At 45.3% G+C, this 71,537-nt stretch overlaps 2 protein-coding genes and 1 non-coding gene across 5 annotated transcripts; 1 reads left to right on the top strand and 2 right to left on the bottom strand.

The window, feature by feature from the left end:
- Positions 1 to 30,364: 30,364 nt before the first annotated feature.
- On the bottom strand, positions 30,365 to 54,541 carry SNX5 (sorting nexin 5). Of its 3 annotated transcripts, XM_032461780.1 has the most exons (14): positions 54,397 to 54,541; positions 54,057 to 54,138; positions 44,487 to 44,591; positions 43,347 to 43,457; positions 42,347 to 42,468; positions 41,101 to 41,224; positions 40,578 to 40,673; positions 39,071 to 39,176; positions 38,913 to 38,988; positions 37,683 to 37,722; positions 37,513 to 37,599; positions 35,879 to 36,038; positions 32,423 to 32,508; positions 30,365 to 31,153 (listed from the first exon to the last, which is right to left on the bottom strand). In XM_032461780.1, the coding sequence occupies exons 2-14, from the start codon at positions 54,105 to 54,107 to the stop codon at positions 31,103 to 31,105; spliced, it is 1,215 nt and encodes a 404-aa protein (XP_032317671.1). In that variant the 5' UTR covers positions 54,108 to 54,138; positions 54,397 to 54,541; the 3' UTR covers positions 30,365 to 31,102. The 3 variants fall into 3 exon arrangements, with proteins under 3 accessions (XP_032317671.1, XP_032317669.1, XP_032317672.1); XM_032461778.1 differs by lacking the exon at positions 54,397 to 54,541 and having other exon boundaries at positions 54,057 to 54,258; XM_032461781.1 differs by lacking the exons at positions 32,423 to 32,508; positions 54,397 to 54,541 and having other exon boundaries at positions 54,057 to 54,258.
- On the bottom strand, positions 48,938 to 49,172 carry LOC116658079. Its single transcript, XR_004313280.1, has one exon. It is a non-coding gene; the product is annotated as a small nucleolar RNA SNORD17 (small nucleolar RNA).
- On the top strand, positions 54,531 to 64,546 carry MGME1 (mitochondrial genome maintenance exonuclease 1). The gene is given in 6 exon segments (XM_006172459.3): positions 54,531 to 54,802; positions 55,901 to 56,187; positions 56,189 to 56,489; positions 60,019 to 60,235; positions 62,920 to 63,052; positions 63,441 to 64,546. Coding segments are annotated over 5 exon segments (1,026 nt in total). The 5' UTR covers positions 54,531 to 54,802; positions 55,901 to 55,974; the 3' UTR covers positions 63,603 to 64,546.
- Positions 64,547 to 71,537: the final 6,991 nt, after the last annotated feature.

Here is a 71,537-nt window from a genome sequence, read left to right as displayed (position 1 = left end):
CACGCAGGCCACGTCTCTTGCCACCTTCCACCAGCATGACATCACCCTCTCCAGCGGAGAAGACTTAGGTCTCCTTTATCTGGCTTCATGCTCCACGCACGACTTAAAAAGCCCTTTTCTGGGACCAGGAGGAAATGTGCCAAAACATTAGCATGGGAACAGCTGGTTGCGGGGCTCAGGGAGTAGCTGTTTTCTTCTTTACGTTTTCTGGATTGTCCACGATAGGCAAAAATTCTATTTTTTATGACAGAAAAACAAGTTCGTGTTTTTTTAAGCAAGCAATTTAAAAGGCCACGTGGTTGCCGTCAGCATTTTTCATCGCCTCAGCTCATTCTGGGCGTCAGCTTTTCAAACACTATTCTGTTTCCTCCCCGTCTGGTTTGAGTCCTCTGCCTTTGCACCTTCGCTCCTGTCCTTTGAAAATTTGAGCTCATTGCACTTGCTTGTGCAAACCACACCAGCCTCCCTAGATGCGTCTTGATTTCCCTTCTCCCTGGGAATATTTAGAATCCAAATTTGTGTTACAGCCTCCCAGACCGAGACACAGGCCTTGTGTTCTCCTGATATAATGCACTGAGATGAGCACAACCGCCCTTCCCCAATATTCTCACCAAAACGCCACGGCCTGAGTAATCGTGAGGAAACATCAGACAGACCCAGTGGAGGGACATTCTATGAGATAACTGGCTCTTACTCTTCAAAAACGTTAATGTCATGAAAGTCAAAGAAAGCCTGCTCCAGACTGGAGGAGGGACAGGACGACCAAATGCGACTTGTGACCCTGGAGATCATTTTGTTAAAAAGGAGGCTACTGGGACAGATGGTGGCATCTGAATCTGAGTAAGGCCTAAGATGAGGTCACAGGATGGACGGAAGGTTCCTGGCTGGGGAGGCCACACTGCGGTTTCTATAAGAAAATGTCCTTTATATCTTTAGGAATTATACAACTGAAGCATCGAAAGATAAAGAGTATCCGAATTGTGACTTATTCTTGTATGATTCAGGGGAAAAAAATACACACACACAGAGAATGTGGATAAAGAGTAAAAACAAGTTCTCTGTTCTCTTCTTATGATTTTCTATACGCCTGAAATTATGTTAAAATTGAAAGTTAAAAGGAAACAAAGTCCTGCAGACCTCAGGCACCACAGGCACGTCGGCCCTCGGGGCGGTCCCCTCCCTCCCGTCTGGGGCTCATCCCTCTCTCACCCACAATTCCCCACCGACCCTGCAGAACTTCCACTGGGGACCACCTCAGGATCCCTTTCTGTAAGAAAGACAATGAGGACCCCCGCGCCCCCCACTGGCGGGAGAGCAGGAACCCCTCCGCTGCGGGTCCTGGGTTCTCCTCCGTCACAACAGTGGTTCCCAGCCTCGGGAGCCCTTAAAACTCCCCGCTGAGGAAACACCCTAGATTAGACTCTGGTGGGGGGACCCAAGCACCTGGGCTTTGAAAGCGCTCCAGGTAATTCTATTAAGTAGCCAAGACTTTAAAAATTTGACCCTGCATCCCACCCAGAAAGACCTCACAGTTAACACGCCCGGGCTGCATTCCAGAACAGTCAGCCCAGAATCCCTAGGGTTAGGGCCTGAGCAACTGGCTTTTTTAAACTCCCCAGGAAATTATACCTCCGTCATGCTGATTTCTAAATACAAAAATCGAAAATAATCAAAAACAAAGCAAAAAAATTAATAACACTTCAAACCCACGAAGTGTACTTTTACCTTGTTATCATTTGACCAATAGAAACCAAGATGTTCAGCTGTGAAGCATCAGGTGTTAGAAGGGAGGCACCTACTGGCAACACATGGGATTACAACCTAGCGCAATCAGACCCTGGAAACGGGCCAGAGGCGGGGGTCCGACAGCGGTCGCTGGAGTACCAGGGAGGCTGCAAGTGTGGGAGAAATCCCATATCGGGAGAGGATCGCGGATGAGCATCCAGGAGGAGACACTGAGTCAGAGAACCCCTCCATCACCAGGCTGAAATCTCCAGCATCACATGCCTCACGCCTAGCACAACGCCTGTCACCAAGGAGATACTTAGTCAGTTACTTAATGACTGACTGATTGATTCTGAGGATTCCAGAATTGCACCACTGAGCATTTCATCCTCTTACCACTTTTTTTCCAATTGGACACATCCCTTACATTATGAAGTCAATGGAGAAGCAGTATTTACTGTTTCAGACACTTAGCTGACACAAAAGTGTTCAATAATCAAGGGAGGTTATGAAATTGTCAAGACACCAACATTTTTGAGTCTCTGCTAAAACAGGAAAAGACATTAAAAGCACATTAAAGCTACGAGTGCGGTGGCCGCCCACTCACCAGAACGATTAAACCAAACCTCTGGAAATGTCAAGGGAGGGAGAGACGGGAACAGTCAGAATTGGACACAGTGTCGGTGGGAGTGTGGACTAGTGCAAGCACATCAGTGAATACTATTCAGGTACAAAAAATATAATGAGGATGCTGTCTGTGTACAGACATTGAAAGGTTTTCAAGATATATTTTCAAGTGGGAAAAAAAAGCATTTCAAGTGGGAAAAAAAGATGCGTAACAGTTCTTCAGTGTAAAATCACTTGTTTTAAGTAAATAAATACATGCATACATAAATGGTGTATGTATGAGTAGGGTACAGAAGAATTTATTTGTTTTTATAGACCTCCCAAGTCTTTGCAAGTGTCAGGGAGGAAAAACTCTCCTCCACCCTCTTATGTTTGTGATTGGGGCCTGCAGATTAAGCTGACAAGAGACAGAGTAGCAAGAGAAAAGACAGTTTATTCATTCACACACGTGGAAGTGCTCAATGATGCTTAACAGCAGTCCTTAGAATTTGGGCCTTACATACTATATGCCTAACTTAGTACGAGAGATAGAGGGGGAGAAAAAAAGACTTCCATGGGAAGAACAAACAGGTTGCTTTAGGAAAGACAAATGGGTTCTTAGGAAAACAAACCAGCGATAAGAAAGTTTATGATTATATTTGTTTATGCAGGTTTTTCCATTTTCTTCATGGCCATGAAACTCTCCCAAGAGGGGATTTTTCTAAGGTTTGCTCTTTGTCTCTCTCTGGAATTAGAAACTGTCCCAAAGAGGAACTTTCTGGTGGTCCTCAATTCTCAGAAGTTTCTGCTTTTACTCAGATAAACTCCAAGAAGACTTCTTTCTGCATCTGTTGACTCTCAAACATCTTTAGTGTAAAATAATCTTTATTCCAACCCTGGGCTTCTGAGTGGGTTCTCACACAAGGATACACAAGAAACTGAAAATAGTGGTCATGCATTTGTAGGGCAGGGGGTGGAGGCAGATGGGAACTGGGAAGTTGGGACAAAGGTATAGGGAAAACAATTGGGGCACACTTTTGAAATTTTTTAAATTTTTTAAATTTTAGAAAGATATGAATGCATTGTCTATTCAAAAAATTTAAGTTCTAAGTATGTTTCCAGTTGATTTAAGGATTAGTTTCTACCTCTTATTTAAGAAAAGATGGATTTTGGCCTCATTAGTAAGGCCTAACAGGATCCAGGCCTGAGGGAGGTGCAAAGATCTTTTCATCATTGGCTGCAGCTTCTACCCAGAAAGGTTATGAGTCAGGTCACCCTTTCCACTCTGTTGGGAGGGACACTTTCAGCAATGTCTCAGCTCTAAGTCCCAGGACCGTCTCTCATTGTTCCCCTCTGGTCTCCAGGAACACAGGGCAGCCGCGGAGGACAGGGGTGGACTAAACGTGGGTCTCCAAGACCCAGCAGACAATGCAAACCTTCCCTCTTCGAACAGATGTCAGGGTTATCATGTGGGCTTTGCACATGGGTCAAAGGACGGGTAAATGAACACATCCCCCTTTCTCATTTATTCTCTTCAGAACACTTACCACCCTCAAGTTCTTATTTGCTTGTCCTTTGTCTCTCCCTGTGAGAATGTCCCTAAGGATATTCCTTCTCCCGGTTTCCCCAGTGTTTAGAGCAGCTGCCCAGCACGTGGTGGGTGCTCGAGATCTGCCCAGTTAGTGATCAGATAAGTAACGTTGAACTTGAGATGTCTGTGAAATATCCCAGGCGAGATGTCAAAAATCAAAAGTTGGAAGCATCTCCAATGTCCATCAAGAGCAGAACGGACAAAATCATGGTACATTCCCCCAATGAAATATTCATCACCAGTTAAAGAGAATGTACCTATTCATAACAGCCAAAGGAAGAAACAACCAAAGTGGCCGTCAACAGATGAATGAACAAATGCAGTATATACACAGGATGGAAATTACTCAGCTTTAAAAAAGAAATTAAATTCCGACACATGCTACAACACGAATGTACCTTGAAAACATTATGCTAAATAAAGTAAGCCAGACTCCAAAAGCCAAAGACTATATGATTCCACTCATGTGAGGAACTTAAAATAAGCAAATTCATTGCGACAGCAAGAGGACCAGAGGTTAACAGGGACTTGGGGGAGAAGGTAACGAGGGTTTTGTTTAATGGGGACAGTTTCAATACGGGCTGATGAAAATTTTCTGGAGATGGATAATGGTGACGGTTGCACAACATTGTGAATGTACTTAACGTCGCTGAATTGTGCACTTAGAAATGGTTTAGATGGTAATTTTTTGTTATGTATATTTTATAATTTAAAAATGCAAAAAATATACTGATTTTTGCAGAAACATTGGAATATTCAGAAAATAAGAAGAAGGAAACTAATCACCCATTAAAAAAAAAAAAGGTTTGTCAAGTGTGGGAAAGATCCTGGCTGGAGGTATGTAGTTGGACATCATTAGAAAAAAATTCAGGTTTTAAATCCATAGAAATCAATGAATCACCTGAAGAGAGACTTAAGGAAGAGTCTGTGCTCCTAGGAACCCAAAATTAAGAGGTTGGGTAGAGAAAAGGGAGCAAATAAAAAGAGCGAGAAAACCCCAGCGAGGCAGAAGGAAAACCAGAAGAAGCAGGGGTCCCAGAGGCTGAGAAACAAGAGTATTTCAAGGAGAAGGGAGCAGCCGCCCGCGTGGAACGCAGCCCCGGGGGTGAGCAGCCCGGAGGCAGTCAGGACAATTCCAGTGCGTGGTGGGCAGAAGCCGGTCCAGGAATGGACCAAGGACGAATGGGCAGTGAGAGAATGAGAGCATGAGGGCCGGTGACCCTCTCCCCGAGGTTGGCTGCATTGGATGGCGGATAAATTGGGTGTTGCTAAAGGCAGCCATGGATCAAGGGAAGGTTCCCTTCTGCTCCACTTTGGATTGCGAAAAATTTCAAACCTGCAGAAAGTTGAAGGATGTACTTAACACAAGTCTCTTCACCCTTCACCTTAATTCATCATTTGTTAACATTCTGCCATATTTACTACCCCCACACACATATCTATATTCATTTTGGGGTGAATCATTGGAAATAAAGTTGCAAATATTCCTAAATACTTTTTGAAATATATATTTTATTGATGTATAGTCAGTTTACAATGTTGTGTCAATTTCTGGTGCACAGCACAATGTTTCAGTCATACAGGAGCATACATATATTCGTTTTCATATTCTTTTTCAGTAAGTTACTACAAGATACTGAGTGTGGTTCCCTGTGCTATACAGTATAAATTTGTTGCTTATTAAAAATATTTATTTATTTTAATGAAGATACTGGGGATTGAATCTAGGACCTTATGCATGCTAAGCATGCACTCTACCACTGAGCTACACCCTCCTCCCCTCAAAATACTTGAGTTTGATTTTCCTAAGAACAAAGCCATTCTCCTATTTGACCTCAAGGCTATATCCCACTCAACGGAATTTGACATTGAATCAATTACATCATGAAATGAACAGACCATACTTAACATTTCCCCAACAGTCCAGGAACGTCCTTTATAGATGCCCTCTTCTTCCTGGTCCTGGATCCAAACATGGCTCACGCATCCTCTTTGGTTGTCACATGTCTGTACTCTCCTCTAATCGGAAACAGTCCCCTGTCTTCCTTCCTTCCTTCCTTCCTTCCTTCCTTCCTTCCTTCCTTCCTTCCTTCCTTCCTTTCTTGTCTCTCATGGCACTGACATGCTTGAAGAGTTCAGGCCAGTTGTCACATAGCACATCCCACAGACTGGATTTGTCTGATGGTTTCCTCATGACTGGATTCAGGTTAAACATTTTTGGCAGGAATACCACACAGATGATGTGAACTTCTCAAGGGAGAGTTTTTTGTTGAAGATGGAAAATACTCAGCCTACTTAAACGCGGGTGTACATGATGCTGTAGATCAGGACGGGTGATGGGGAAGGAAAGTGGAAAAATGAATGAGGTAATAACATCTTTAAATTGGTGGGGGAGGGGGGTTGGGGGAGGGTGGAGCAGGAGGGAGGGTAGAACCAGATGAAGGGATTTACCCTGATTGGCAGCAGATGAGTCTCCTCGGTTGTAGCAAACAAGAAGGAGAAGCAGAAGATGGTGTGAAGGAATGAACACAGTCTGACCTAAGGGGGATGAGTCTGATCTGAGAGCTCCTACACTCTCACTGAAATGAGGCAATGTCAGCAGCAGAAACTGAGAGTCAGAGAAGAAGAGGGGAGGAGGGAGTTTTGAGGAAGGAAGACAAAGTATGACTCGGTCACTGATAGAAGTGGAAAGCAGGCTTATATATAAAAAGTTAGGCAGCATTGTTGGTGGGAATGTAAAATGGTGCAACCGCTGCAGGAAACAGTATGGCAGTTGCTCAAAAAATTAAACAGAGTATTGGAGCAAAGAGCATTGGCCTGCTATGAGGTTGTCGGTGCTGAAGAGTGGTGATCAGCGGTGCAGAGGTTAAGGTGGTAGCAGCACCTCAGCCCAAGAAGAGGTTATGCCGCAGCAGGAGCAGAATTTGAAGTCTCAAGGACCAGTGGCTGCCATCAACTTGGACTCTAAAACTCTAGGCTTCCACTTTTGGTGTAGAAACATGCTCACCTTGTGCTGAGTATCAGAGGGACCATTCTTATCAATGAGAAAGCCAAGAAATTGACCTGGCAACCTTTTTCTGGAACAGGTACTTTTGGTGTCATTAAATTCATAAGTTTTCTAATATTATCTCTTTAACCAAAAGGAGCATTTGTACTTTTAAATACTGTATACATTTGTTAAATTGAGTGAGGATCTAAGCTCTTTGAACTGGAAATTCCCTCCTGAAATTCTCTCCATGGAGCTACCATAAACATAGTGCAAGAAAGAAAAAAAAAAAAAGATGGTTCTTTGAAAAGAAAAATAAAATTGATAAGCCTCTAGCCAGGCTAAGAAAAAATGACTAATACCAAAAATGAAAGAAGGGACACACTACAGATCCCATGAACATTAAAAGGATAATAAGGGAATACTATGGACAACTCTATGCCCACAAATTCAACAACCTAGATGAAACAGACCAATTCTTTGAGAGATATAACATGCTACAACTTACACAAGAAGAAATAGGCTATCTGAATAGGCTTGTATTTATTAAAGAAATTGAATCAATAATTAATAACCTTCCAAAACAGAAAGCACCAGACCTAAATGGTTTCCTGCTGAATTCTACCAAACTCTTAAGGAACAAATTTTACCAATTCTCTACAATCTCTTTCAGAGCATAGAAGCAGAAAGAATACTTCTTAATTCATTCTATGAGGCCTGCATCACCCCACTACCAAAAGCAAAGACATTACAACAAAAGAAAACTATGGACCATTATCTCTCATGAATATAGATGCAAAAACCCTCAACAAAATATTAGCAAGTCAAAGCCAACAATGTATAAAGAGAATTATACAGCATGACCAAGTGGGATTTATCCCAGGTATGCAAGGCTGGTCAACATTTGAAATTCAATTAATGTAATCCATACTTGGACAGGCTGAAAAAGAAAAAAATCACATGATCATATTAATAGATGCAGAGATATCATTTGACAAAATCCAACACCCATTCGTGATAAAAACTCTCAGTAAAGAATAAAGAACATCTACAAAAAAAAATATCTCTAGGTAACATCACACTTAATCAAAGTTTTCCCACAAAAATCTTATGCAAGGCAAGGATGTCCAGTCCTTTTCAACATTATACTGGAGTTTCCAGCTAAGGTAGTAAGACAAGAAAAGGAAATAAATGGTACACAAACTGGGAAGGAAGACATAAAACTAAAACTGTTCATGGATGACATGATTGTCTATGTAGAAAATCTGAACCAATCAAGACAAAGACTCCTAAAACTAATAAGCAGTTATGGAAGGTTACAGGATACAAGGTCAATACATAAAAGTCAACTATGGGGTAGGGTGTAGCTCAGTGGTTAGAGCGCATACTTAGCGTGCACAGGGTCCTGGATTCAATCCCCAGTACCTCCACTTAAAACAAACAAGCAAACAAACTTAATTACCTCCTCCCTCCAAAATTAAATAAAGTCCATCACATTTTTATATACCAGAAGAAAATAAACAGAATTTGAAATTGAAAACACAATACCATTGGACTGCTGGTGCAGACTCAAGAACCAAGTAGGTCTCTAGCCTGAGCTCATCCTGTCAGACCCATGCTCCCAAATTCCCCATTTTCTCCAGTCAACCCACACACCAAGTCAGCCTGAACTCCCTCACATTTTCCCTGTCCCTCCCTTGCCCCATCCCTGCCCCAGTGGCCACTACCACTCTAAAAAAAATAATCAAGTCTATTTAGAGAGGGGGAAAAAAGGGGAAAAAGTAATCCAAAAGAAACAAACCAATGTAGGGAGCAGAAAAAATTTTCCTAATGTATAATTACAGATTAAGTCTCAGAGAGATATGAGAATATTGCATCCAAGAAACAAGAATAGGATGTGGGGGAAAAGGTAACAATTAGAAAATAAGAATCTCTGGAAATTAAAAATAAGATAGCCAAAATTTTAAAATTCAACACAAGGAGACTTCTGCTTCCAGAAAAATGGAATAAATATACCATTAGCTTTTCTTTCTCCTGCATATAATTAAAAACCCTGAACACTGTATGCCTTTAAAGGAAATATAAGAAGACTCTGAAAGATAGAGAGAAGAAGACACATGATTAGGGGCCTTGGAGCCCAAAGAATGGTACGACAATAAATTCCCTGGTTTTTCTGTTTGTGTTTTATATTCCAATAGGTGCCTGAGAAGCCCACAACCCAGAAATGCCAACACATACAGATTTTTAAAAGCCCCAAGAAAACGCTACTCCTTAGCCAAAGGACTGGGGGCAAAGCAGCCTTGCAGGAAAAGTTGGAAGGTAGAATTATAAAATTACCCAATCTGAAAAATAGAGAGAAAATAGGCTTTAAAAAGAAAAGCAAAGCCTCAAAAACCTATATGACTATGACAAAAGATCTAACATTTGTGTCATCAGAATCTTGGAAGGAAAGGAGAAAGAGAGCAGGAAAAATTGCTCAAAAAATAACGACTAAAAACTTCTCAAATTTGGCAAAAGACATAAACTCATAGATTTAGGAAGTTGTGTGCTTCTCCAAACAAGATAAACCTAAAAGAGTCCACACCAAGATACATAATAAAACCTCTGAAAAGTAAAGATAAGACAAATCTTGAAAGCAGCAAGAGAGAAATGATATGTTACCTATAAGGAAGAAATCTGAATGACAGTGGATTTCTCATCAGAAACTATGGAGCCCAGAGGGAAGTGGCACAACATTTTCCAAGGGATGAAAGAATTGTCAACTCAGACTCCTGTATCCAGAAAAACAGGGAAAACTAAGATATTTTCAGATGAAGAAAAACTGATCATTTGTCATGAGCAGACTTACCCTAGAAGAATGGCTAAAGGAAGTTTCCTAAATAGAAAAGAATCAATAAAATGAGTACTTTCAGTGTATAGGAATAAAATGAACATCAGGAAGAGGAAGGAAACAGTAAGCAAAAGTATGAGCAAATACAAAAGACTCTCCATCTCCTCTTGAGTCTCCTAAATTATGCTTGATAGTTTAAGAAAAATTATAATGCTGTCTGATGTAGTTCTAAATGTATATGAAGGAAATATTTAATACAATTATGTTATAAATACTTAGGGTAAACTGATGTAAAGGGAAGTTAGTGGACTATGAAAAATAACTGTGTAAGTAACTATGGTAAGCTACATGCATATAATGTAATAATAACAGCAACCACCAAGCCAAAAAAAAGCTATTCAAAGAGATATACTCAAAATAATATAAATAAATCAAAATATAATTCTAAAAATGTTCCAGTAACCTATAGAAAAGCAGCAGAAAAAGAAAACAGAGAAACAAAAAACAGAGACAGCAACAGAAAATTAAAAAATTAAATGGCATATTTAAGCCCTAATATATCAATAATTATATTAAATGCAAATGGTCTAATTACACCAAGTAAAAGACAGAGATTGGTAGAGTGGAGTAAGAAACATGACACAGTATGCTGTCTATAAGAAACTCATTTCAAATACAATGATAGAGGCAGAATGTAACAGAATAGAAACAGATGTGTCATGCATACATCAATTGAAGGAAAGTAGGAGTGGCTATAGTAGTATCAGATAAAGTAGAATATTACTAGAGACAGAGCAAGACATTATATAATGACATGGGTCAATTCACCAGGAAGACAGCTATTCTAATGCGTATGCACCAAACAACAGAGTCACAAAAAATGTAAAGCAAAACTAACAGAACTGAAAGAATAAATAGACAAACCCACAATTAGTGTTGGAGACTTCAACATCCCTCTCACAACAATTGACAGAACAACTAAACAGAAAATCACAGATATAAAATAATTCAACACCACCAGCGAACAACAGAATCTAATTAACATCTATAGAACATTCCATCCAGCCACAGCGGAACACACATTCTTTTCTAGTGGCCACATAACACATGCTAAGACAGACCATATCCTGGGCCTTAAAACAAACCAACAAATTTAAAGAAATTGAAATTATGTCAAGTATGTTCTCCAGCCTTGATGAAATCGAAATCGAAATCAGTAACATAAAGATAACAGGAAATCTCCAAACACTTGGAAACTAAACAGCAAACTTCTAATAACCTACAAATCAAGAGGAAGTCCCCAGGGAAATTTAAAATATATTGAACTGAATGAAAATGAAAATACAACATATCAAAACTCCCAGGACGTGGCTAAAGCAGCGCTGAGAGGGACGTTTACAGTATTAAATGCGTACGTTAGAAAAGAGAAAACACCTCGAATGATCTAGACTCCCAGCTCGAGAACTTAGAAAAAGAAGTGCAAAGTAAACTTAAAGCAAGTAGAGGAAAGGCAGCTGTCAAGGACAGAAATCAGCAAAAATGAAAACAGGGAAACAATGGAGAAAAATCAATGAAGCAAAGAGTTATTTCTTTGAGAGGATCAACAAAATTGCCAAACCTCTCCCAGGCCTGACAAGGAAAAAAGACACAAGTTACCGGTATCAGGGTTGAAATGGCATCTCACTCAGCCGTAGTAGATATCAAAAAGATAAAAGGGAACATTACAAACAACTCTTCACACACAAATTTGACAACTTAGATGAAAGGGATCAGTTCCCCAAAATACACAAACTACCGTAACTCACCCAGAGTATAAAATAGATGTGTGAAGAGCCTTGTAACTATCAAGGAAAGTGAATTTGCAACTTAAAAACTCGCAAAAAAGAAGTTCTCAGGCTCAGATGTTTTCACTGGAAAATTTTATAAAATATTTAAGGAAGACTTAACACTAATTTGACACAATCTCTTCCAGAAAATAGGAAAGAAGGGAGGACTTGCCAATGTCCTCCCTTCTTTTTTATGAAGCTAATATTACTCTGATACCAGAACCCAACAAAACAATACAGAAAACTACAGACCCACATCTCTCATGAATATAGATGCGAAAACCCTTGACAAAATTCTTAGCAAGAAAAGTCAGCCACGTATCAAATGAGTCATACATAATGACCAAGTGAGGTTTATTTCGAACAGTAAAATATCTGAATACAACTTTGGTTCAATATTTTTTAAACCTCTCAGTGTAATCCACCACACTACCAATCTTAAGAAGAAAAATCACATAATCATGTCAATCAATGCAGAAAAAGCTTTTGACAAAATTCAATAACAATTTATGATTTTTTAAAAAAACTCTCAGAAAAACAGGAATAGAGAGGAACTTCTTCAACTTGAAAAGGGAATCCTATCAAAAAAAAATCTATCACTAATGTTGTATTTATTGGCAAAAGACTGAATGTTTTACCCATAAAATCAGGAAAAAGGCAAGTCAAGGCTCTCATGGCTCTTAGTTAAGATTCTGCTGGAAGTTTTAGCCAGCGTAATAAGGCAAAGAGAAAAACAAAACAAAGCAAAAAAGTAGGAAAGATAAAAGGCATACAACTGGAAGGAAAAAAAATTGTTCCTATTTACAGATGACATGATTGTCTATGCAGAAAATTCCAAGAAATACAGAAAAAAAATTCTAGAATAAGTGAGTTCAACAAAATCTCAGAAAATATAAAATACCTTAGAGTTACAAAGATTTTTTTTTAAACAAGATCCCCAAAGCCTGAAGAATAAGGCAAAGATTTGATGGATTTGACTATATCAAAATTAGGAAATTTTTCTTCCATGAAGAATGTGGAATCTGTTTATGAAGTTAACAGATATATAGTAGACAGGAAGAAGACATTTTTTAGTGTACAAATCAGAAAAAGGATTAGTATTTAGAATGTATATAATAGTTATGAAAATCAACAAGAATAAAAGACAAGAAACAGGAAAATCAGCAAAGGGTATTAACGGACAATTTATAGAAGGGACAGTCTAATAAGACAAGATATCATTCTCACTACAATGAGAGAGATTCAATTAACTCATTTCAAGTTAGTTTATTATAATCAAATTGGCAAAATCCAAAAGGTTGAATAATAAAAAGATTTCTATTTAAAATGTATTTATCTGATAAATGCTGGAGAGGGTGTGGAGAAAAGGGAACCCTCCTACACTGCTGGTGGGAATGCAGTTTGATGCAGCCACTGTGGAAAACAGTATGGAGATTCCTCAAAAGACTAAAAATAGACTTACCATATGACCTAGCAATCCCACTTCTGGGCATATATCTAGAAGGAACCCTAATTCAAAAAGACACCCGCACCCCAATGTTCAAAGCAGCACTATTTACAATAGCCAAGACATGGAAACAGCCTAAATATCCATCAACAGATGACCAAATAAAGAAGTTCTGGTATATTTATACAATGGAATACTACTCAGCCATAAAAATGACAACATAGTGCCATTTGCAGCAACATGGATGTCCCTGGAGAATGTCATTCTAAATGAAGTAAGCCAGAAAGAGAAAAAAAAAATACCATATGGTATCATTCATATGTGGGATCTAAAAAAAAAGAGAAGAAGACAAATGAACTTATATATAAAACAAAAACAGACTCACAGACGTAGAATACAGACTTGTGCTTGCCGGAGGGAGGGGGATGGGAAGGAATAAACTAGGAGTTCGAGATTTGTAGATACTGACAGGTACATATAAACTAGATACACAAGTTTATACTGTATAGCACAGGGAAATATATTCAACATCTTGTAGTAGCTCACAGTGAAAAACAATATGAAAATGAATATATGTATATTCACGTATGACTAAAGAATTATGCTCTACACCAGAAACTGACACAACATTGTAAACTGACTATAACTCAATTTAAAAAAAAGTGGAAAAAAAAAAAAAAACAAGGTCTCAGGACACAAGGTAAACATATCAAAATCCATTGTATTTGCACATTCTAGTCATGAACAGTAGGCACCAAAATTAAAACCACAATACCATTCACAACTGCACCAAAAGAAAATGAGATACTCATAGGTACATCCAGCAAGACTTGTTCAAGATCTGTCTGCTGAAATGACAAAATGTGATTAAAGAAATCAAAGCAGGTCTAAGTAAATGGGGAGACACAGTATGACCATGAATTAGGAGACTCAACATAATAAAGATGTTAATTCTTGACAAATTGATATACAGGTCAAAATTCCACCACAGGTTTTTTTTTAGATATAGACAAGATTATTTTAAAATTTATGTCAAAAGGCAAAGGAACTAAGATAGCTAAAATAATTTTGAGACAGATAAATAAAAGAGGGAGGAATCAGTCTGTCAGATATCAAGACTTGCTACAATGCCACAGTAATCAAGAATGCATGGGACTGGTGGAGGGATAGACAGATAGATCAATGGGAACAGAACAGAAAATTCAACAATAGACATACACAGACTTGCCCAACTGATTTTTGACAAAGGTATGAATGCAATGAAATGAAGAAAAGACAGCCTTTTCCACGAATGTGCCAGAGCAATCAGACAACCACAGACAAAAAAATTAACATCCACCTAAACCTCACACCCAATAGAAAAATTAACTCCAAATGGATTGCTGACTTCAACATAAAATGTAAAACTATAAAACTTCTAGGAATATGTGTGGGAGAAAATCTCTGGAATCTGGAGCTTATACTTGATACCAAAAGCACCATTAATAAAAGGAAAAATCAGTAAATTGGATGTCATCAAAATTAAAAACTTTTGCTCTAGGAAAGACTGTGTTAAGAAGCTAGAAAGGTAAGTTATAAACGGAAAAAAATTGCAAGCCACTTAGCCAACAATGAACTACTGTCTAGAATATATAAAGAACTCTCAAAACTCAGCAATAAGAGAAACAAACAATCACATTACAAAATGGGCAAAAGACATGAAGAAACATTTCTGAAGAGGACAGACAGGGAGCGCACATGCACATAAAAAGATGCTCAATGTTACCAGCCATCGGGGAAACACGATTTGAAGCCACTCTATCAGTACATATTCATCAGAACGGCAAAATAAGAAACAGTGACAACACCAAATGCTGACAAGGACGGTGGAGAAAATGAATCCCTCCCACACTGTTGAAGGGAATGTAAAATGGAACAGCCACCCGGGGTCTTAAAGAAGCTAAACGTGCAACCCCCATGTGACCCAGAAATTGCACTCTGGGGCAATTATCTCAGAGAAATGAAGACTTCTAGTCAGACATAACCTCGTCCATAGCAGCCTTATCGTAACAGTCAAAAACCAGAAACAAACCAAATTCTCTTAAGAGGCAAATGGTTAAAGCGATGGTAGGACGTTCCTACCATGGAATACTACTCAGCAGCAAACAGGGACAACCTCCTGATACCAGCAGTACCCAGGATGAATCCCTAGAAAACTATGCTGTGTGAAAAAAAAAAGCCAGCTGCCAAAGGCTACACGCTGTGTGATGCCATTTATGATTGTTGAAATGACAAAATTATAGAAATGGATGAAGGAGGGAAAGGCGTGGCTCTAACAGCCCAACTTGAGAGATCCGCCCCCTGGGTGGAGGGGTACAGGGTATGCGGGATCGCTCTGTATCATTTCTTACTATTACTTGTGTGTCTACAATTATCTCAAAATAAAAAGTTTAATTGAAAAAAAAATTCAGTGGAATCATTAGGAAATATAGTCAATGACAGTTTCCAACAGTAGATCAGCCACGAAAAATAACCTGGAAACTAGGAAAGAAAACCTAAGAAAAATACAGCATTCATCCAGGTGGTCTGACATCGGGCTAAGACAAGTTCCAAGCGGGGGGAAGCGAAAAACAAAGAAAAACGGGGCAGGGGGAGGAGATTATCAAGGGAATTACACAATAAAATGACCAGAATGAAAGGAAGTGATTTTTGTGTGGGAAATTCCTTTAAAGGCAAATCATCAGGGATGTCAGAGCTCTAGGGTCGAAGAACCAGAGAGGAGAAGAGAAGGGCCTTTGGGGGTTCTTTGGTGTAAGTACCCTTCCACTCCCTGCACTGTCCCTGAGGATCCGGCCGCTGAGTCAGTTAAGACTCCATCCGCCTCCCAGCCCCTCCTCTTCACGTCTGTGGGGTTTGTCTCTGTTTACTGTCACCTGAGCCAGGATTCAGGAAGGAGTCGAGGTGAAAGATGGGTTACACTAGATCCGGGAGGCCGGGAGGGGACAGAGGAACAGCACAGAGCCGGACACACCACAGAGCAGCTCCGTGTGGGGAAGCTCTCTCCCCTGGAGGAACCTGGGGCCAGAGAGAGAAACAGGTGATCTGTCAGCCCAACGGTCAAAGCCAACGTGAAGCCAGGGGTTTCTTCCGTCTAGTCACCTAGTCTTTTCACACTGCTTACTTGGGGCATTGACGTAACTCCAGCCTCCTGAAATAATACCGGGGCTTTTCCCCATCCAACTCAAATAATGAACGTGCAACTACCAAGACACTCCATCACCCCCCATCACCCCGGGGCTAGACACGCCTTCTGCAAACATGCGCCCACCCAGCCGGCGAGGTCATTTCCAGGCCAGCCAGCAGGCAGAGGAGGAGGGACTTGTCAAGAGAAGCTGGGGCAAAGGGAGAAGACTCTAGAGTCTCGGGTGGAGACTTCGAGCCATCGAACACAGTCCTCCCCCGAATTCATAGCTCCCGGGCCAGCTCTCAGTACTAACTACCTCCAGACCCCAGATGAGTCAGTTAGCATCTCTGCACCTCAGTTTCTTCACCTGTGAAATGGAGAGAGGCCTGTAGTGGATGCTTTTGGGGCCTTGCCCATAACCTGTTGACCCTTAACATTTCTGAGCACAGCTTTGCCTGCGGTCTTTCTCTAGCCCAAGAGCCCGCTCTGCCTGGCTGCTTAGAAGTACTAGAGAATTAACACTCCCAGGAGCAGCCGTCAACCAAAACTAATAGGAGTTGGGGTATAAATACTCCAGGTCCGGAGGGCCAGAGAGCCCTTAAGTACGAGTTGCAGTCTCCCAGGGCCCTCCAGCAGGACTGACATCCAGCTGGTCACGGTGACGCGCTTGATAATACAGTAAGACTCCAGTGATGGCTGCCCCCCCACTCTCTGTCTCAGTCCACCACACCGCGCCCACCCCCCGCCCCCGGAGATCACCTCCCATAGAAAGTCCTTGCCCTTGAACCCTTATAACAAGGTCAGCTTCTGCGGGACCCCAAACCAAGAAACTTCCCAGCTGTCTCGGTTGTTGCTAAGATCAGGCAAAGCTCTTGGACCGAGGTCAAGGGTATCATCATGAAGTCTTGGCAGGCTTGTGTCTGCCAGGCATAGGGAGCTGCTGGTCAGTATGAGCTGGGTGTCCCCGGGCTTGGAACCCTAGGTGCTCGCTGGGGACAGAAACCATAAAAGACTGCCATTTTGGAGCTTAACTGGGTCCTGCCTGGTTTGAACAGCCACAACACATCACAACTTCCAACCTCCCAATGGTGGAGATATCTCCAAAGACCCAGCGCTGCCCGCACACCAGACAACTAAGGAATAAGTTTCTAGCATCATCTAGCCCATAACTGGTATCAAACAGGAGATGTGACCTGTGGCTCCAATGGCCACAGAGCCCAAGAGGAGTGTCTAACAAGTAGCTGAGCAAGGCCAGCAGCAAACCCTGGAACAGCAGGGGGAGCCAGGAAAGATGTGGGCTAGTCGAAGGGTCACAGGAGCCCTGAAGGAGCTCCCAACGGCCAGGCTGGAGAAAGTTGAACAACAAAACAAAAAATGATGGCATCAGATTATCACCCATGGAATAAAATATCCCTCAGTCCACACGGATGTAACTACTTGATTAACAAAGTCGATGGAGCAGAAAGAACCACTCTTTTTCGCAGTGGACAGTCCATCAGTACACGTGGAGGGAGGGAGGGAGGGAGGGGAAGCCAGCATTAGGCCAATACCACAGAGGTGACCACCTCAGACAAGATCTGCTGAGATGCCAGCATCTGGCGAGGTTAGAGGGGAAAAGGCATCTTCATGGCCTCAGGGTGTCTCTCCTGAGCCTCTGTTGCCAAGGCAGAGGATGGGAGGCAAAAATAACTTTACAGAGGAAAAGGCCCTCGGGGACCGCTTGACCGGAGAGCCAGGCATCACTGCAGAAATCAGCCCGGTGACCCTGTGGCCTGGGGACTGAGCTCCACATCTGTGGTGGCCTTGCCGGATGCATGACCTCCACCTAGCGGTGAGGAGACCCACAAAGCCACGTGACTGACCAACACTCTACGTGGTACCCAGCTCCTGAAAGACAAGAAATGTCTTAGGAACCGTTGTGGACGGCAAGACACCAGAGCCATCAAACAGCTAAATGCAAGCTTGCGTTCCTGGATGGTTCCTGGAGCAAAGGACAGACCTTAGTGGAAAAGCCGGTGAGGGTGACGCAGGGCCTTGAGTTGGATTCAGGGTGTTAGTAGCAGAGTTCACCTCCCGGGTTTGGTCGTTTGAATGAGTTTGTGAGGTTGGGGAGGGCGGAGAGGAGGGCAGGAAACTGTACTGTTCCGGCAACTTGAATACTATTTACTACTTCCTTTCACTCCTACTTTCGAAATGTAGTTCAAAATAAAAAGTCTTTTTAAAACAGCAGCAAGCGTCCAGTTTGCCAGCAGCATCTATCGGAAAAGGAACAATCACCACACCTGTGCTGATCTGAGCAGCGCTCAAAACTGGGGCAACGGATCTCAAAATGTTTTGCGACGTGGGGGGTGGGGGCTGAGGCCTTCTCTCCCTGCAACGTGCCCCCCAGGGTCAAAGGAGGCAAAAATGACAAGACCCCAGCTGAATAGATTTGGCAGAAAAAATGTCAGGGGACTTGTCCGTGGGCAGGTCACACATCCATCAACAGTATTCATGGCTCTGTGTTCCCAGCTGGGGTCTCCCAGGCCCGTGCACGGTGTCAGTCAAGGCCGGGATCTGATTTTGTAGAAAATCGGGTCCTTTCACCACACCCTCTGTGGTTTGTTTGAACTGGGATCGGGGGCCTGTGCTGCCACCAGGACTGTTTTTGGAACGTTTAGAATGTTCTGAGGACCTCAGTTCTGGGGGCCTGTGGATCAGATACAATGTGCATGGAGCCAGAGGACAGGTTCAGGGTGGAGGCCAGCGACATGGGAAAGTGGTGCTGGGGCCACCAGAGGTGGGGCCGCCTGGGGAGACTGCTTGCAGAGAAGGGGGCAGCCCCCAGGGAAAGGCCGGGAAGCAGAGCGCAAGGTGAGGAGCAAGGTCCGCTCCTGCCCTTTGAGCAAATACCAGGCTGTCTGTGGCCAGAGAAGAAATAAATATTGACAAAGAAAAGGAGCAGTGCAAGGCCGGGCGGGAGGGAGCCTGACCTGGAAGGGGCCCCCTGGAGGGAGCGCTCCTCCCCAGGGCCTTGGAGAGGCGCCCTTCCAGCCGACGCTCTGGGACCCTGGGGGACTTCGAGTTGCTGGCCAGGATGGTAAGCCAGGCCAGGGGCTCAGTGGCTCGTGTTTGGCAAAGGTGTAGCCAGAAGGGGCCATCCGTGACCTCTGACGAGTGCCAGGCCTGGGAGGTCCTGGGTAAACTCAGGTCCCTGCCTCTGCAGGGTGCTAGATGGATCCCCAGGTCCAAAGGGCCTGCTGGCATTCCCGGGGGACAGGGGTGCTTCTCAAAGTGGGGGCGCAGGGCTCTCATCAGAGGACCCTGGGGCGCTGGGAGAAAATGCACATTCTTGGGCCCCACCTGCCTCTCCAGACCCTCAGGGATAAAGCCTGGGACTGAGTTTTTAGCATCTTCCCTATTGATTCTGATGTGTTCCAGTGTGAGGCAGGTTAGACCCATTTAATGGAAGAGTAAGCCAAGGCCCAGAGAGGGGGTACAGCTTTCTTGGGCCTCACAAGGAGTGAGGGGCAGGGAGGGAGGAGAGCCCAGGCTCCTGACTTCCGTGTCACCTCTTCCAGCCTCCCAGGGGGAGAAGTCAACTGCTTCCATCACCTTGGCTGGGAATGCCTTTCCCCCACTCCCACCCAGACGGTCCACATAACCTTCTTGGCCACGGGGATCTCAAACCTTCCCACAGGAAGGCTTCCCTGACCCCCACCTCCAATCCAGGGAAGGCGCCCCTGCCTGTCCTAGGGCCCCAGCCCCTGGGCCTGCCGCTCTCTCAGGCACTGGCCACAGTGGAGTGTGACTAACACTGACCAGCATGGTGCCTGGCACGTGGACACAGGCCCTGGAGCAACGCCATCAGGGACTCTGCAGGGCCACGCTTACCCTACCCCCAGAGCCCCCCTCTCCACCCCTCTGGCAGCTCTAACAGACCAGGAGCTTGTCCTCAAAGTCCCCGGGCTGACCCTCATCAGCCTGCCCGGGCTAGGGGAGAAGGCTCTCCCGCGCAGACCTCAGTGCTCTGGCCGCACCTGCAGGCAGAGGGTAGGGGCAGCTCCCGCAGAAGAGCTGGACTGAGAACACAGGAGAGGAACCTACGGGAGAGTCTGAGGTCTTTCAAAAGGAGGGAGGAGCTGGGTGGGCAAAGCCCAGCATATGTCTACTCAGCCTATCCCCCTCCTGACCCAGGGCTGCACTGATGACCAGAGCGCTTCAGAATCGAGTCCAGTCCTATCTCCCTGCCTCTCCTGCACATCACACCTGGCTCTGCCTTCTGGTACCACCACAACAACCTCTCCCTTTGCTCACCTGACAGATCCTGAAGGGCTTGCTGGCAGCTCTCAGGTCCCCCACCAACCACCCCAAACTCCACTCCACTCACATTGGTGAATCCCTGGCCCAGCACTCCCACTTCCTTTGCCCAGAATTCTAGACCCTTCCCCTGCCCCACCATGGACTCCTGTCTCACATGGGCCACTCCCCTGCTCAAACCCTCAATGGCTCCCTATTACCTCTCACTCTAGTGTTCAAGTTCCACCTAAATCTGGCCTCCAGTGTATCTCTGGCAGTGGTCATTATTCCATAAGCCTATTCTGATGACTTATAACAAAAAAGATAAATATCTCCAAATTCTCCGGCCCTCCTAGAGAGTGGACCTGCTTGTGGCCACTCTTTTCTTCATCCTTATTCTCACGTGGGATAAAAAAGACAACAGCAACCTCATTCCCTTCCACTCACTTTTGCTGCGAGCCTAAAACTGCTCTAAGAAACACTCTTAAAAAGAAAGAAGCCACCAGCTGAAAAAGTATTTGAGAGAGGGGGAGGGAGGGAGAGAGGGTGTGTGTTTGAGGTGGGTTGGGGGTTCACACACGTGTCTGCAGGAAGAAAGCCTGGAAGGCTATTTGGACATCTCACCCCTGCATCCTGCCCCTGCCCCTCAGTGACTCAACTTGCTTTTCTGTATTTTCTACCCTAGCATGAAATTTGGGGGAAATTTAAAAATCAGTTTAAGAAACTTGGAGGACTTAAGGCGGTTTACACTAGAAAAGGCACCAACCATGACTTTAAACAGGCATAGGTTGGAATCTCAGTAGTCAAGTGGCCTCGGGTGAGTGACTTGTGCCTTTTTGTCTCTGAGCCCTGGCTTCTCACCTGCAGGGCAGGGGATTATAGAAAATTGCAAAAGTGGCTGCAGCCTCTCTGATCAAAAGATGGAGTTGATTTGCCATCCCCCTCCCTTGAATCTTATAAGTTGTTTCACTGACAGAACATGTCAGAAGGGATGCTGTGCTGGTTCTGGGCCCACACTTACTCTCCTGGAAACTTACCCAGCAGCCAAGAGCACAAGCCAGGCAAGACCAGCTGGGGACCAAGAGCCCAAGGAGCTGAGACCAGCCATGCCAGTGGAGGCCATTCTAAGCCCCCAACCCCAGCCAGCCTGGCAGCTGACCTCAGGCTGTTGAGTGAGCCATGGCTACCAGAAGAACTGTCCAGCTAAGTCCAGTCATTAGAAATAAACAGCTGCTATTTTAAGCTACTAGGAGCTGGGATGGTTTGTTATGCAGCAATAGCTAACAGATACACCCACTAAAAAACGCCCTGGAACTCTCTTCCCCCAGATATCCGCATGCCTTTCTCTCTGATAGCCCTCAGGCCTCTGCTCAGTGAGGCCATCCCTGGCAGGTTTATATAAAATAACAGCTCCATTCCCACTCACTCTCCCAGATACAAACCTCACCAGAGTACACATCACCTCACCCCTCTGTGTATCTGCTTGCCCCAACACTCATAGTAGAACAAAGCTCCATGAGGACAAGGAGCAGTTTTGTCCACTGCTATCCCTGGGGCCCAGCATGGGGTACAGCTGCTTGTGGAAGGCATGGATGAGTTCATGTGACCCTTGTCCAGTGGGCCATGGACCTTGGCCGTGGACCACCCTTGGCCATGGACCACCACTCACTCCAGGCCTCCCCATCTGCCCACCTTGCTCTGGACACTCGCTGCCCTGAGTTGCATTGGTCTTTGCATTTGAATGATCCCCTTGGAGTCTGAGAGGGGCTTCCCCAGCATCTGTTGATCCCTCTTCCCCTCCATCTACGACTGGGGACACTCCCACCTCTATTTTTCAAATAGAAACTGAGGGCTGAGTGACTTGCCCCAGAAAACGGGGGTATTTTGAAGCACATCTTGCCCAGAGCTCCCTCGGACCACTGACAGGTACCTTCCTGCTTCCCAGCCCAGGGCCGCAGCAGACTTGCAGCCAGGAGACCCCACTCAGGGCCCTTTCTCCTCCTCCCGGCTGCACTGGGCCTGACCTCACTACGGAAGCCTCCAACAACCCCAGCACCTCAGGACGCTGCGTCTGGTGTTATTTGACGTGAAGCAAACAACAGGGGCTCTCAGATCTTGGCCAGGGCACCCGGCACTCTGAGGGCTTCAGAAACCCAGAAAGATGAGAAAGGAGCGGGGCCCTGCAGCCTTCAGGCTGCTGCCACCTGCATCTCAACCTCCCTCCCGCCCCCATGGGCGCCTCAGGGAAGATCCTGGTAATCTGGGAGGAAAACCACACGGTTCAAGTTCTCTGGAGTCCATAAGCAAGTGCTCTGTCATGTTTGCTGTGGTCCAGGCTCTCCCAGAGCTGAGAGAGAGGAGGACGCGGGCCCGGGAGGCCCAGCAGCGGGTGTGGAGGTGAGCCAGGGTCTGGGACTGTGTGGAGCCCACCCGCATCCCACAGAGGGGTGCGGACCCTACAGCTCCTGCCCCTGTCTGGGTGGGGTCACTCCAGGGGGAGCAGGCACGCCCCAGGACAGAGGGCCAGCCTGTGTGTGCAGGAAACGTGGCAGGTGGCCTTGGTGGCCTGAGCCTTGGGGGAAACCAGTGTTTAACCCAGGGCACCGCAGTGCCCCAGGGGACAGAGACCAAAGAGCGGCTCCCTTGGGGTGTGTCAGCAGGGGAGGCTGCGGCCAGGACGTGGAGGACTGTGTGGCCGACCGTCCACCTCCAGGCTGGCTGCTGGATTTTCCAAGCCCAGCCAGCTGGGCTCGGCCCACAAAGGCCCCGGCAGCGGCGCGCTCTTGGAGGGCAGCTCCACCATCTGGGGGCGGGGCCCAGGGGAAAGGGGCGGGCCCCAGGGAAAGGGGATGGGGCCCGGGCCGCCGCGGGAGCTGCCAGGCTGGCCACTGCAGCCTCTGGCTGCACCGTGCCTGCCTGAGATGTGAACTCCGGTGGAGGTGGAATTCCTAGCATCAAGGCCCCAGGTAAACGGGTCCAAACCGGTAGACCAACCAGCCCTGACTGGGAGTCGGCTGTGCGCACGGCCCGCAGCCAGGAGACAGCAGCGACTATGACAGAACGACGTCTTGTTTATTAAGCGCTCACAACGGGCCGAGCACTGCGCGTCTAAAGGTTTGCATGGACACCCTTGCTTGGTCCTCACGGCCTCTCCAAATGGTCTGAAGTCTTAGCCTCACCTTAGAGGAGACTGATCCTCCAAATGCCTCTTGTGTGCAGGCAGGGGCCAAACTGCCCCCACTGCACCCCCTGTTGCGCTCAGAGCAAACCCCCTCCTACCAGTGCCAGCGCGCAGAGGCTGAGCTTCCTTCACAGCAGAAACAAACCATGCACGGACCGGGTGACTCAAAGCAGCACGGAGTCCTCACGCGCACGGTCCAGTCGGAGTGACCAAACCAGGGGAAGAGTGAGCAAGAGAAGTTAAACCCCAGCATGAGGTAGTGACACAGGAGAGGTCACCGCCTGGGGCCAGCGCTGGGCACCCAGATATCCTGCCCCCGCTGGCTTTAAAATTTCCGAAAAGTGTCTGAAAAGGAACCTAGGGCAGCACTTGGTGGACGGAAGGAGTACTGCCTCTTTCTCTAAAACTTCTGCCAACAGGTTTTCCCACCCCTTACAGGTCTCTGCAAAAAGCCACTGCCCCTCCCTCCCCCAGAGGAGTCAGCCAGCAGGAAAGCAGCCCCTTTCATTAAGGTAGGGAGGGGCTCCTCCTGGCAACAGAGCCCCCAGGGCTTGGGAAACTGCTGAGTAGACAATAAAATTAGAGGGAAGGGCACTGAGCAAATTACAGAGTGGGCTGGCCCGGAGAGCCTCTCATTAGCCTGATTAGCTGTGTTAGGAGCCCCATGGAGGGAGGGAAGGCCCTCGGGGAATGGTTACCTACCTCCTGGGGAATTGAGGGCCCCTCCAAAGCCCAGGGGCCCCCAGCCCCGGCCTCCACCTTCTAGACAGACCCTGTCCCCTCACTGTAGGGGGAGGGCCCAAGAGTCTCCCAGATGCTCCCTTTGACTCTGGATGCCAGGCCGAGCCACTGAGCCTCATTTTCCTCATCTGTAAAACGGGGTTGATGAGAAGTCCGCGTTCACAAGCAATGACCAGGATTCACCTAAACAAGTGGTCCTAATCCTGCCTGGAGATCAGAACCGCAGGCGAATGTTGTGAACCACCACCATTTGGGCTGGACCCTGTCCCACTGAAATCAGAACCTTTGTGGGTGGGCCCGGGCACTAGCATTTTAAAAATCTCTCATGGTGACAGCAGGTTGAGACAAGACCCTGCCTATGAAAGTGGGTACAACTCCTGGGTTTGTGTCACCAAGTTAAATGGCCCATCTCCGGGTCACCCTCCCAGACCCCCCCTTCTAGAACAGACGCTACTCATCTGTCACAGCCACCTCTGTATCCCCAAGGCCTGGGACAGTTCCTGGCATAGAGTGTTGAATGAACACTCTTAACAGAACAAAACCTTAAACCGACAGGGAATCTCGGGGCAGCGAACACCGACAGCCACTCTTGAGGTGAGTCTGGAAAGAGGGCACCGCCTCCTCCACTTCACATCTGTTCACTCCACCCGTGAAAGTCTGCCGAGGGCCCACCGTGTGTCGGGCTCCATTCTAGGCACATGGGGCACATTGGAGAACACGGAAGGTGTTGAAGAGCCCGGCCCTCCCTCCTAGCTCACAGTTCTGCGAAGAGACAGAAATAAGGTCTACATACAGAGAGTAAAGGTGTGAAAAACTTTTCAGTAGAGTTAAACAGGGAAAGCAGATCAGGGATTAAATAGGGTGGGCAGGGAAGGCCTCACTGAAAGGTGAGATTTGAGCAAAGATTGGCAGCAGGTGAGGGAATGAGCCAAGGGCGGGTGTGCAGGACAAAAGCAACAGGGAGCAGCTGAGCAAAGGGCCAGAGGCGAGGTCAGCCTGGGTTCCAGAGGGGAATGAGTGAGCCCCAGCTGCTACTGCAGAGTAACAGACCACCACGAATTTAGTGCGTAAAGCAACCGCCACTGCCCACTGCTCAGGACTCAGGGCCTGGGGGAGTGGCTTGTCTGTTACCCAGTGTCCAGGGCTTCGACTGGGGAACCCTGCCTGTCTTGGGGTGACAGGAACGACTGAACCTCGTGTTCTCTAGCGTGTTCTGTCCAGTACAGTGGCCACCACGCACACATGGCTATTTAAATTAATTAATTTTAAAAAATTGAAACATCGCTTCCTCGGTTGCACTTGCTGCATTCCAGGGGCCACATGTTGCAAATAAAAATGCAGGATGCCCCAGTAAATTTGGGTATCAGAGAAGTAACCAGTAATTGTTTCGGTATGAATATATCCCAGATACTACATGAGACACACTTAGACCGAATGAGTCATTATTGTTTATCTCAAATTCAAACTGGACAGGGTGTTCTGCGTTTTCTCTGACCCTAGCTACCATATGGCTAATGGCCACTGCACTGGTCAGCACGGACGCAGGACGTTTCCATCACACAGAAAGTCCTATTGGTCACTGCTGGTCTAGAGATTTCTGCATTCACCTGTCTGGTTCCTGGGCTGGGATGACTTGAAGGCTGGGCTTAGCTGGGACTCATGGCCTTCCCCACATGTGGCTTGGCATCTTCCCCACATGGCAGCTAGAGAGGCAAAGACAGGGACTGAGACACTGGAGGGGGCAGAGACAGGCTTCCTCTTGTCTATACTGGAAAGTCCCCCTGCATCACACCCCCCCCCCAGCCCTGGCACTCTGTCCCACTCTGTGGATTGTAAATGTGTCACTAAAGCCAGCCCAGGTTTTAAGGGGAGAGGAATTAAGATTTCTGTGCCAGGCGGTCACATTACAGAAACACACTTGGGACGTGGACACCTTTGGAAAAATAGAACTTGAGGGTGGGAGCTGCAGCCGGGGCAGGGCCGTGCAGTCGTTGGAAGGGCTTGGGCCTTTATGTTGCATGGGAAGGGCTTTTTATAAACAAGGGTCATTATCAGACTTAGGTTTTAAAATGAGCCGGAAGGAGAGAAGGGAGGGAGCGGGAGCTTGTCCAGGACATGGCCAGGCTGGGCTCAGGCCACCAATGCTGGTGACGCAGGGGCTCCAGGACAACCGCGGCCCAACAAGGACCCTCAAGGCAGCACCTCATGCTGGCCTGTCTCTGGCCCCCGACTCTGTGACTCTGTTCCCAACCTCCATCCTTGTTTCCTGTCCCTGCCACCTAAGTAGGACAAGCGCTTTGCAGGCCGTGCAAATGGGGCCAAAGCGCTGCAGACACAAACCAGACTCTAGGAAAACACTTGTACAAGACCCGCAGGCTTGGCGCAGGCGTTCCCAGCTTTTCCCTTGTGACCGCCCAGACTCAGGACTTCCTGTCCTCTGGGGCGGTCACCGAGCCGGCCAAGGGCAGCTTCCAGGAAGGAAGGAATGGACTTATCCACCGCCTATTTGCGGGCATTCACTATCTTCCTCTGCCCTCCTCCCCCGAGGAGCCCTTTCCTTCTCCTCCTCCTGCCACTTTTTCTGCCCCAAATCCATGTGCAGCTGCCGGCCTCCCAATGGGACTAAATGGGAGCATGAGACAATCAACAACCCGAGGAGCCAGCTGGACTCAGCCGGACTCGAAGGCTGACTCTAGCTCGCAGTCTCCACCCTCGTGACCCCCTCAGCTGCTTTGCAGAAACCTCCCCTCCCCTGGCAGGACAGGCCAACGCGGAGCTGGGACTTCCATCACTGTGCCAAGAACTACCACGTGCATCAGGCCTGAATCTGGAGTGACTCCTACCAGCTTAACACCCAGCAGAACTCTTTTCATTTGCTGTTTTTCTGAATCTTGCCTTGTCTTAGGTTGACCGCCCAGTGCAGGAACAATCCCTTCCTGTGGTTTTGCAGTGTGGTGGGGACGTGGCAAAGAACAGACACACAATCTCCATTCCATCTCCAAGCTCCACCAAAATGACAGCAAAGGGTCTGCAACACGGCAGTTAAAAAATAAGGCCAGTGATAAACAGTTCCTGATACACGAACAGCTGGCCAGCTTTCCACTACATAATCTTCGCAGCAAACTTCAGTGAAAATCCTATCTGAATCTCCCCCCCAAGTCCTCCCCTTTGACTAATGCTAAAAAATCCTCCTTTAGCTGAGGGTGCAGCAGATGAATTAATGCAAGAGTTAGAAGGCAACAGTTCAGAAACGAAAACGGCTGTGGGCTGGGATTATGGGCTCTTTTTTCCTGAGTGTTCGGAAGATTACAGGTCTCACAATTTAACAAGCTTTAAAAAGAATTTTGTAAAGCGTGACAGTAAGACCCAATTAAGATGAAAATCCTCCTAAAATGGCGTGTAAGTCATTCAGTCTAACAAGTGAAGACCTCGCAGCAGGATGGGGGAGGGCTGCTGGAGGGTGGGCCGGGGCTGGGAGGGCCAAGATACCCCTGCCTCCTCCACAGTGTGTCTCCAGGGGGTCCCGCCCTCCTTCTGGTGGGAGCGCCAGTTGCAAGACACAGATGCTAATGAGGCATTCAGACCTCTGGACCACGGGGATCATTCCAAAAGGAACTCAACAGCTAGGAACCTCCAGAAACCAAGCCCTACTCCGGCACCCTCAATGGTTTTCTGTAAGAGGCACTACATATACAGATGGGGGAAAAATCAGAAACACATTTAGTGACTTTTATGGAATGTGGCAAAATAAAGGGTTTTTTCTTCTTAGTTTATCCGTTTGTATTGCTTGAATTCAAGTCAGAAATAAAAATAAAAAACAAAGTAAATGCCTTTTGAATGGCGACAAACCAAACCTCCAGTAAGTGACCTCTTTGCTCTGCCTACCCCGGCGAGGGGAGCCCTGTATCTGTCCAGGCGGGTCGGGGGCAGGGATGGGCAGGCTCCGCTTTCAGCTCCCAGCCGTACCCGCCCAGCCGTGGTGCTCCCTGCCTGCCTTCCAGACATGTCACATGGCCCGGCTCTGAACCCACTACCTCACAGCTGTTTGACACCAGGCCCAGAACAGAAGGAGCAGCTTCAGCAAGAGGCTGTGTCTGGGGTCACCAGGAACAAGGCCCATGTGAGCCCTGGAAAGGACAGCTGGTCTGGGGAGATACCATCTGGAACAACTTGCAATCTCAGATCCCAAGACGTTTCTCTTCCTGCTACAAAATGATCCTTCGAGCAACTCTGCAGGAATGCCAGGCTCCCGCTTCAGTTGCACCCAGAGCCTCCACGAGGCATGTAGCTGCCCTGGGTACCTCTGCCCCCTACAGACAGAAGGCTGATAGTGCAGGGCGATGACTTCCTTGCCTACTGGAAACAGCTTCCAAACAGAAACCACCCCTTACAGAGCTGAGTCAGGGCCTTATCTCAAATGCACCGCAAAAGATGGTCGAGGGTCGAGGAAACTAACCTAGAGAAATGAAGGTAGGGCAAGCGAACACATGGGGAGGGCGGGCCCACTGCTTGCACTGTTACCACTGACAACAAAGACATAAAGTAACTTCAATTTCCTACCAAAGCTTTACAGAGCAGAGGGGAGTCTTCCCTTGCCTACCTGCACCCCCTCACCTTCCCTTAGGGAAAAGGCAGATACATGGCTGTGTGGATCACTAGCTGTCAGGTCCCCAAGCAATCCTCAACACCCTATCACACTATCGTTAAAGCTTTAAGACAAAGACACCCCAACAAAGCCTCCCACATCACTCAAGTGGCCCCAATTCACCTATTGGCTTTAAGGAAACCATTGTAGAATGCTCTAAGCCCACCGGCATCTTGGAAGGTGCCTCGGCAGCTGTAGCTCCTCCCACGGCTTCCCTTCTGCCGAGGCTGCATGCTGCTTCCCTGGGACACGCAGCCCAAGCTGCACGGCATCCAGTCCACACAGCCTGTCAGGGGCTGGCCACCTCTCCAGCCAGCTCACCTAGCTCCCCAGGGACAGAGCACAGGTTTGCACAAAGGTGGCAATGGCTCCACTGACCCAGATGGGTAGGACAAGGAAAGGGCTGAAACACCCCTCACCCACCCCGAACCCCATGGAGTTTCATAAATGACCAGCAGAAAGTAAACACACACATTTGAGGCCCCTGGTATAAAATTAACCTCAGGGGCACCAGTTTAAAGCATTGCTGCAACTCGACTTGTCCAGCTCGGAACGGGGGCCCCCTTAGCCACTAGGCAAGCAGGGACAGGACTTGGGGCCCAGCAGCCCAGCCACCTGACATCCAGCAACAGACCCAGTCCAAATGCAGTGCCCCCAGTCAAGCCCTGAAGTGAGATGAGCCAAAAGCCGGAACCCCGGGGAGCAGCTGCAACCCAGGTACGCTAGAAGTCGCCCACCCCAACCACTGGGGCTACTATGGGGAATACAGGGGTGACAGGTAAGCAAGACAGACACGCGGGTAGGAACCCAAACTGGGGCTACAAGTATGTTTAAACCCACTCATTTCCTGCACCATGCTTCCCAAACACGTAGCATGAAGAGAAGCTACCTGTTTAGTAAATTTTAGCTACTGTAACTGACAGGCTGGGGAAGCAAGTCTTCAACATCAGTTTAGTATAAGAAAAGGTTCTGTATGGTGTTCAAAATCAGTGTTTTACAACCCTCACACCAGTTACAACTGATTAAAACAAGAACAGAAGCTAAAACCAGTGGATAAATGTTTTTATATAGCCTCAATGTATCTTCCCAACAGTTAATTACAAAGTAAAACACAGTAAAACTTCACAAGGAGAAAACCTGGCAGACACCACCTTGAGGCTCAGTCACCAATGATGGGACAGGCAGACCCTGAAAAACCGGCCTGTGGTCTTCAGAGACGTTAGGGTTAGAACAGAGGCCAGGACAACTCCTGGCAGAAATGCCAAAGCCCTTCCCACCCCCAAAGCTTAGCTGCAACTGCAGTCTTCGGGCACATCTAGCCTTGTTTTCCACAAAAACACTCCACTGTAGAACATGGTTTATCATTTTATTATGTACTTTATAAAAAGTCCGAACACAAAACAAATACCGCCCCCCCACTACCATTAAGGAGGGTTCACATCTTGCTGTAGATCTGGCCACCTTCTAAAGCAGGCCACATTCCTCTTCTTACACCCTTAGAATGTTTCTCTCCCCTCAAATATTTGTATTCCAGCTACAAAGATGGAACTGCAAAGGGTGTACGTAAAGACGAGATCTGTCTTGCTCTTGTAACAGTACAGACAACTTGAGGTGACTGAAGACCCTTGAGGAGGGAGGAAACCAGCTAATGAAGGGATGGAATGTCTGTTACCTGTAACAAGTAGCTGAATTCTGTTGTAACGGCACCTACCTATCCTACAGTAACCGGTCTGCAGGGACACGGGCACATGAAACAGGTGCCAGGCAATCGCTTACACTCGCCGCCAGGAGGCACGTGATTCTCGCCCACTTTCCTAATGACTGAAGACAAACTAGAGAACCCAGGATTCAGACGCTACCCACTCTGAGGTACTAAATGCGTAAGGAAAAGATCTGTTATGTCCCAGTAGCATGCAACAGAAACATTTTAAAACATGGGTTAAGCGTTAAGATCTTTAGAAATCAAAGTATTTATCCACATAATTTTAAACTCAAGTCAAAGGTAGTAAATCTTCTGTGGTGATGATCTGAGTGCAAGCGAGGCCGCTCTCCTCACATTCGCGTCCGTCAGAGAAGAGGAAGGTCAGTTGTTCTTGAACAAGTCAATGCAGCTCTGCAAGAGGGAGACACTGTTCTGGAAGACAGAAGCCGAGGTGGGCCAGTGAGCGCGCGCTCCAGGGCCCAAGGTTTCCTATTATCTGTAAGAATTAACCTCAAACCAGCTTTTCACAAGAGCCGGTGCTTTTCACTAATAACAACCGAACCAAAACCCACACCCCTCACCCCAATTTCACGTTAGGAAGCTCTGCCCTCTCAGAATGCCGCCACAGCACCCACACCCCACACGCCCCGGCGTGCTCCTAATGCAGTCACATCAATCCTGCTTACGCGCCTTAATCTAACTGTAATATAAACCTGATGTTCTTTTAAGTTGAAGGCTTTGGAAAGACTGGATACAAAGTTGCTAAAAATTAGTTATGAGTGAGATTATAAATGAAATTACAGATGATACATACGCAGATAAGACTTTGCACAAAATATTCTACGAAGTTCTCGCTTTAAAGGAGCTCAGAAAACTTAGAATACTCAGATTATGAACATTATATACAAATGATACATAAGTGATACTTGAAAACTCCAATTTAAAAGGCCTTACATAGCAGGACTTAAGAGGCAAGGAGTTAATGTCTATGTTGCAGCTAAAACAAAGGAATTCAAAATACACAACAAATGTTCAAAGGCCTCCTGCTTTAACTAATGCTGACGGCCAGTGACAGTGACCCAACTGCCCTGAACCAGACAGCACCCTGGGGTTCACTGTCTACTGCCCCCCCAATCACCAAAAGAGCCATGCCCAGGAACCGAGTGAGTGGGCCCGGGCAGCCAACACCCATAAAAGCTCCCTCAGAGGGCGCCACTGTGTTCCAGCGTCTCTGGGCTGAATCATGCTATACACACGATGCATGTAAGGAAGATTCTCTTCCTTTTTTTTTTCTAACGAAAATTAGTATCAGAAGACATTTAGCAAAGTAGAAAACAATCTACTTAAAAGAAGTTGTTTTCCATGAAAACTCCAGACAGTGACGAGAGCTTTGGTGCCGCAGCGGACGCGCCCGGATTACTGGGGCAGGTTTTTCTGAGTGTGAGGACCTGGGAGGGGGAAGCAAGGTAACCGCCACCAGGAGTGCGCTTCTCAAAAAGCAGGGCACTTCATCAAGACATTATGGATTCTAGGATTGCAGTGGAGAAAAATATTCCAGCGAGTGGCTCCCACCCACATCACAGGGGATTAAAACCGCAAAGCAAACCCCATCTGCTTGATGACACTGGAATAGTGAGCTGGGAAATCACTCGGGGTAAAAAAACCCAAAAGTTGTTGGCTTAATCTGAAGGTAACACTTACCCTGGCATGTTTTATTTCCAGTTCAGACATTTCAATTAGATTCTTTCTAAATGCTGCCACTCTCTTTCGTTTGAAACTGATAAGCTCTACAAAACAAAGTTTACCAAGAAAAGGTGAACAATTTTCATCTTTAACTTCCAAATATCATTCTCACAAATAAAATGACCTCCAGAGCTCTGGTACACTAATTTTTTCTCTCATTTTTATTACCTCTGTGAAGGGAGCACACACCAGGACACTAATGATGTGCCTGCCACGGTATATGGACACCACCCCATCCCAGTATGGCCACTGACTACCCGGAGGATCGAGCCAAGCAGACCTGCCCTTGACCTCTAGGAATCGATGCTTGTGGAGCGTGGGAAAGGGAGTAGTGAGCCAAACGTGCCTGCACCAGTGACCTTTTTTAATGGATTATTTTTAAGCTCTGAAAACTGCAATTCTCGTGTCCAGCTTTTCTGTGGTAAGATCTACAGGACATGCCACCTTCAGGTCTATCCTTTCCTACTGCCACCATCAGAATTCAGGATTAATGTACTATTAGAAATTAGGGTAAACCAAAAAAATGCACTAACTCCCTCCAATTCCTTCTGCAAACTTGTGAACTTAATTTAAGCTCCTTGCCTTGCAGCTTTCATCAGCACGCCTTTGATCAAAACCCTCCCTCGGCTTAAGCTGCCGCTCCAGGGCACTCAGGAGCCAGCTTACCTCCTGTACCTCGTCCATTAGGACAGGAACAACACAAACAGCCACGTTAAAAAGTAAAGAAACAATGTATAATGAAGTTAGTGACAGTACCTTGGATACATTAGGCTGGTCTTGCCAGATATCAGGGTAAGCGCTCCTCCTCTCCCCCTGGGACCAGGACTCCAGCTAACCCACTGCCTCCCGTGACGCCTGCCCACGTACTTGTTCAACTTCTACCAAACGCCCAATAACCTCAGTATTCTAAATATCGTACACTCACGCCTCTTTGAATAAAGAAGAAACAATCAAACAGCACAGGGACAGACCTTAGGCAATAAACACATGCCTAAACAGGAACCGTTTTAAAGCTTTGTGGTTTTTCTTTTTAAAAAAAGACCAGAGCCACTAAATTTTGGCCTATAGAAGACTTTAACTCGGTAGTTTTTGAAGTGTTCTTTTCCTTGTAAATTTAAATTAGCTTTAAAAAAAAAGGGCCAGAATTGACTTAAGTATAGGGCAGCAAGAAGGTGGTTTCTCTGAAAGAACCCAAAGAACAGCCACATGAGCACGTCTGCAAACCATCTGCAAAGATTTGACAGAGAAGCTGTTCCTTACATCAAGGCATTGTAGTCCTGAACAGACACAAGCCAAGACAAAGGGGCAGAACTCTACTCAATATGCCTGGACTTTGCCGGGGGGGTGGGGTGGGGGGGTGGTAAAGTGTTAAAATGAGAGGGGTATTTTGCACGAAAACTTGAGTTTTGAAGGTAAATCAAGTATAGTGTCCCACTGTAATCTACCTTCACATTCTGGAAGATACATTCTTTACTTTTTGCTCTGGTGTGTTCCATGGCCCCCAAGAACTACAGGGCAGTGAGATCTTCTAAGTAAAAGACTCTCTTTTACACTTGTGTTCAATGAAAATGATCCACCATCTCCTAATAAAGGTAAACTACACATGAAAAGCCCCTTACTCTAGAATGGTGGACGGCAAGAACGAACCCTGTGGATGTGGACTAGAACTGAGTCCTCATCGCAGACTCGCAATTCCTGAGTGTGTGAAGCAATGTGCATGTGCCCATGTCCCTGCATTTCCTCAATGTCAGATGAAGGGTCTAGAAGCAGAGGCACCCCAGAAGCAACGAGCCCTCAATCCTGTTATTATTCCCTAAGTAAAAAGAACCTGGGCTCCTGGAAGAAACAGCAATTTCCAGGGCTGGAGTAAAAAAGGTCCAAGATTAATTGGCAGAGAACATCCAACTGCTCAAAAATATGCAGGTGCCATCCACTGGGGTCTCCTACCACTCCCACCTTTAAGGATGCAGGGTTGTCAGGACCCCGTAACAGTCAGGGACAGCACTACACCCACAGTTCAGCAGGAAGTAGATATGGAATGAGACCTTCGCCCCTGATTTGTCACTGCCAATCTGTCAGGGGGGACTGTGGGGCCCACTGATGTCCTTCAAAGTCCAACGACCCACCCATTCCTGGGCTCTCAGATGTGTCTATGATCTCTCAACAGATAAAGTACATTTTTTATTGGGCGTGTTTCCCCATCAAACTAACAGCCCCAGGTAATCTCACAATAGCTCACGCTTATCAGCACACCTTATCAGTCAAACCCTACAGCCCTTCACAGACCCTCAATCTCTTACCTCACCTACAAACCAGTCAGAGACTTGTGCAAAGCCCTCGGGGCTCACACAGGCACCTCTAGTCTGTGTGACTCACTGCTGTCTACAGCAGTGCACCCTAATAAACTCCTTTCTAGTCTCAAAAAATGGGGTGTCATAAGGACACACCAGCCTAAAGGCACTTGCACTGGCTAAGTCTGGACAGTATGAACACCAAAATAATAGTATAGTCATGAGTCTAAAAATTTTTTGAAGACAGGAATCTGACTCTAATAAAGATGATAAATACAGGAGAGAAGGGAAGGCTTGTGCTTAGCGGACAGCACAAAGCGCTGCCCTGGAGAAGGGCCCGCCGAGCTGGAGGAGGGGAGCTGCTCGTGGTCGGCTCTGGGAAGAATCACCAACAGGCTGAATCTAGGACAAAGCATGACCAAGAGTAGGACGGTCTGTCCCTACAGATTGCCAGTCGGTGGCATGGGGGGAAAGGTATCATACACAGTGGAGAAATCAACTGGACCCCCCCGACTGGGTAATCAAAACACCAAAAGCGAGGGGAAGGTGAACACAGCATGACCTCACACATGATGCCCTAAGAAGCACACATTATTTATGGAGTATTCTGCTGGCAATGCGAACCAGAATCCAACTGCAAGGAAATGGACCAATCAAAAATGAGGCGCATTCTACTCGTAAAAAGAAATTATCTTCAAAAAGGCAAATGTTATTTAAAAAAAAAGCTGAGGTAGGTTCCTTTCAAATTAAGGGAGACTTCAGAGATATGGTAACTAAACGCAATCCTAGACTGCAGGAAATGACTGGCACAAGCACGAGAATGCAGACAGCAGACTGCACCGTCACCAGTTCACAGAAGCTGGTCACTGCACTATCAGTTTTTAGGGATAAAAAGACCATGAAACATACAAATTCATCTCAAATGGTTCAAAGAAACCCCCGGATATGTTTATAAAAAACACAAGTGGGGGTACGTGTGCCCAAGTGACAAGCTGTGGTCAGCAAGGTGACTCCCAGCAGAGGACGAAGGGCTGCTCTCAGTACCATTCATGCAACTTCTCTGAGCTTGAAATTATCTACAAATAAAAAGCAGAAAGGAAGGAGGGGTCTGACCCCGCTCCACCTTCTTTCGCAGACTCAGAAAGCTGTTCAAACTTCTGGCAGCATTCCTGCTGGTGTGCTTCAGCCAACTTGACGTCTTTGCTTTTTAACCGGGCCTTATCCAAGGCTTTGTTTGAGTTCTCGTAGTCAATGAGGGCTTTGGTGCGTCTGTATAAGAGATCCTGGGAAGAAAATTAAGTATGATACACAGTTAAACCTATCCTGAAAAATCTGTAGAACAAAACAGGAAGACTAAATGTATGAAGTACTCTAAAAAACAGACCAAGTACCACCGTGCAACACACAGCCTAAAATAGGTCAGAGGCAACCATCTCATGTACCTACCCCCACCATTTTAAGTATCAAAATTAGGCTGGGAACAGCAATTCTTTTCCTTTTTTGGTTTTCTGTTGTTTTTGTATTTTTTAAACTTATTTTGGGAACAGTCATTCTTAATGCATTGTTGAGAGCCTTTCCAGAATTCTTTATGTGGATCAAGAATACAAAGGACTTTTTCCCTAGTTGAGTCAATAAACAAAAGTAATTTCAGAAAATTAATCACTGTGTATCAGAACACACACAGTTGCTGCTGAGTGAGTCAAGTGATGCTGCTAGAATGCAACTGGGCAAGGAGGTGGTAAAACATCATCACCCCGCCAATCCCGCCTCAGGGCCCACCCTGAGCACCTAACCTGAAACACAGCCTCTGTGATCTCAGGGCAAAGCAGAAGTGACCTCAGTATCTAAAACAGAAGTTCTGGGGCACATGTGCATGATAGACATACAATTTATGTCTACTTCTGCGTATACTCAAAAAAGTGCATCGTCAGCTCTTAAGTCTGTAAGAGTAGAAGATAAACTGTAGAAGATACAGACTAACGTGCATTAAAGACATCCAAATATGTTACACAACGAAAACATGTCAAAAGACAAATTACTTCAAATAAAACTAAACTATGAGGAAAAGAATGAATTTCTACTTCCCGATGCCATTTTCCCATTAGGTGTTTTCCCTGCTTAATTTCATATGCTGCCTGATTTACTGTATTTCATATAAAAATGACTGAAACAGCCCCTTTGGCATAGGTCCAGTTATGTCTACCTCTGTTAACATAATCCCCCAAACTATTCTGTCTACTCAGCACTAGCCCTGCTGCTCCTCAGCAATACAAACTAAGGGCACAAGGTCACAAAAATGCACATCACTGTGAAAAAACTTCCATCTAAAATGGGACTCGAGGATACATACAACGCACCCTCAGAACGGGACTTAAGAATTGAGGACTGATTTCCCATAAACGCCTGACGTCCAAGACTTATCTCCTCACTAATGACGACCTGTCAGCCAGCTTGGGACCAGCACCCTCAAGCCAAAGAACTTACTGCCTGGACTCTTCCTCTCCGCACCCCTTGCCCATAACACAGCCCACCCCAAACCCTCAATGGACTCTCCTGCGTAACTGCAATTCCTGAACAAACTATTTCCAAGAATTCGCGCTTCCCTCGGTTTACCTCTTTATTTAGGTTGACACCACCTACATTATTAATTATGAACAATCCTGATTCCCATCTTCCTTCACTCCTAACAAAGAGGACAGTGTGTATCACCATATCTCTGCTGGGTCACGGCAGGGAGGATCCAAGAGCCCGTCTTACCTTAGCAGCCTCTATGTTGAGCATGTAGTATCGGAGGAGCTCCGTCAGCTTTAAGTCCTCGTCCGAGGAGACTCGACTCTCTACTTTCTGTTAAAAAGTTAAAGGTCACCATCTAAGCAGAAGTCTACAGGCCATAAAATACATACGAAAACCAACATAAAAATCCTTACCCTAAGTTTTTCAAATAGCTCGGCAACCTTCAACAGGTACCTGAAAATATACACGATTCTGGCTTAAGGTCTTAAATCATGCAGAAAATACGATCTTATCAATGACATGAAGGTAGATTCAGGAGTCCTAGCCCATGATGCTTTAGAATTAACTTATCAAAGCAGAGCCTTTATCACAACCGTCCCCGATCTAGCAGAGAAGAAAACCGAGCGCAGTCACGTGCCGTGTTCATGGGCATCCGCCTCTCTCAGGGCCCCTCAGCCGTGCTGCATGAGAACCCGTGTCCCCAGACTGGTAAATGAGGTCAGGTTCTAAGCCATAAACGAGCTACTACTTCGTCTTGGTTCTACAGCAGCCCGACTTCCATTCTGAAACCTGAAATACCACCCCCGGTTACACCAAGCCTAGGTGTAAGGAGAACACTCCATCCACGGTAAGAGCAAGGGTGGCCCCCGGCCCTGCCCCACAGACACTAAAATCCAGAGGCTCAAGTTCCTTATACAGACGGCGCATTTGCACATAACCCATGCACACCCTCCTGTATCCTTTAGATCATCTCTAGGTTACTTACACTCCTATTAAAAAGTAAACGCTACGTGAATAGTAAAGTAAACGTAAATGCTATGCAAATAGTTGCTGACGTGCAGCAAATTCAAGCTTTTCCTTGAAGTTTGGAACTTTCTGGAATTAAGTATTTTCAACGTGAAGCTGTTTGAACTTACAGATGCAGATCCCATGGATATGGAGGACTATACCTTCTCACACTAGGAATAACCAGAACGGAAAAACGGAAAAACTCAGAGATCAGACTGAGCAACGACTGCATCCTTACGGCCACCTTCACCAAACCTCTTCAAGTCAGTCCACAGTATTTCCAAGAAAAGAAAGCACCACTTGCCATAACACACAGAGCAAACTTCACTCAAAGACAACTCCAAAATCAAAATAATCAACAAGAAACAGACACACGTAAGTGACAGAAATAAAGGCTCTGACAGCAGCTACCACGTTTGCCATGGAAGTGCCCTGAGTCCCAGACAAACGTCTTAGAGGTGATTATGCTCGGAAGGTCTGTAAGATGTGGGTGCTGGAGACCAGTCCCCCTTCAGTGAGCCTGCACTCAAGAGCCAAGCTGAACCTACGCAGTCATCACTCGTGACACTTTTAATTGTACCACCCGACACTTTCGATTAGGGGATTAGTGAAAACGCCTTCCAACAAAGACTCACTTCTTGATGACTGTGGGCTCCTCTAGAGCCAGGCTGTGCAGGCAGGCTGCGGTGTGGATGTAATCGTCCGCGACATCTGCGGGAACAAGGACAGCGCTTTTTACATGAAGGGAGCTGGCGCGTTCCCAAAGGTAAGTGGCTAGTGGGTAGATATTTACTTTTGTGAGATCTGGTCATTCTGTCAGCCTTCCCACATGAATCCTTGATCCTGTTATAATAGTTAATGAGGAAATTCTTCTCTTGCTCAAAGAAGTCATCTACCTCCTAAATGGAAGGAAAAAAGACATTAAAGCAGCAAAACTTCTAAGAATACCAGTATGTATTTTATATTAGAAAAAAACATTAAATAAGCTTACGCATAAGAAGTTTAACCTCTAAAGACCAGGGAAATACAAGTAACAATTTTGTTTTATAAAACTGCCATTTCATATCCAAGATTAGCAAAAATGAAATGCTGGCAGAAAATGTCAACAGCGAGAATGCCCCACCCCACCCAGGAGAACCATTTCAAAGAGCCGTGTAGCAAAGCCGGGTCAAACTCGGGCATCCGCTCTAACATCTGGCAAGTCCACTAGAGCAGTGGTTCTGCCTGGTGGACTGCTCTCACCTTGGATGCCCGCATCTGCGAATCTGGCTGATTCCAGATTGAGAGGCAGCACTGGCATCCTGTGGGCACTGGCCAGGGCTGCCAAACCCCCGGCAACGCACAGGTATAATGACAGCCCTGCACACCTTCAATTGTGCCACAGAGATGGCCCAAGAGTTTGCAAATTTCTGACAACGCCCTCTCTTATCAGCACCTATATCCTGGGCTCCTTACTCAAACCCTCAAGTGGCAAAGTCAGACACCAGACAGTAACTGCTAAGGTAGCTCAGTTAAAAAGGGAGGGAGGGCTAAGAAGAGAATAAACAAATCACCCGTATGAGGAGAGAAGAGCCTCGTATATTTATTTGATGTTCTAGATCAGCACTGTCCAACAGAAATACATGAGCCTCTCTCATGGATTTATTTCAAAATCTGCACTTCTTGGGGAGTGATTAAAATTTTGGTGATGGTTTTGTAGGTGTATACGCCTGTCAAAATTCAACAAATTGTACATCTGAAATATGTGTAGTTTGCTGTACAGAAATTATGCCACAAAATAGTTTAAATGATAGTTTAAAAAAAAAAAAACCGGTGAAATTACTTCTAATGGTTTTGTTTTTTTCCCTCATATCAAGTCCTTGCAATCCAGTGCGTAAATAAAATTTTAAATTCGGGTCCTTACTTACATCAGTTAACTGTACTCAACCGCCACGTGCAACCAGGGCTAGCCAGAGACAGTGCAGCTCTGGAGAACAGCATGAAACACAGGTCTGTAGCTAATTTTCTTTTTAAAATAATTGAGTAACCTCTCTCCTTACAGAAGAGTGTAGGAAACAGTGTAGAAAAGTGTCCCCTTTAAGTGTAGGAAGCCTCCTTTCCCCTCTCCTGGGAAAGAACAGGATATTGGGAAAATAAGTGTAAGTTCAATGAGTAGATGAAAATAACCAAAATTTGAAAAAATTACTTATAATTTTGAGAAGTTAGTGCCAACTATTTCACAGATACCTGTTCTGAAGAAGTAAGAGGTCACCTATTTACATGACAAGAAGAATTTTCCAGAGCAGCTCAGAGCCACTCACCTTCACTCCGGACAAGAGGACCTCATCAGCACTCTTCACCACACTTTTGAAAAAGCCACCAAACATCTCTTTGGTATTCTTCCGCCTAACACTCAGCTGAAGAAAAAGCAGAACAGTTCATGGTGTGTACCTTTTTCATCAAGTCCTGCACACACTCCAGGACACTACTAGTACAGGGACATACATAAGACACCCCTCATTCCATCTTAACTAGCAGATCCAAAATACTAAATAAACAGCTAACCTAAACACAGGTTGTAATTCTGAACGTGTGATTTAGATGTTTTTGAAAAACTATCAAGGCACAAAGCCTTAGTGGCTTTAAATTCTCAGTAGAATTACTGTTCTGTTATGTTGATACTGTCTTACACTTCTGATCTATTGGGGGGTGGGAAGAACAACATCTAAAAGCTTTCCATCGCGTTGAAACTCAACTCTGAAAGTCAACTTTTCAGAAAACATATCAAGTATATTCTTGTGTACATTTTAACCAGATCACGGAAATGAAATAAAAATGCCTTACATCTTGATCATACTCCAGGAAAACATGAAAGTTGCGATCTTTACTGAGAACAGGATGAGAGGAGAGCCGCTGAAGAAAGACTTCGTGGGAAGAGACAGTCTTCTTAAAGACAGCGAGATACTCACTGAAAGAGAAGCGCACAAGGCATTTGGTTGGCTTGGCTCAGCTAGCTGAGAGATTCTGCTCCTGTGACCACCACCGAGCTGCTCCTGCAGCCATGCACACACCTGAACTGGACCCAAAGCATCTTGGCATAACTTAGTATCTACATAGGTAATACGGCAGTTCTCATTTTGGCATCTGTGGAATAGCCACGGAAGGGGAAAGTGATGTAACTGAAGTTGATGGAGCATGTCAGCAAGGCCCACACCCACAGAACATTTAACACAATGAAAACCCTTTAATTCTGCAGCCATGTACCCAGCACTGAGTCTACTAAGCCTTGGAACTATCAGAAAGGACAAAGTGGCTTTATCTCCATCTATACGTTAAAGATGACTGAATTTCCTAACTTGAGTCTGCTGTGTTCAGAGTCCTCAGAGCTGTCATGAGAGGCATTCGAGTGCACGCTGAATTACTCAGTACCGGAGGTGCGTGAGCCCTGGCCCTGGACAACACAGGCCTGGAGCAGAGCATTGTTGGGACTGCTGAAATGCACACCTGAAACCCAATACACTGATGAAGAAGGGAGGGGGCCGAGATAAAGAAGTGCAGGGAAGGTTTCATAATAAACTTTAATGCAAACCTCCAACTATGATACAAGATAGAGAGTCCATTTTTCTTTGAAATAATTACAGCCAGATTAAAGTATGCTTTATGCAGAGCTGGACTTCTTTCAAGCCATCAATATGGGTTTTATTAGAATGCTTCTTTGTAACAGCATTCACTGCAATCTAGTGTCAACTATACTTCAGTCAACAAACTTCAAGGAAGAAAGTTTTGTACACTGTCAGTAGCCTGAAGAATTATTTATATATAAAGACACAAAGGTTTAGTTCATCACTATGCCAGACCAACATTCCATGACAAGCATGGTCTACACAGAGAAAAACAGTCTATCCAGTGTTAGCAGTACAAAGACCACGCCCCCTCACCCACACTCTGCAAAATGCAGTTCGAGAAGACAGCAACTAGGCAACGAATTAACTGTCATACTTAGAAAAATTTAACTGTCAGATTCTTACTTCTGTACACATCACCACTTCTCCTCTCCAAAGACAGAGCCCCATCAAGAAAATCCACTTACGCTTCCAGCTCTTGCTTCATCTTGGCAAATTCTTCTTTGGTCATAGACCCTTCGCCCTCTCCCAGTTTCTGCATCTTTTCTCGAGGGCCATCAAAGTCAGGCTTCGTGGGCGCAGGCGGAATCTGCAGCAAAGGCAAGTGACTCGTGAGCCCTCTTGCCCCCAGTGAAGTTCCAACTTGGTGCCTGTGCACAGGAGGCAGGTAGCCCAGTGGGGCTGTCTAAAAACCAACTCCTGCTTTTCTCTTAACCTTATTCCTTTTGGCCATTTAGAAGAACCATTCTCCCTACATCCAGGCACTCACTTTGACTCTGACAGTTTATCCTGCTACGGCTGTTAGTTTAACTTACATATTACAATAAGTGCTGAAATGAAGCCAGTTAATGCAGGTACCGTCAAGATTATAGTCTCTAGGCTTACAAGTACTTTTTATTCCAGAGGATAATCAAGAGATTCTAATTCTGAGTGAACATTCTTAAATACAAGCTTCAGTACTAATTTCAATTTTTTGGCCAGATTCTTCAGTTGGCCTGGCAGGACAAGCCACATTTATCTCTCCTTTAAAATCAGCTAAGTCTCTTCCCTGCAGCCATGCATTAACCCTCAAGGGCACAAGGATAACTGCCTCCTTTACTCCTTCAGCAGACTGTACTTGAGAAGTCCGGTGTACACCACCACCAATGGAAATCCACTCCACTTGATGCCTGAAAGGAAATGCCAGAGAAATGCCAAACCTAAAGGCAGACAGGACTTTGTGAACCACGGAACTGCTGACAGTCATACTGTAGAGTGTAGGACTATGCTTCATCTTGTAGCTGTAACGCTGTTTTCATATACTTTAAACTTTACCAGTAATAGTTAACATACACTCTAGTTGACTGATGAAGTCAGACTAACTTCACAGTCTATTACAAAAAGCGGCTAAGTTTCTTGAAACAAAATGAAGAGCAAGATAGAAGAAACTGGCTTCAGCAGTTTTCTGATTTTCCAAAATGCACTTACAATAAGCCCGGCGTAGTCTGCAGTTTCAATAAGAGTGTCATGTAGCCACACGAAGTCTTCATGTTGCCGTGTGACAGAAAACTCTGGGCTCTGAAACGTGGGGAGCGTGGTCTGTGAAGAAAAGAAGTAACTGCTAACCACCATTTTTAGATAAAGCGGTTTGGGTTTCACGGGGTGCACTATGGGAAATTCTGCATGATAAAACATCCAGCTAAGAACAAAGCAGCAACACAATCCCCACCACTACCAAAGTCTTCGCTAAGATTCAACATGTCCTTTAATTCTTTTCATACAACTCCACCTTTCAGGTCAGCTCAGGCAGATATAATCATGTAGCCCTCACACTGCCTCCTGAGTAACAGGTATGTTAATCAGTCCAAGGTATGAAAAGAAAACCACGTGGGAGAGGACCTTGTAGGTAACAGATGTATGTATGCTAGAGATTGCATAAACCAAGAGCTCTAGCTTCAAACTTTCTGATTCAAACTGTGCCTTAGCCATTTACCTTCTTTAAACCTGTACCTCAGTTCCTCACCTGTAAGAGGGGGATAATAGAACATCACCATAAGGTTGTTAGAGAATATTAAATCCCTGTAAACCCTTTACAAGTGTCTGGCATAATACGTTTTAACTAGAATGGAATGAGAAAGGAGGCTGGAAATGTTCTTGGAAGGATTCTGAGAAATTAAGCTTTCTGTATTTTTCAGACTGGCATACCGCTTTGTCAAATAAATAATTTGGAGGAGGAAAAAAAGTCTTTGAATCACAACAGGTGAGGTGAAGGCCAAGAACTTGGTAAATATGGGGAAAGCAAGCACTTCCCATGAATACAAATTAAAAACAAAGGTGGAGCTGTGCAGGGAGGCGGCTCCACCTATGTTACTCTGCCTGGTCTGCTTCCCCACAGCGCAGTGTACAAGCCACATTTAACACCAGCAAGGCCCACAGCCCTAGGGCCCCCACCAGTGGAGAATGCTGTCCTAAGAGCACTTATCTGATGCTTACTAGGAGCACCAGCAGGGAGGGCCTCCCTGAGCAAATGCTACACTGCACCTCAGGTCAGGCAGTCTCTTCACGCCCACCGGGAACAAAGCTGTCACAAAGCACTGTTTTTATTACTGAAGTCATTCTGTCGCTTACCTTGGTGTGCACTGTAAATTTGACTTTGTCTCTCTCACTGAGTGCATCAGGTATGTCAATCTGAAGTGCGGGGTCAACATTCAGGTCCACTGATACAGATCTCAGCTGAAATACATTTTTTGGCTATTAGTCTCAAATTCATTTTAGTCCTAAAAAGCATTCTTCCAAGTACAGGGAGCTAGTAATTAAAAAGCAGTCTGTTAAGACCATCTAGAACAAAGGTGCAGTATCTCTAAGTCTATCTGAAACTGTGGGGAAGCCTGCCCTTAAACGCATGGGCGGGGCCAGCAAATCCCTATAATCGGAACAAAGCAACTATATGATTCTATTATCACATACATTACATACGTTGTCTACATGAAAAATACATTTAACCAAATACTTGGAAGAACCATACTAAGGCTTCAACTAGACAGAAAGAAATCCTGAACTTCTTAAATGCCCAAATTACAAGAACACTTAAGAGGCATTAACAGAGTGGGTGTATCTGAAAGTTAGAGACTAGGAAAACTTGGAGAAAATAGTCATGTGGTACAGGATCTTGGGTAGAGAAATAAAATCCAACTTAAGAGTGGACCTATTTATATTCAGGGGCTGTCTCAAGGAGATGAGAAATCTAGACACAAGAGGTGAATTGTAAAAACTAACAAAGGCCCTAATTAGCAGAATCCCACTGTGGTTACATATAAGGAACTAGTGTGAGCACTGCCTTGGAAGCAAAAGTAACTTATTTTGTGAGTTGGAAATTCAGAGAAAATACCCAACTCCATTTTTGCCAGCTTAAAAAAGAATTCTTGGAAGAAGTGGACTATTAGGAAAAAGTGGTTAAAACGGTTTTCCTTTTCAAGTTTTTCTACTGAATTTAAAAAACAGTAATTTTTTTAAAAATACAATAAATTCTTTTTTTTAAAGCAGACAAGCTGACAGTCAATCTGAACACCTGACACAAACGAGAGATTGTGTGGAATATGCATCTCATCCCTGCCCCCACTTCCAACCATAAGCTTGTGCTAAAGTTAAACTGCCATCCTTAACACTCCAGATTACTGAACACAGGGAGAATGCCACGTGAAGACTAGCGTTAAGATGCGAGAACATGGAACACTGAGGTTATTTCCTTCTAAACTTGCCTTTGGATTCTTTTCTTCAAAATGGAAATGCCAAAGACTGATGGACTATATTTCTGAAAACAGAAAAGCTGGTTCTATCAGATATAAAAAGATTAAATACATTATTTTAAAGCACATGGATTACTTCTCTCCTTTGTATCTCAGAAGCTGTCATTACTTCCCTTTTTCCTTCAGCATTGTGACTAAGAAAAGTTTAATTGTAAAAGCCAGAGTTAGCCATGTAACAATGGCTTTCCTCTAAAAAAGAAGCCTCAAGTTCTGTCACCAGAACTTCATTTTAACGTCAGGTAGTAGTAAGACCATGGTATACTGAACTGTTCCTGATTATTTCAAGCTAAATACATCTTCCAAATGAATTCTTGATGACTCCTATGAAATAGTTGCTTGTTTGGCTTAATTTTCACGTGTCCATTTATGAGATCCCTGCAAACAAGATAAGGCTTCAAGGTCAGGGACACTTCATTTTATCAGAACTGTGACTCTAACTCTGACACTTTTCTGATAAAAGTTTCCTTCCTTCTGATAATTTACCACTGAGTAAATACAACATTCAAAAAGACTTCAAAATATACACTAAAATTTTACTGCAAAGAACACTAGCCATCCCACTGATCTTAAATGTATCCACGTCAGAGTTAGTACATGATTTATTCACTTTACATGGACCAGGTTACATGGAACAGGCAGCCCATGGGCCAGGTCCAAGGTGCATTTCCCCGAGCTCAGCAACAACTGCCATGCTTCCTGAGATCCCATTTCCTAAAGAGGTCACAAGTCCTCGTTTCTAGCCATCTCTCAATTTCTGAACATGCTGACAATTTCATTTTAGCTCACTACAAGCCCAGTGAGCCTGCAAGCTCCACACAGACTACCTTTGGAATTAGGGCTGGAAAACCCAAGGGGAACGTAATCTAGTAAACGGGGCTCATTTGAGTGCCAGTCAAAGCTGCAACGGGCTTCACGAACTGCTTTTTGTTCTACTGAACTCTGCTTTCACCTCTTTTCCTGTACTCCCAACCACACAGAGGAACAGCCCTGACTATTTACCATACTACTATCATCCTTTCTTGTCAGCATAGGTATTTTGGGTTTCGCTGTTCAATACGATGAGGACACAAAAGAATAACAAACACTATACAGCAAGGCATCGAGCACCCAAGCTTCTCTAGCAGTGATTACCTTTGCCTGGACATATCACCCTAGGAAGTGATTCAAACAAAAATCTGACCACTGACATGACAAACACTCCCCACCCTACCCCACCAAAAAACAAACACAACAGACAACACAGAAAAGTGTGCATTTGAGCCTTAAAGAATTGTCTGAAAAAGGACAGTGGCAAAATTCTGAGTATACAGCCCATCACCAACTCATACAATCCCTATTCACAAGGCAAATGAACTTTCTTGTATATAACCCTCCAGATAATGAAAACAGATAAATCATCAAGGAGTAAAAAGTTGTGAGCTGTCTAAAGAGTCTAAGTTAGCACTGGATTCTCTCTCGGAAGCATCAAGTGTGATTAAAAGCTCAGCAATCCTTTCTCTGCTCAGTCAACAAAACAAATATCCCACAGCCCCAGGCCACAGCAGCTGGTAAATAAATCACCCTCCAAATTCTTTCCCCCATTCACCCACCTCTATCCCCTGTCCTAAGTAAGCACCCGGAATGCCTTAGCCCTGCCGGCCAACACTGTGTCTGACCACACTGGCCACAGATGTCCAAATGCCTAGAATGGCTGTTTAAATTAGTGGGGAAAGAAAGGCATGTTAATTTTTCCACTTCCCAGTTCCCTTAGGTCACTTATGAGAATCAAATTTAAAACAGTTACTCTCCAATCTGGAATGTAAGTTTCAAAAAAAAAAAAAAAATTTCTTCCGTAGATTTCCATAGAAACCACTGCACCACATATCCAAAGTTTTAGATGGAATTTCAGTCCCAATATACCTCCTTCCAGATTAATTAATCCTTACAGTAAGCATTACAATCTTTGTGAGAAGGATATACAAGCACTGCCTGTTTTAAGAAATCTGAATGCTTGGTAAGAGAGGCTAAGAAGGAGAATAACTAATGCAAAGGACCTGTGCATTCCCTCACCTGTCGTCAGCCCCCGACTCGGGCACCTGACAATGCCTGCAGGACAAATCTGTAGAACTCCGCACCACTAAGGACCACTTTTGGTCCACATCTCACTTACGACTCACTCCCTCCTGAAAAGGTTAAACGGCTCACAGAAGGCAAAGAGCACCTATGTGACTGGACAACACAGAAAGCTAAGGATTCAGAAATTCAGGACCCGCGGTAGAAGATACGTAAAGATAGTTATGTTATGGCAACTTGACTCCCATCCACACTACTGCCACACAGCCAAATGACAAGACACAATGAAATCATCTCCACAGTAACTCATCTGCTAGAATGGAGGCTGGCTGAATAGCCACTTAAATCTAACCAGTTTTGTATTCATGTAAGAAGTTGAATATGCCAGCCCCTAGTCTCATCAGAATTTGAATGTTGCAAGGAAACTACTACCGACAGGAGAAAAAAGGCTACTTGTATATATTTAAATGACTTTCTATTTTCCAGTCCTAAAGCAGAAGAAATGTCCTTAGCCAGCACATGCTACATCAGGGTGTCTTCTCTTCAAATTGTTTCTCTAAGATTTTGCTTTATTATCCCTTCACCCCACTGCCTAAGGAACTAAAGAGCCCTATCAGGGAGAGGCCGATTAATGGTCTGTAAGCACAGAGACAAAACCAGCAAGAAACGTATTTCAGCTTGAAAGGTCTGCATACCTTGCCTGATCCAACAGTTGTAAGAAAATAGATCCAGAACTGCTCTGCTGCAGACACTGAATTTGCAGTAATTTCTGAAAACAGACTCACCTGATATATATTTATGAAACAACATATACTGTTACTGTTTCCACTCACAGGAAGTACTCTGTAAGAAGTTTTAGTACCGTATCTTCCCCATCCAAATTCCTTTATGGTTCAAATTTTGGTAGTACTGGAATTGTCACTATTTTCTTCCACCCTGAAGGGAACCAAAACCTGTGTTCTACCCCAGCTTTTCCCTGAGGCACCGGTGCATGAAACAGGAGTTAACTGAGCAATATATGAGCTCTGCTTTTACAGGTATTTGCTCTCATCCCCTCCCCCACCACTATTGGTTCTCTGCTTCTCAGGCCTGCCAGTATCACTTCTTAGTCCTCAAGGACAACAGAAATCAAAGACTTCCATACAGTCTCAGTCTACTAACAGATAAGAGCTATGGAAGTTAGTTAGGAGCTTTAAAAAACCAGATAAAAGGTTGCAGCAAGTGATCAGATTCCACCACTCATCTTGGTGAGATGAGGCCCACAGGGACCCATCCCTGCTGACACCAACCACTCTTACCGGTAGTCCCCAACACACACGCTGTCCACAGCAGAACACCGTGGACTGCGGGGCACTTGGGGGCTACAGAGCCCAGAGATCCCAGAACAGGAGCCGAGGCTTGGAAGGAGGTCAGGGCAGCGCACTCAGCGAATGGATAAACTGAATCATCATTTCACAAGGCTGCGAACCCATGAACCAGTCAATTTCAACACAGGGCTCCGAAAGAGACTTCGTTGAATTACTGGCTAAAATAACATGCATTTCAAGAAATTCCAACTAACTTACAAGATACCTGGGTTATTTTCAAATGAGTTGACAAAGTGAAAAGGGTTGAACTATATATTATCTATAAAGACTTCCTAGCAGAGAAATTACACTGGAAATCAACACACCAATGGTACAGAGAAAGCAGCTGCCAAAAACAAAAAACTAATTTCTCCCATTCAGGCTCCCTCCCAAAAGTTTCTGGTCTATCAAGTCCACAGCTCTTTACCAAAAACCAGTCTTACTTTATGATCAACACAAGATAAAACAAATAGATTTGAAAATAAAATTTACCTTTACCACCACCAAAGATTCAGCAACATGGACAGAACTGTCTGAGCTCAAGCTTGTGTCATCTCAGTTTGAGACACCAACGCAGCATGGAGAGAAAAGGCTGCTTGCTCCCTGGCGGGATTTCTTGGGCCTTTAGTCACACACTTCCCAGATCACTGATATAAATATTCCAGTATCTCTCTTTATCACTCATCAGCTACCTGGTATCCGTTAGTACCCATGCAAGCTTTGCACAGCTCTTCACGAAAGATCAGGCGAAAGCCCTAAGGTTGGCGACACCTGTTTGTACTCCCCACCGTTAACTGGACAGAAGGTTTAGGGATCTACCCCTAAAAAAAAGTAAACCAAAAACTCTTCTGGCAGAAAACGCATACCACACATAAACTACTTTTTTGAGAAAACTACTTTTCCCGCCAGACCATACAGCAGTGCCTGAAAAAGTTACACCAAACAAAATAAGGGGGGAAGGAGTCAAGGCAAGGACCCAATTTCTAAACTCAAGCTCAGTAATCTCTCCGCTGCACCTCAACTGCGACTTCACTTCTCCCAGGGCATTTACGGTTTGCCTCGGGGGTATGGAACAGCTGACTAACTCCACGTCCCCTTTCAGGAGGAATCTCTTCTTACGAGTTATGTCAGAAAATACAGGGCTGGAGGTGAAGTAGTTTTGGGGAGGGGAGGGTGGATGAGCTAGTGTCTCATGCAGAGATGTAAAAAAAATTCTCAGTTTGTAACTGCAAAAAAACAAATTCACCATTCATGCAAGACAAGATGTCCCACAGCCACCTTCCTTCACTATTTCAGAAAGAAAAGGCTGAACTTACAAAGCTCACTTTCCTCAAAAAAACTAAACTGATTAAAAGGTTGTTTCCCTAAATTTTACCTAACTTCACTGCATGCTCCTTTCCCCACTGGGTACTTGAAGCTTTCAGGGTACCGACCCACAGAACTATTCTTGCCTAATTTCAAGTAGTAAGGACAATAGAGGCACAATGTTTAAAAAGCAGGATTTTAATCCAAGTTCTACCCTGCAGCATGTTTCTCAGTGAGCTTCAATTCTGCCCCACAATGGCTGAGTGCTGTGGCCCTCAGAGCCTCAGATTTCCCCTGTCCAAAGTGGGACACTGGACTCCAACAAAGCGAACACAACTGCCTCTTCGTAACCCTCAACTGCCCAGAACCCTTCACTGGTTTTTGTTAAGATTCCTAAATATTGAGGGGGGGGGTGCTAATTCTACCAAAGATTAGGCAACAATGCTTCTGTTTCACACAGCATGTTATCTCCTTAGCATTTATCACAGATTTGAAAAGTAGCTTGAAACAAACTGGCACATTAAAGATTAGTCTCTTCACCTGACCCACCCACATCACACCATTTTAGAAAGGAAAGTTTAAATCGGTAAGTCTCAACCAGGGGACATTTGACAACGTCTCCACTTATTTCTGACTGTCACTAATGGAGGGAAGGGAGCATCTGTCACCCAACAGAGGCCAGGAATAATGCCACAATGCACAGGAAGGACAACTCCTCACAGCAAAAAATCATCAGGCCTAAAATGTCAACCAACAGTGCTCAAGGTTAAGAAATCCTGGTTTAAACTGAAGCTCTAGTCAGTCACTTACTAGGTCTCATACCAAATTCTGTATCAGCCTCCCTTCAGCCATTTCGTCCTACAGCCCAAAAAAAAAAAAAAAAAAGTGAGATTATGACCTGCTATTATTGTGTATTCACAAATGGGGATCTGAAGACATTGTGTGCAAGTTACTGACCCAGAACTAAGACTTGGGCAGCTTTCATAAGCCCTACTTTCCAAATTTAAAAAAGTGAAATCCAGTCATTAAATGTAGCAGAAGACTTCATTCTACAAGAATCACTTAATATGGACTGGCACTGGTGAAAATTCAAGTTATTCCTGTACTGACACGAATTGTAGGACCCTCAATTTAACCTGGTGGAGAGTACTGTCCCTAGCGACAACTTCCACATCAGCTAACAAAAAACCACCAGCAAACCACAGGGCAGCAGCGTAACAAAATACTGACGGCTGGCTCTGAGAAAGAAACACCAGTCCACCCAAAGCCCATGTAGCCAACCAGAGCTGAGGTGAAGGAACAGTACCCAGCTGAGAAGGGCAGGTCACCACCTGCCTTTACAAAGCTTTTCCTGTGCACTCCAATTACTTCAGTCCACTAACAATTTAACAATTACTTTTTTAAAAAAGTCCCAGGAAACAAGGACCCATCCTCCATTTGCCACAGGTTTGCAAGATTAACGGGAACTCATCATATGGAATCTGTGAGTGGAAACCGAAACATGATGCCGGCTGTTTAAAAGGCTTTTTTGGCCAACAGAAGGCCTGGAGAACCTAGAAGGTGCAAAATGACTAGGGGCCTAGGTAAATGTTACTTTTATGGGAACAAGGTTTTGCAAAATCTCCAACCAATTTTCCCCCAAACCACTAAAACTCCAGACACCTGAGAATGCTGATTCAAATCACTGTGGGAGGTGGGGAGGAGGCAGCACTGTATTCATTTATCATGAAAAAGGGGCCTAACAGTATTAATATTTCAGCTAACTTTTTCAGGGGCTGGAGACTTGGCAAAATCTTTTTCTAAATGAAAAGATCACAATACAATCTTTCCCATCAGCAGAGGACTAGATAAACACCAATCATGCAACTTTCCCAGAAAACTGCTTTTTGGGCAAGAAGAGAAATTAACACCCTCAGCTAAGAAGGATATGACTAAATGGAAGTGCCATGCTACCAAATACAGGCTGACTCCTTTTCTGCTTAACTAGTCAGAAGTTCTGTACCAGCATTCAAAAATCCTCAAGAATCAATCATGTCCCCTGCATTTTTAGTGGGTCTAAATTCAAGAACCCCATCCTCCCATCAGCACAGCACCCTCTTGAGAAAACTTTCCAAAGCGGATGAGATAGTTCAAACTTAAAATACTTTCAGCATAAACGGAAAGTATTTCAGTAGACTAACAAAGCTTTATTACAGCAAGAGATTACTTTGCCCAAGATTTGCCCTCGTGTTATTTCACACTTGTCCTAAACTTTTTTCCTGTACGGTAAAAACCCTCTAGACTTGATCCACATCACAGAAGCACCGAAGATCAGAAAGAAAATGAATCCATGTGTCTGAATATTTTATTAACTTCATTATTTCCTTATTTCTGCAATCTAAAAAAATTAGGAAAGAAATTCTGTGCAATCCTTTCCTGTAGCCACTAAAACCAGGAGGCAGGAAACAGCAGTCGTAACAGTCCCATTTTGCTGAAGAATCGGTGTTGGGGAAATTATTTTAAAAACCAGCAATGGTTATACAACAAATAGGAAGGTAGTTAAATCGGTTAAGTTTTAACCAGCTATCTAAAATAGACTCTGGATCAAGAATGAAAGTAGGTGGGGGATGGGCGGAGGGGGAATCAATGTACCAAAATTTCTATTTAGCCATAGAAACTCTGGAAAGAAAATTACCTTTGGAATGTCCCAGAAAGAATCGTTTTCAAGTTTACACTCAGGCTTTATGGAGAGAAAAGAATTTACTTCAACTCAACATACATACCCTAACCACGACCCTCATGCATATGTATTTCATTTCAGTAACGAATACAGCAGGGACAGCCTTGCTGGAACAACTCAGCAACACTGTGTGATCTCTGGCACTTACTAGATGAAAAAGTCTTTCCAAAGCGCTGGGGATCGAAGCTGCCTTTGATTTTTAGAGATGCCTTACAGGTTACTTCAATTTGAGAGCACCCGGAATTTTTAGACCACTTTTTTTAATCGTCAGAGAAACTTCCCTGTGGATAATTCTGCACAAAACGTTGTACTCTTACCAACCCCTATTAATTTCGAAACTTACACGTAAACGGCCAAGAGCAGAGGCTTCCCCTACATCTTTAACTGGCTATGGTACCATGAACGTTATTGCGTTACCTTTCAGACCTCAAGGTCCAAGCCGCATGGGGGTGATTCCAGAAATAGGCAAGTTTTAAAACTCTTAAGAGCGAAAACAAAATTCAACCATTTAAGCACCCACCAGAAAAACAGAACTCCCGCAGTGACGCATTTAGCGCCTACAAAGCTGTAAGGAACACGCTTCAGATTTGACTTGACTGAATTTCCCCGTATTTGGGCCAAAAAGAGTTTTCTCAAGGGAGTGGCGCGCGGACATGAGGCAACAAAAATAGAGCTCTGCAGTTTGCTACAGAGATCGTGGATTTCATGTTTCACCCTCCGGTGTTCGCCGAACCAAGGAAGTTTTAAGAACTTTCTACAAGCACGCGTCCCCGTGTCTCCAGGGAGCGAGCCAGCCGCTCGGGTTCTCTCCCCGGCGGGTCCGCAGCGAGCGCCCGGGGCAGCACAGGGGGCGGATGGCGCGGGGGAGCAACGCCCGCGCTGGGAGCCCTAAGGGACGGGGGACTGAGTGCGGAGCCCGGGAGGTCGGCGGGCCTCCCGTCCTGGAGCCTGAGGGCGGGCAGGGCCTCACCTTGCCGCAGTCCTCCTCCTGCTGCTGCAGCAACTCGGGAACCGCAGCCATGGCGACGCGGGCCTCGAGCGGGGCCGCCTGGCTGTGCGAGGAAAGAAGAGGCTGGGCCGCCGCCGCCGCCGCAGCCGCCGCCTCCGCCGGGGAGCCTCTCAGGGGCGGCCGCGGCCCCGCCTCCGCCAGCCTCCCTGCCCGACGGCGGCGGGAGGCCTCGGGACTCCGCCACCATCCCAGCAGCCCCGGGAAAGGCGAGCGGCGCCCCCACGTGCTTCCCCAGAGCGGCCTCCCCCGTCCCCGCTGCCGTCCATCTTGGAGCCGGGCAAAGAAGCTACGCGGCGCCTACCCTCGCTGGGGGCCACGCGGAAACCGCCGACCACAGGGCCGCGACGGGAGCGCAGGGCCGCGGAAACTCTCTCAGCGAGGCGCGTATCGAGAAAGACCGCGCTCTCGTTCGGTGGGAATTTATTACTCAGCCAGAGTCCAAGATGGCGACGAGCTCTGACGTAGACAAGATCTCGTGAGAGCGAAAGGGCGCGATTTGGAGGCGCCCGCGCTTCCGCCCTCGGATCGCCTGGGTGTCTGTAGAAGGGAACGAAGGCTGGGGGCGGGGCGTGAGCGCCGCAGTGCCTGCTGGGACCGCAGTGCCTGGGGCGGGGCCTAACTCCAGACCAAAGCGCGGGAGCCGCGAAAACACCGGCCCGAGGGGTAGTTCGCACCCTGGGAGTTAGCGAAGTGTCGTGGCTTCTGAGGTACCTTCCCCTGCTGTGGGCTGGGCTTCTACTGGGTCGTCGCTTCCCTGATTCTGCCTCCCACCGTGGTTCCGCCTCTCCCGGAGCGGAGGCGGCCTTCTGGGGTCGGCGGTGGCCCTGCTGACCGCTCCTCCACAGCGCAGACCTGACGGGATCTTCAGCAGCTCGGCTGCCACGTCTTAAAGTGGGTCGCAGTAGCACCCGCCTTAGAGGGCGTACGGGGTTAAGTGGGAAACACGCACGCAGGGTACCTGGCGAGGCATCTGGTGTTTAGCCATGAACTGCCCGCTGTGGCTTGTGCCCGCTCCAGCAGTTCCGGGCCTTTTTGGGCCCGCACCTGCGCTTCGCAGGCCGCTCACGGCTCCGTACTGAATATTGGGGGTGTCTTGCCCCAAGCTGTCTTACTGTTTCACACTTAAGCGCTGGTCCTTCTGGTATTGATGAGAGGATTTCTGTGGAAGTAGTTTGGTCCAGATGTTACAGGCTCATACTGCTGGCAGGCACAGACAAGCCAGTAAATCGACAGATGAGTTGTTGGGGCAAGGAACCGTGATTGTATTCGGAAAGCCAGCAAATCCCGAAGATGGTGGTCTAGTGTCCCTAGTTAAAAATTAAGGCTACTTTTATAGGAAAGAGGGACGGGGTGTGGCTGGTTGTAGCAGACTTCTACTTCTTGGTGCTAGAATCCTTTGTTCTTGCAGCTGTCCACGTAAGTTGGTCACAGTGTTCCTATAAACCTCCAACAAGACAAATGTCATTCTCTGTTCTGCAACTTTTTATTTCTATATGAATGGGAAAGTGTTACATCCTTAAAGGTCAGCGCCCTGAGAATGGGCTGTCCATACTTAAAGCTATGGGCAATGTTCCTTTGCAAAAGGTGCAGAGCCAGCATGACTAAGCATAGGCAGCAGAGCACCGGGGTGAAGAGTTACAGGAATAGATCCAATATGGAGTCAGGTTTGTTCTCCTCTATTAACATGTCGAAAAAGCTAATTAAATACACCTTTAATGTGCAGTATCATCCTGTTGCAGCTTTTGCTTTGATAGTTCAAGAATTTAACACAATTAGTCTCTTAACACCACTTTCCTCTTTGATAGGAATGCAAAAATTATAAAGGCCCTCAGCATTACAAGTAGACTAGAGGGAAGTGGAAGAAAAAAAGAATCTAAAGATGAAGGCATTTCAGAACATCTGCAGGCAGCTGAGAAGTTCAAAGGGGTTTTCTATAGAACCAGCCCCCCATGTGCTTTTCTCCACTTCCTCTTCTTTGTGTGGCCGGAAGAAAAAAGTGAACCCTTATGGAGAAGTGGACCAAGAAAAGTACTCTGATTTGGTAAAGTCTGTCTTGTCATTCAGAGGCCAAGCTCAGACTCCAGAATCATTGTTTCGAGGAAGATGCTTTACTCTATGGACCTGTGAGTAAGTGTAAGGCCCCAAAGCAAGATGAGGAAGCAGTAGTTCCACGAAACTGGTTTCCTCTCTTCAATCCAGAGAAAAGCATAAAACCAAACGTCACAAGTGATCCTGCAATTCCTCTGAAAATCCCTCTGCAAAGGGGTATGATACCAAGTGTGACCCGAGTCCTTCAGCAGACCATGACAGCAGAACAGATTTTCTACTTGGAGAGATGGAAACAGCGAATGATTCTGGAACTGGGAGAGGATGGCTTCGCAGAATATACTTCAAGTAATTTTCTCAGTCCTGGTTCTGTATGGCAACTGTGTTTTCTAGTATATAGAGCACCAGCGTCAAAAGAATGAGTTGTTCTTTTTCTAACCTTAACTAGTGAGAAGTTACTTTCAAATAATAATTAGTATTAATAGCATTTTATATGTATATTAACTCACTTAATCCTCATGACGACTCTATGAAGGACAGATACTATTACCCCCATGTCACAGAAGCACAGAGATCAAGCACTTTGACTAAATGATTATAAAATTATTTTTATAAGCTACAAACCTAAGTATTAGAATTGCCTGTTTCCTTTGATAATGGAAGAGTCAGTCACGTCATGATGGAATTCCAGTTGTTGGCTAGGCATTCTATTCAGAATCTAGTAAATACCCCCTTGCTCTACTTACCATTAGAGACTGACTCCTAAATTCAAAGACTCTAGCAATACCCCAAAACATATGGTCTATATTTAGATCTTAGTGAACTGAGATAATCAGATGCTCTTGATTAGGAACTGAGAATAAACAAACTTTAGCCTTCAGCTCCTAACTTACTAACTTCTTAGACCAGTGAGGAGAATAGCTTTCTTAAAACAGATTGTATTCAAAAACAAGATGAAAGAAAAGACCATGGGTACCAGTGAATTAGCTGGTCCCGATCAGGATTATATAGTTGTCTTTTGTTAAAGCTTAAGCTTTACACTGAGTGTTCCTTAGCCCACGCTTCCCAGAGAGCATTACACGTACCCTGGTGGTACACAAGCACTTCTATTGTAATTTAAGAGTAATGCACATTTTGAGGCATCTTAGGGGAAAACTCTGTGTGTGTGTAACACATTAAACCTGTGATCACATACGTCTTAAAAGAAAAAATATTAAGTATTTAGGTGGTACCTGGACTTGGCAAAAATGGTCAAGGCCTAGCCCTTTATAACATTCCTCAACTGCCTGGGGCAGGGAATGTACACTGTGGCTAACTGCCTTTTTTTAAAAATGGTGCTACTGGGGATTGAACCCAGGACCTCATGCATGCTAAGCACGCGTGCTACCACTGAGCTATTGGCCTGGCCCTGAGGCAGCTGTCTTGGATAGTTAATTAGTAACAACCACCAAACTGTTCTCTGCTTTTTAAACTAGCAACTTTTTTCTTTCTAAATCTTGTGGTGGCATCATAAGTTTTTTATTTGTACCACAGGAATTTAGAATAGACATTGTTTCCTCATGGGAAATAGTTTTGCTTGCTTCTCCTTAAACCAGCAATGTCACAGGTTGTGGGAACCTAAGAAACTTAAGGACAGAAACTTGCTGGGACATTGAGAACCTAGGTCTGTAGCTCTTGGCACAAAGTAAGGAAATGCTTTGCTGGCCCCTTTGATAAAGGACAGGAATTTCTGTTTGGAATGTGAATGAGCCCCACTAAACCAGGCAGAGAGAAAAGTAGGGTTGTTTTCCATTGAGTCAACTGTGCTGCTCTGGATTACTGTTCTGATATGTTTCTCTGTTAACTTAGGATCAACCTTATGAAACAGGCAGAATCACTTTTTTTTTTTTTAATACAGGACAATCACATACAGATTAGTGTCATGGCCAAAAAAAAAAGAAGAAAGAAAAAAAGCATGTCATAACCCGCTGAATTGCTTAATGGTTCAGGAGGAGCAGTTTTTAAAATACTGGATTAATAAATTCCTTTTTGCGTAGACTTGCCAAAGGCCAGAGCAGAGATGGGCCCAGAGCTGGCATTCTCAAATCCGCAGTTTCCCAAGGGTCCACTTACCTTTTGAAAAGTATTTGCCGAGTATAAGAAAGTCTGATGTTGATTTATAGTTGAGTGTTGGAGAGTATTTTTTCAGTTTTTCTGCTACACTGGTTTTTGTAATCTTAAAAAATCCACCCTGCCAGTCAGAATACAGGAGACTTACGAATTTTCTTTAACATACTTTATTTACTGGATGTTGAAAACATTTCACTTTCATTCCTTTAGCTTATAGAGTGAATACTCTTGATACTATTTGCAATAAATCTTGAATCTTTTAAAATTTATTTTCACAAATTGAATCATGTTCTAACATTCTTAGCTTTACAATCTAAGGGATCCCATAGCCTGGATTCTCTTGTTTGGTACCCCTTACATGTGAAGAACCTAGTCAGGGGTTAAGTCTGCAGTGGGGAATGAGTTGTCTATTTGCTTGACTGTTGATAAAGCAATTTTTTTCCTTCCTGCTTTTAACATGTTTGTGTCCTGCTTCATTAAAACTAGTCTGTAGATGAATACTGCGCTTCTTTTCCCTAGGTTTTAATTCTATCAGTCTTAATTGGTAGGCCTTTTCTGTGCTAAGAAGTCCAGGTGAGCCAAGTAAATCTGGAATAGGATAACTTAGTTCCTCAGTTGAATTTCATTTCACTTTCCAAGTAATATCCCAGAAGTGATTCAATTTTTTACCAATGGTAGAACCGACCTTTCAAAATCTTTGTAAAAGATATTTGACAGATGTAATGTGGTTTGACATAACACTCATTAGATGAGATTGTTTTCCTAATTTTCTGCAGGTCTGTCTCTAAGCATATGTATTTCCTACTCTGTTTCTGTGTGTATCTGACTGGTGGTCCCTGCGCTTTCCGCTCTCCTCTGCTGTGTGATAGACTGGAATGGACATAGACTCTGGTGCCAGGCTGCCACCCCAGCGTTCTGCTTTGGGGCAAATTAACAGCGCTCCCCTGGCTCATTCATTAAAATGGGGGTAATGATCCTTATCTTCCCAGGTTGTTGTGTTTGAAAGTTAACAGTTTGAAAGTGCCAAGGCCACTGCTTAGCTCAGCAATACCCTCTTTCTTCCTCTCCTTCCCTTATCAAGAGTCAAGTGAATATGGAGTGTTTCTTGCATTTGTTGAATATGTATGTGTCCTCTTAAAAGTGTATGAGGAAAAAAAGTTCAGGACAGAGCCACTGTCTTAGGCTGTTCTTGCCCTAAAAGAAAGTACGGGAGAAGAATGCCATATATTTTCTCCCCCCCCCCCCGCCCAAGTCCCATGACATTGGTTAATTCGTGTGTGCCCTGATTCTCATTTCTTGCCAGTCACTAAGCCTGTTAGTAAAAGGATGCCTCCACCTGTGTTCATAATTAAAATTTGGTTGTAAAAAGAACTGTAAACAAGCACATTTCTCTAAATGCCTAATAACTGTTTATCACAACCAGTTAACTTACTGGTTACTTAAATGAAATGGATACTTAAATCTACAGTACTGTGTGAATTCACTAGGTATGGTCCTGTGGCCCCCAGATCTTCCATCCTAACTTTGGCCTAATTCTACTAGAAATACGTCATTTTAATCCATTTTATTATCTAAGCTATTCTAGTCCCTTTTGTTTTCAAAGTGCATTCTTAGATTTCACAAGAGTCTGAAGTGTGTCTTAGGGATTGTCACTTAAAGGTAATTCATGTAATTTTCAATCTTATCGCTCAGTTTATTGAGTGTTCTTCAGTACTAGCTTTGTTTTGGGTTTGTTGTTGTTTTCCTTTTCCCCTGATTTTCTTTTCAGACATGTTTTTACAAGGGAAACAGTTTCATGAAGCCTTGGAAAGCATACTTTCACCTCAGGGGACCTTAAAAAACAGAGATGAAAATCTCGAATCTGGCTACATCCAAAGTGTCCAGCATGTTTTGAAAGATGTCAGTGGAGTGCGAGCTCTTGAAAGTGCTGTTCAGCATGAGGCCCTAAAGTATGTAGGTCTGCTGGACTGTGTGGCTGATTATCAGTAAGTATTAGATTTTTTTTACATTGAATGAGGTGAATTAATTCTGGTGGACAGGTGTTTCCTCTCCAACACTACTTTTTTCTTTTAACTCTTGCTTCAAGATGTGTCCTCTGTAAAGTCAAAACCTACGTGATAGGTAACGGTCACATCATCCTTGTAAATCTTTGTTCCAAAATCCAAGTGTTTGGTGGAGAAAAAATGTAACTTTCCAGTATCCCTAAGATGGCCTGTTTTCCAGCATGTTCCCCCTCCCCTCCCCCAGAGCAGAGTACCAGCCATAAGGTCCAATTTGATTCTTGCATTTTCTCCCCTGTTGCCTAAAAATAGCACCTTGATCTGTCGGCCCTGAAAAATCAACTCTTTTCCTGGCTTCCAAGCAGTTTTTTACATGGGTAGGAACTCTGGGCTTACTAAAGCGTCCTGCGGTTCTTACGTTGCTGCTGCTACTGTTTTCCCCACTTACTTCAGATTTCAGGGGCGGAGAGAACCTGCACATACCCCCTACTCCAAGAAAAAGCATTTGAGTGATGCAGCGGGGCTGGGGGGAATCTGAGTGTAACCCTGGAACTCTAGTTAAAAGATACTGGACTCTGGAGACAGGCTGCCTGAGTTTGGTTTCTAGCTTTTCTTCTTAACCTTAGGCTCCTTACTTAGCCTCTGCACTTCAACTTGTTCATCTGTAAAATAGGACAAATACAGTACCTACCTCGTAGGTTTGTCTTAGAGGTTAAGTGAGACATTCCCTGTAACACTGCTTAAAACGCACACTATCTACTCAGTAAATGTCAGCGTTATCGTTTTGATCCTGTTCTTTTTAAGTGCTGCTTGGTATTCCTCTGTGTGAATGAGCCACATCCATTTCCCTGTTGGGAGCGTCAGGTTCTGTCTAGTTTTTCACAATTACGAACTGCAGCAGTGACTGTCTCCTCTTAGACCATCATGAGACTGTCTGTCGGCAGGTGCTCGGGTCCCTCTGTTTGTTTTGATGAGTGATATGTGAGGTTTGGATAAATTCAGGTGATCTGAAGCAGGCCTGGGAATGAATACTTAAATTTTCCAGGCCCTTGTCATTTGCACCCAGGATATGAAACCACTGCTCTCCGTACAGGCCTGTAAGGGAAATTGTGGGGTCACGGAGCACTGGAGTTTTAACATTGTATCTCATCATTTCAGTCCGCATTTCAAAATAAACTAGGCTGAGCATCTTTCTATTTATTGAGGAGCTATTTGTGGACTGTCTTATTGTAGTTTTAATTTGGGCTTATGCTACTGAGATTGTTGTTTCACATTATTAAGCCCTACTCATTACAGTACATTGCTAGAAACAGTGGAACATGGCAGAAATCTTTATTTTAGGGTATTTTGATTTTCTTCAAGGGAGAGAACTAGGAATGGTAGCCCCCTGAGGTTCCTGGGGCCTTCTTTTCACTTGCATAGATTGTCGGACTTTGCAGTATTACAGATTATAAAGATGGTGTATTACGTCTGTACCTGCACTGTCTAACAGAGTAGCCATTAGCCACGTATGGCCGTTAAGCACTTGAATGTGGCCAGTCCAAACTGAGGTGTGCTGTAAACACACAAACTAGATTTCAGTGACTTAGTGCAAAAAAGAATGTACAAAATCTCACTAATAACTTTTTAATGTTAATTATGTATTGAAATGATATTTTGGATATGTTGAGTTGAATAAAATATTAAAATTTCATCTCTTTTTTGATGTAGCTACTAGAAAATTTTAAGTGATACGTGTAGCTTGCATTTTTTTCATTGAGGTATTGTTGATTTACAATGTTGTGTTAGTTTCTGTAGTACAGCATAGTTTATTTCTTTTAGACAGTGCTCCCCTAGACTGATTTTATAAATACCTTGCATAAGTTGTAACTCTGGGACTACGGTGACAGGTAGGTAACATACATACTTTGTACAAGATCTCCCTCTAAACTGCTGCTTTCAAAACTGAAGTCAAGAAAGACAGCAGATAGAGCCTCTAAGAGTCACCGGTTTTCAGTCACTCATTCTGCCGTCCTCTGACATCTGCAGTTGGCAACTGTAAATCCGACCAGGGTTGGGGGTGGGTACTGGTTATTTGACTAAACAAAAGTGGCAGGAATGTTTTTATTTTTCCAACATCCCTCCCCTGTGTGTAACTCTTAGGACGGGGACCAGGTCTGCTTACTTGCATTTCTGCACACAGTTGATGCCCATTAGGTGCCGATGGGCTTGGACCCCAGCTTTGGTTTGAGGCGCTGTGATGCTGAGTCCTGCGCCATGGGGACTTTGCTCCTGGTCTGTTGTGGTTCCTCCTGATAGACATTTCAGTCAAAATCAACTGAGAAACTAATAGAGGGAGTTTCGGTTCCCTTGTCAACTGTTAAATCATAGAGGTCCAGAGAAATTTCTAGAGAGTTTAGAAACTTGCCCTGGGGAGGCTGTTTCCCGGGCGCCGTGGGCAGCATTTTCCATCATGTCATCACTGCCCTGGATGAGGGGCTCGAAGGAAAGAACGTCCCACACATTAAAATCCCAAGTAGAGCTCAGGAGAGCGGTCTTTCTGGAAAGCGGGGGATAGAAGCAACAGTCATCAGGTGACAAGTAGTAAAGTATATGTAAGAAGAACTTTAACCTAATAGTTTTCCAGTTTGAACTATTACGTACAGAGGCTTCCTTTGGTTTCCCTTCAGGGGCAAGCTGTGTGTGATTGATTGGAAGACGTCGGAGAAGCCAAAACCTTTTATCCGGAATACGTTTGACAACCCGCTGCAAGTCGTGGCCTATGTTGGTGCCATAAACCACGATGCCAACTACAGCTTTCAGGTCAGGACGCCGAGCCGCTGCTTCTGTGAAGCTGGCTCGGTGCTGCTTTGTAGCTTCTTAACTCCTGAGGGTTTTTTTTTGCTGTTTGTAGCCCACTGCTTCCTCTGTTCCTGTCCCTCTCCCACTTCAAAAAGCACCTTCCCCCTCTTCCTGGGCTTCTTGTTAATGGTTCTTTAATGATCACAGTCCATTCTTTAATGTCTTAACGATCATCTCTGTGTTCTTGTGTATCCTGGTCCCGTCTTTAATCAACTCACCTTAGAAACTGAATTAAAAGATAATTGCTGTAGATTGTTTTGTTCTGAGTTTGCCCCAGAGTAAGAAGGAAATGAACCCCAACTGTGGCACCACCTTAGAAATGCCGCGCTTGCCCTGTGTTCCTTCCTAGGTTCGGTGTGGCTTGATCGTGGTGGCCTACAAAGACGGGTCCCCTGCCCACCCGCACTTCATGGACGCTGAGCTCTGTTCGCAGTACTGGGCGAAGTGGCTCCTTCGACTGGAAGAGTATACAAAGAAGGAAAAGAACCAGAATATTCAGAAGCCAGATTAGGGAGCAGGATGCTGCGTACAGGGTCTGAGAGCTACCTTAACACTAGCAGGACTACTCATTTGTTGAAATTTACCGCAACCACAGAGACGAAGCTGGGAAACTTAAAGTTGAAGAGCCGGGCTTCCCCACGGGAAAGAGCGGCTGTGCTACCGCCGACCAGCATGGCCTGAAAAGAGGGGCCGGCGGGATTGGCACGGCGTTGGTCGCTGTGGGACCCCCACCCCCAGCGCCCCTGTAGACCTTTCTGTGTCCTGGGCAGGACGCCCAGTCCTCGCACTGAGAAATGAAGGGTGGTGAGGCTTGGTGTGCCGCACGGCTACCCAGGGCGCACGGGAGGGAGGGGGCCCCGCGCCCCTAGGTATGTGTGGAGGGAGAACGTCGCCCACTGCCAACCAGCTTCCTAAAACGTGTTTCATATATTGGGGTCTCTACATTTCACGTGGGGAAAAGGCTTCCCTTTAACATTTTTGAAAAATATGATTCCTTCCTTAGCTTCAAGTAAATGCTGCTCTCTGGAAAGATGGGGCATGTTCACTGTATCACTGGCAAGACCCCTTGGCCTCCCACCGATGAACCCCCAGAAGGAGCCAGGCTCCATCTGAGAATTGTAAATGTAGGTGTTTTGGTAGCTGTATTCTGGTTTGAGTCAAGGAATCATGTACACGGAGCAAATGTATTGTTTAGGGGATTTTTCAGCTCTGGGGAACAATAATAACATCTGTTTTCTGTGTTTGGTAAGTAATGAAAACGATTAGTGTCACTGGGCTCGGGAAACATAAATAAAGGCCCACTGCAGCCCTGGGGGAGGCTCCCTGTTCTACGCAGTAGGTTAGCATTTAAGTTACTGCTGCTGCCTTAAAATAGTAGGGTGCGACAACCACTTTTTTTTCCTTTCATTAGCCATTAATTATAAGAAATAAAATACAAGATGTGAGTGAAGTAACGAGGCCTTTGCTTTTGCTTTTTTTTTTTGACTTGTGCATTTATAGAGTAATCTCACAAACCTGGAAATTGGTTAGATTTTGTTTTTAAATTCAGATTTTTACCACTGACCCAGTAGCTTTGAGATGTGTTGTATGTAAACACACACACAAAGGAAGAGAGGGGCAAATTGAGGGGGACTTTGTGTTGACTCCATACACTTCACATATTTCTCAAGCAGTGTATATTCCTGTAGGCTGTAGTTTCCAAAGTCACAAATCAAGTGAGGTCATTCAGAGCTGTCCCTGCAGATGTGGCCACACTGCTCCACCCTGCCCCCCCCTAGAATTCAGGCGCCCAGACCCAGCAAGGCTTGATTTTAGCATCGTGTGAACTAATGTGGCGTGAACTGTTCCATGAAAGACCCTCAGTCTGACCGGGAAGGCGTGACTGGTGTGCGTGGCTACGGTAGATTGGGGGCGGGTGCCCCCGACTCACACAGGGCACACCAGTGTCTCCCGACAGCCTTCACAGTCCTCAGTCTCCCCAGTAGAGAAAGCTCAGTCCTCCGAGAGGGAGATGTCAATTGAAAAAGTTATTTTCACCACCAGGGCAGAGGAAGAGAAGGCTAAATCTGAGTTTCTAAACGAGTCACAGCTTTTCAAGAATTAGCATGGATGTTACTAACTGGGGGCTACCACCTGCTCCCCTAAGTCACGGAGCATACTAAACGCCAGGGAAATGAAGCAGGACTTGTGACGAGGGATTCTCTAATTGAGGATAATTAAAATGTTTTTTAAAGGTGTACATTGCTCTTCTGAGGCCTCCTCCCTTACAGAATAGACTTCCCATCCTGAGCTCTGTGACAATCCGTTAGATTTGAAGCTATTCCCCTTTTCCTCTGCAATTCTACGCATTAACGCGTTCAGCAGCTGGCAAAAACTCCATGCTGGCACTAAAAACCAGTCTTCAGTTTCTCCCCCCACAATAATGCCTTTTTCCTCCCTCAGACCTGACCTCTTGCTCAGAGCCATTAGCCCCTGTTAACCTAAGGACATTAACCTCTATAAATCTCTTAGAGTTTTAGGAAAACTTGTCAACATGTAGCGTATGGTTTCATATATGTTGACCGTCAATACAGGAAGCAGGTTAGTCATAGGTCATTGTGTTTCTAGGTAACCAATTTGCCTACCAGCTCTAGGAGTTGGAGGTGGGTAATTTGTTTTAATCACTGCATGTTTCCACCTGAGCAATTAAACACTGGATTATAACCTACCCTATCCTCCTCCCGCACACAGAAAGTGAAGCAAGGAAATAGAACTTTTATGTTTAAAGAAACACTTCAGTTGTTAGGAGCTGATACCCTAAAGAGAAACACTATTAAACCAAAGCCATCAGTTACCAAGCAAAGGCAGAACTGACTCTCCCTGCCTCCTCCTCCTGCCCTCCTCCCCTTCCTTCCAGCCTCCGCAGGGCAGGTTAACAAAGGGAAGCCTAACCCACTGAACTCTTAAGTTATTTACACCAGAGAAGGGAGCTTGGGGGACTCTCTGGGGAGACGCCCCTGACTGAACAAAGGCTTACCTGTTGCCTGGACAGTAACGGTTGTCAGGTTTGAGAAATGCTTTTATAAGGATCAGTCATAAAACAGTCTGGGTTAGAGCAGGGTTTGCGTTTTTTCCATTTTGCTCAAGAGGTAGGGAAGGAAGGGGAGGGGGGATAATAGACATTACAGAAAAACTGAAAAGCCCTTTTCCCTAATCCCACTTCCCTCTCCCTGAGACTAGCACCATCATAAATTCGGTGTTATCTTCCTAGCGTATCCTTTTATAGTCTTACTACTTATACCTGTGTTGTTCTCCGTGAATAATACATCGTTCTGCTTTCTGTGTTTGGTTTTTACTGCCGTGTCTCTATGAGTTTTGCGATCATCCAGGTTGACTGCCCCTAAATCTAGTGCTTGGCTTTCCGCCGCTCTGCCTGTTGCCTCGCCAGTGGGCCATCAGACAGCAGTGTTCGCTACTACAGACAGTGCTGCAGTGAGCACCCTCAGGGTGTGCCCGTTTCCTGAAGAACTCGAGGCATGGGCAAGGCAGTGGAAGCTGGGTGTAGACCGTGCCTCTGCCACTTACTAGCTCAGTGACCTTGGGCAAGTTACCTGACCTCTCTGGGGCCGATTTCCTCCTTTGTAAATCGAGGGGAAATAATAGTACTTCCTAGAGTCCTGAGGATTAAATGAGGGCTGAGTGCCTGGCACGTAGCAGGAACAAAATGCCTGTTAGCTAGCCTCATCAGTATCAAGTAATCAAACCAGTCGAGTCCGCTGGGTCCCAGGCTGTGCACAGCTTGAACATCACTGCCCAGTTCCTCTGCACAACAGTGTTATCAACTCGTGCTCCCACAGTGGCTGCTGACGCTTCCTGCTTTCCCACATATTCATTAACAAAAGAGTTTTAACACTTTTTTTTTCCAACACGATGGGGTGAAAAGTTAATTTTTACTTTTTTTCAACAGCGTTATTGCGTAAATAAAATCGGCTTTAAACGAGATTGCCATCTAGTGGTGGAGGAGTAGACTGCAGTTAGAGGCTAGAAGCCAGAGGCTGTTGGACCCACATACACTCTGGGGTAAAACAGCGTTTCAGACACTCACACACATCTGGTTTGAATTGAAGCAGCTGCATGAGAGTTCTTCTCCCCATTTTTAGGCAACTTGTGATGTTCTCACGTTTTCTAGTGTAGCGATGTGGAGGCCTGTCTGCCCAGCCCTCGGGAGCCTCTTCCAGCCAAATGAATCTGGGTCACTGGCTCCGAAAAGAGGAGTGAGACAGATTAGGAACAAGGCTATTTACAAACTGGCAGGAGACGGTGGCTCCAGCCGGGCAGGCTTTCCTTGAGCAACCCTAATTCTCTAGGGGAGAGGTAGACGGTCAGGAGCAGGCAGGCTTCGGGGCCGTTGCCTCAAACTGCCGCTGCGCTGAGCCCCAGGTAATGTCCTTCCAAATCAGGGGCCTGTGCTGTCTGCTGTGAGGACTTCTAAAATCCATAGTTGGAAAAGATGAGTGCATGAAAATTAATCATCAAAGGTAGTGACACATTTTAAAAGGTCTATCTAAAAATGTCCCATGAAAGATAAGGGTGTAAAAAAAGCAATGTTGCTGAAATATCTTTTATTTCATATCTTATATGAAAAGACATATAACATGTCTTTAAATCAGTACTGTCAGTAAATAAATGGGATATTAAAAGTTAAGAAAATAAGATCCTACCATATAGCACAGTATACAGACCAAACATCCTGTAATGAATCATAATGGAAAGAACATGGAAAAGAATATGTATATATATGTATGTATAACTGAATCACTTTGCTGTACACCAGAAATTAACAGAATACTGTAAATCAACTATACTTCAATTAAAAAAAATTTTAAAAAAAGAAAACAAAGTCTAAACAACGAGCAAAGATCAGCTGTGATTAGAAACATCTATTCAGGCAACTCTAGGCTGTCGCACAGCACGGGCTGGGCTGTTGTTTTCACTGATGCTTTTGCCCAAAACCACTTCCCTTCACCCCTTTTTTCAGCCAAGTCTTAATTTTCTAAGAGATTGATTGGACATGAGCCCCAATCCTACCAGGTGTGCAGCTCCAGCCTTACCTGGTCTGCGGGAAACGGGACGGTGTAACACAGAAAGCAGGAGCCTCACAGGCAGGGAGACGTGGCTTCAGGTCCCAGCCCTGCAATGTCAGGTAAGTCACTTCCCTTCCCTGTGTCTGTTTCCTCATCAGTAGCTTGGGGCTAGTCCTGACCCCAGTGTTGTCAGAAACCTCAGTGCAGGGAAACGTGTGGCAATGCTGGGAATGGACTGAGCGCCGGACAACTATCTGGTCCTGACTCCAGTTGGCACGTGATGATTCCACCCTCCACTGACCTCCCAGGGAGCCGTTGCTTTTACCACCCATTTTCATTCTCCTTTGCCTTCCACCTTTCCTGTCACTTAACCATTTCCATTGTGTACATCAACTCCCCAGTTCATGGGACACGTCGACAGCCCTGGACAGATGTGAGACATTCAGTACATACATACTGCTTGTGAAACTGCCCTATGTGTGAATGCTTCCTTTTCCAGCACTGTAGTCAGCAGTTACCCATAAGGTGTGGAGTTTCAAATCCAAGTTATCACTACAGAACATAACACAAGGTCCAGGAGGTCATGAGTTGCGAAAATTGGGTGCATCTTGGATGCGAGATCAAGAAAGTGAAAGAAATAGATAAAAGTCACAAAGAACAGTTTTAAGAGAGGTAAGTGAAGGGACAAACAACGAAGGGGAACCTACCCTGCCCCAGAGAAGGAGAAAAAGAGCTGGGATTAGAATGGCCCCCAGAGACCTGATGGTTAGCTCTGGCCAGCCCTCGGCTGAGAGGCTGCGGACACACTTGTGAGGGAGGTATCTGTAGAGCTAGAGGAGTCACGAGTCAAGACGTAAAATGGGACTTGTGACGTAGTACAGAGGACAGAATGGAGAAAAAGGCACAAGACTGTGAGTTAGAGGTTAATCCACCCCTTCACCCAACGAACACTTACTGAGTGTCTGCTCTGTGCCAACTCGTGCAAGGACCTGAGGTCCAGAGGACGGGCAAACAACTAAAGGTGAGAAAAGTGGTAAGAAAATTACAGATGGGGAGTGCCATGAAGAAACAGCGCCCGAGCCAGCCAGGGGGTCGGCGTGTGGGCTTGGGCGTCAGAGGTCCGAGAGGGCGCCGCAGAGGGGTGATGTGTAAGACGAAACCAGAGAGAGACAGAGCGGCCAGCAGTGTCAGGAGCCACAGCAAGGGCGCGCCTGCAGGAGGACCAGCAGGTTCAGGGCCTAGAGGCAGGAAGGAGTTCACAGTCCAGAGGAAGGGCAAACTGTAGGGAGGCAGGGGAGGCCGGAAAGCAGTGGGGCAGGGAGAGATGGCAGACCGGGGGCAGGTGAGGGAGCCAGGGAGGCCAAGCGCACAGGCCATGAAAGGAGTTCGGATTTTAGTCCAAGTGTGATGCAAAGGCGGGACAGGCAGGGGATTAAAGCCATTCCTTCCCTTTTCAAGAAGATCAGTCTTCAAACTATGGTTACGAGGGGGGAACAAGGGGAGAAGAGGGATAAACTGGGAGTTCAGGATTTGCAGGTACACCTACTATATATAAAACTAGATAAACAAGGACCTACTGTATAGCTCAGGGAACTACATTCAATATCTTGTAATAGCCTATAATGAAGAATATGAAAAGAAATATATACGTATATGTGTAACTGAATCACTATGCTGTACACCAGAAATTAACACAACACTGTCAACCAACTACACTTCAATTAAAAAAAGGGCAGTCTTAGAGAAAGACAAATCATATGATATCACTTATATGTGGAATCTAAAAAACGATAGATTTTATTTACACACCAGAAATGGACTCAGGGACATAGAAAGCAAACTATGGTTACCCAAGGGGAAGGGAGGAGGGATAAATTAGGCTCTGTCTGGGTCCCATTTACTGACATCGCATTGCCCTAAGCAAGTCGTGTGTCCCAGCCAAGATTCAAGGGCTGCAGAAATGAACTCCACCTCTTGATGAGATGTGCCAAAAAGTCACATTGTGAAGGGGCGTGGATCCAAGGAAGGGAAGAGATGGGGCCATTTTTACAACCCGCGGTGGTAGTGGTACAACCCAGGTTAAGTTACATAAAGTCTTTGAGCCTCGATTTATACGTGGGCGAGATAATAACAACTGCATAGGGTTTTATAACGATTAGAAATAACAAATTTAAATGTAAAGTCCCTGGCCTGTAATAAATATTCAATAGTAGCTGTTTTATTGTTGCAAATAATGATGGCATTTTGTGTCTATTGAGTACAAGTATTTCCTGAATTTCAGTCACTCCTGTGCCACCACCAGAATTTCTGCCAGATCTTAGGGCCATTTAGACAATTATTCACATAGTATTTTTCTTTTCTTTTCTTTTTAATTTTTTTTTATTTTTGGAGGAAGGTAAATAAGTTTATTTACTGATTAATTTTTTTAATGGAGGTACTGGGGGTTGAACCCAGCTCCTTATGCGTGCTAAGCATGCACTCTACCACTGAGCTATATCCTCCCCCCACCTACAATATTTTTCTTTAAACAGGTTCACTCTTCTTATTTAAATAAATTTATTTCAAAAGCAAACTGTATCTCACCACCACAGGGAAAAATGGCTATGACTTGCTATAAGCAGAAGGTAACCATAAATTAAGCACAACAAAAACAAAACAGTGATGTTCATTCTAACTCAGTTCCCTTGCTTTCCAAAGCTGGGTAGCGCTCGGTAGTAGAGTGCATACTTAGCTTGCATGAGGTCCTGGGTTCAATCCCCAGTACCTCCTCTAAAAGTAAATAATAAAACCCCCCAAAAAAACTAAAGAAAATTTTTCAACCAAAAGCTGAATTGGAGGCCTGCCTTCTCTTGGTTAAAGAGGGTATTCGAGCAAAGTGAGGCCCCAAAGCTACAGCCTACAGAGGCTTTCTTCCCGATATAATCAGAGAGACAAGGGGCTTTTTCACCGGGAGCCTGGGGACCTAGAGCCACTCACAGGCAGTGCATAAAATGACTCCATCTAGGAAACACCGAGGCCGGACCAGAGGCAAGAGAGAGGGAAGAGTCTGTTCAGCCGCCACTCCCACCCTCAGGAAGGCCAGTGGGCCTCCAAGGGGTAGTGACATGAGGGAGACATACAGGACGGGGACCTAGGTGTGCCTCCTGGACCTGCCACTTCCCAGCCGGGTAACCTTGGACCCGTCAGTTGACGTTTGGGAAACCTTGGCTTCCTTAACTGAAACATTCAGCTAAGAACTTCTTACCGGCCCTGCAGAGTGTCTGTAAGAGACAGGTGTGAGCCTGTAGGTCACTCTGCTTCTTCATCTGTAAACTGCATGTAAATACAGGAGACCATGCGGATATTCGCTGAGGGTAGGCAGGAAGAAGTGGGCACCAAGGGGT

The sequence above is a fragment of the Camelus ferus genome, chromosome 19, assembly GCF_009834535.1.
Source record: "Camelus ferus isolate YT-003-E chromosome 19, BCGSAC_Cfer_1.0, whole genome shotgun sequence".
Taxonomy (NCBI): domain Eukaryota; kingdom Metazoa; phylum Chordata; class Mammalia; order Artiodactyla; family Camelidae; genus Camelus; species Camelus ferus.
This window is presented reverse-complemented; position numbering and strand designations above follow the sequence as displayed.

What these genes read in the sequence shown, in the direction of transcription:
- SNX5 (XM_032461780.1), bottom strand. Translation starts at nt 54,107, where the DNA reads ATGGCTGCGGTTCCCGAGTTGCTGCAGCAGCAGGAGGAGGACTGCGGC. An exon ending in AATGACCAGATCTCACAAAA is followed by an intron (nt 38,989 to 39,070) that starts GTAAATATCTAC and finishes TTGTTCCCGCAG; the next exon opens with ATGTCGCGGACGATTACATC. An exon ending in GAGCCCACAGTCATCAAGAA is followed by an intron (nt 37,723 to 38,912) that starts GTGAGTCTTTGT and finishes GTATATTTTCAG; the next exon opens with GTACCTGTTGAAGGTTGCCG.